The sequence below is a fragment of the Semicossyphus pulcher genome, unplaced genomic scaffold (genome assembly GCF_022749685.1).
Source record: "Semicossyphus pulcher isolate SPU_LCO1_2020_fin unplaced genomic scaffold, fSemPul1.0.p SCAF_5, whole genome shotgun sequence".
In the NCBI taxonomy this organism is placed as follows: domain Eukaryota; kingdom Metazoa; phylum Chordata; class Actinopteri; order Labriformes; family Labridae; genus Semicossyphus; species Semicossyphus pulcher.
In genome coordinates, this window is record NW_027211726.1 from 17,319,811 (window position 1) to 17,374,650 (window position 54,840).

Sequence of the window (54,840 nt, forward strand, 5' to 3'; positions counted from 1 at the left end):
TTCAGATAAGGGTGAATAGAGGAGACAGTCAAACCAAGGAAAGAAAAGGCTTTAATTAAGTAACACCAACATTTCTGCGGTAGTGGTAGCGAGGATAAAAGAGCTAAACTCAAATAAAAATAGAGCAACGTAAATTAAACTTTCAAAGACAGGCAGGACGAGTCATAGAGGCAGGAAAAATAGATGAGATCAAAACAAGGAATGTGTGTGTCAGAAAGAAACAGGCAAAAGTAATTTAAAAACTGACAAAAGCAGGCGGAGAAGAGAGAAAAGCACAGTTAAAGAAAACTCAAGAGTCAGTCCTTCCTCAAGATTAAATGTACAAGATAGAGCAGGAGTTCTCGAGGTATCAAATGTGAGCAAGGCAGACAGGACAGAGGAGGAGAAACAGAGGACACGGGGAGCGATACGAGCTTCAAAAGATGAGAAATGACTCTCCAGCTGACAGCAGATAGGGGTCAGTCATGATAAGTGTCCCCCCTCTCTATCCTCAGTGGGAGTATAGTCCAGTGCTGAGTTATCAGCTGCTCAGGTCCTGCAGACACAAGGTGACCTTCTGTGAATCATACAGGGAGCTGCAGACTGCTGACAGTGACAGGTGTTCACTTTCAGCTCCCTGCTCCCAGCGGCATACTGTCATTATGGTTTATTCATTCGCACTGAATACATACAAAACTTTAAAGGGTAAAGAGGTCCCACGCTTTCTCGCACATACCGAAATCATTGCCTGGTTGTAAAAAGGGGCTACAATGTATATTTAGGGAACACGGAAATGTTGACACCCTGTCAGATTCGCTCAGAATTGATGTGAAGACAATTATGAGGGTGTTCCTTAAGGGGCCAGCGCTTCAAAAAGGGGTTAAAACACAAACTAAAGTGATAAATTGTGGCGTTTCCTGACTGCATGGGTTAATGTGTTTCACAATAAAGCTGGCTCTTCCTTTTGAAGTGATAACACGATAGCACGAAAGTAAAGTTTATAATTTAATTTTCTATCGAGATACCAGATCTCATTCCACCTGCAGCCACATGAAAAGATTCACCTCAACCTGGCAAAAAAAGACATCATTTGAACCCATCCTGATGGGAGTTAAGCAAACAAGACTTTAAAAAGAGAGGTATGAGATATTTGCAGGATCTGATAAGAAGCGGCATTGAATTGCAGCCACAAAAGGAGCATAAAGGAAGATATTAAAAATCCTCAGTCCTCTAGCAGCAGTTGCCAATAGCTCATTTGAGAGCAGGATTTTGGTGCTGCAGCCGCTGGTGATGCACATGATTTGCCAGTGGTGGTGGAGGGCGAGGATGCTTTTATGAGGCCAGCAGCAATGAAAGCACCAGTGAGCAGACTGGCTCTGAACACTTGTATTGTCCTGGAGCTTTTGATTTATAGGCAGGGTGTCTGAGGAACAATTCTAACAGTGTTATCAGGGGTAAACAGAGGGACACAAGGGGCCTTCAAGCTCAGCAGGGGCCCCATCAGTAGGTCCAATTCACCATATTCACACAGGGACCATTTTCCTCTGATGTCACTTTCAGGTTGGGAAGCTCACATGCTGTCATAACGTTGTACTGCTGTGTACCATGTTGCAAATCCTTTCAGCGTGGAGAATCTGACAAATCATTGTCAATAACTGTTTCTCAATTGATTAGCAACTGAAAAGACAATGGATAGTTAAAATCCAAAAGTTAAACAGGCCATTTCTTAAGTTAAAAATATTTGAGTATCCTGATAATCTGTTAGCTACAATTAGACAACAGCTAACAGTAGCATACAACCTTACCCTGGCTAACATTATGGTTCGATAGTATTACATGATGCATATTCCTAGCTAACTATAAAGTTAGTTAGGAATAACTAACGGCTAACGGTAAAGTTACTGGTATAACTAACAGCTAACGGTAAAGCTAACGGTAAATATAATGATATAACTAACGGCTAACGGTAAATATAATGATATAACTAATGGCTAACAGTACAGTTAATGATATAACTAACGGTTAACAGTAAAGTTAACAGTAAATTTAATGGTAAAAATAACAGCTAACGGTAAAGCTAACTGTAAAGTTAGTTAGAAATAGGTTTAATGCTAATGCTAGCTGTTGTTTAACTGTCGAATTCAATCCATTTCTTGCTAACATTACCATTTGATAGTGTTACCAATATAAATTTCTAGCTGTAGCCCACTGTTAGCTAGGAATTGGTACAATGCTAATGCTAGCTGTTATCTAGTGATAGCTGAAAGCAAAAAATATGTTGTTTTTACACCATAATTTGGTCCTATGTTCCTCTGGAGTTTCCCTATTGGTGATGTAATATTGACTTGTCAGATTCCCTACATCCATAACAGTAAGGCTATATAACAGCATTTGAGCTGTCGTCCAAAAATAGTGCCTGCAGTGTGAAGGTGGTAAATGCTGCCTGACCTTGATTCATACAGCTGGATCTATAGAGTCTAATGTGGGTTATGTTTCTGTTAACCTACGTGTGTGCTTTTCTTTTTTCCCTCCATCACAGCTGGGATGGAGGGAATTGAGTTTCTGTGTTTACCCCCTGATTGAAATCTCTCTTCCACTGCACTTAGCTGCTGATTGGTTTGACCTTGTCGACAAAATCTATTCGTTTCACAAACTGCCTCCCGAAAAAGAACTTCCATGACGTTACATTTGACAGCTGGACCTTTTTATGATGTAACTATTACTGACGTAAAAACAATCAGATCAGAGCTGATACTTATTTGTCTGATGTGGGAGTTCCTTTGAAGACAAAGCAAAATCAAATAGTCTGTTTTTGAAGTCTAGATGTTAACTTTTATGTTCAGCAGCTGTGTGATAATTCTCTATGATGACTACCCGTGTTTCTTCTAAATACAAGTATCACATTGTTTCCCTGCAAATGAGGCTGATAAAGAACAGCTCTTCCAATCCGTTGGGTGTTTGTCTATAAAGGGAAAGAGCAAAAAAGAAACATTCTTTTTCACAAATACCCCCAAGGAAGAAAGCATCAGCAGCTGTCACACTCGTTTATGAAGGAACCAATTATAGCAATTTGACAGTTGTGCTCATTTTAGAACACATCCTGTTTCAAAGACCTGGCACTCTGCCCGCCTCTCAGAACTTCGTGCCTGCTCTGACGAACCAGCTTCGTTTGCATGCAACCCCTCTCTCCTCCGTTTTCTTTTCTCTCCCTCCCTCTCTCTTTATTGCCACCCTATCCCCTCTGATTGTGAATCCAAAGTGAAACAAACAAGTTAGACGCTCACTGGACTGAATGTGATGTGTTGCCTGGACGACCGAGGGACAAGGCCTGGGGAGTCTTGTGCTGGATGAGAGATTGGAGAAAAGTGAGGAGGTGGATGTGTGTGTGTGTGTATGTATGTGTGTGTCTCCCATTGGGCCCCCCGGCTGGCGAGGACTGACTGCTGAGTGGGCTGATTGGCACATGGACAACAACCCCCCAACCTTCTCCTGTCTCCCTCTCCCCTCTCGCCTTCCCCTCCCTCTCCCTGTAATGCTGATGATACGTTGTGCTCCGGGTCTACCTCACCAGCATAAACAAGTGGATGGTGCTTTTGTCCTGCAACCTTGGTATGGCAATCCAACACACGACAACAAACAGACAAGCACACACTGAGTCGGCCTTGGTTTGCAACCACTTTAGAGAATAACACACTTGTCCTCAGTGATCACACTCTTCTCTGTAGACAATTAGCATGCAGGAAAAGAATAGTACCACTGCTATCACCGCCCTTGATATATTACATTAGGCTAGGTGTTTTTTAAAGGCAGATATAATGACTTGTTCACAATTTTGGAACAGCACAGGTGTTAGTAACGTCATTAACGATGTCACTTTGCCATTCATTAAGACATTTACTCCCTTCAAGTGGAACTTGCTTCTGGTTACGATTTGGGAAGTTGTGCACCAATATGCGACAAGAGATCCAAATACATTTTACTGTCTGCATCTAAAAGCCACTTTCACAAATTCTAAACTTGCAGCAATGCTAACAAGAGAGCCAGCAAACGTCAGATAGTTGCACTTTTTCACATTGAACATGTCCTAACCTGCTCTGTGTGTCTGTTATTCGCCCTCAATTTGCTATAGTTTTCTCGCTTGCTTGTGAAAAAGGTGTTAGGCTAGCAATAGTGCTAGCTAGCAAAGAGTTACATATTTCCGGTAAAGCGAAGGCAAAAGGACTGTGGACATTAGAGGATTAAAAATGCCAGCAAACATGACACCACTCAAGAAGACGGAGCTTTCAAAATATTGAAGCGTCCAAAGATTGTGAGTACCATAAGAAGGAGGCGTTTGTGTGGACTCTTCCTGTGAACAAGGTAAACACGACTCCTTACTGTCACGTCTCCTGTTAAGTTAAGTTCCAGCCCTTCCCTAATGTGTTTCACCAACATTTAATTGTCTCCATCCAACCAGAGTATTAAGTCTCTGTGTTCCCTTCCTTCTGTGCCAGTTCGTCTTGTTCCTGTGTGACATTTTTTTGATACCTCTGCTTGTGTCTTTGGATAACCTGTGTACCAAACTTTATCCTGATTAAACAGTACATTTTAAATTCCTGTCTTAGAGTTTTTGCCTTTGGATCCTTATCTTGGTTCAGTGTGACACTTTTAAGTCGTTGGCTGGAAGTCACCAATTGCGACAGTGAACCATCATGCACCAAACCCTGATACAAAAGCGTGTAAACGGAATTCAGCCATCATTAATCTTGATGTTTATACCTGTGTTGCTCCAAATGTTACATGCGAAAATGTCTTCACAACAAAAGGCCAATTACAAACGCTAAGGATGCTCATTAGCAGCACCGGTCAGCCACAGAAGATCCATCAGAGGCCCTTTGATGTCAAGAGGCAACTAATGGCACTCCAACAGCATGCAAATCATCTGTGACAAAATGATGAAGACGGATCACAAGTTGAAATTTACAGGCAGGTACGTGACAGAAATACACAGCATCTGAAAAGTCATGTCAGTGTAATCAACCCTGTATGAGTGCCTGCAAAAGTGACCGTAAATGTAACGTTATACATTTTATTATACTATCAAAAATGACCCCATGTAGTTGCACTTTATGTCACCCCAGGTATACATTTCTTTAATTATGAATCTATAAAAGGAGAAAAAAACCATGACCCTAATGCTCAAAGGCTTGTGTTGAAGTGGGCGGGGCTAAGTTGGGAAAGAGTGATGTCACATATTTCTGTCCAATTAGAGTTTTCTAGTAACTGAATCACTATCTTTTTGTAGTGTGTGGGATGTGAGCTGATGTTGCCAGGCCAAAATTGATCCTAGCTAATCAAACAGCACCCACACAGCCCGCCCTGACAGAGCTAATTAGCTGTATTTCGTGGTATGAAATTCTCTTACACACATTACCATTGATGTTATTTTCTGATCACTAACTTTAATTGTTTCTGAGTGGTACATTTGGAAAAGTAACTACATCATATTGCAATATCTGTCCAGCACAGAGCACCGCCAGCTCAGACTGATTGAGATGTCAAACAGACGGATGCACCGCAGCGGCCCCTGGCACAGAATCTAAGGGGGCGTGCCTAATGTCTTATCTCTGACCGCTCAACACTCTGTAAGTGCTGCGCACAGCTCTCCTGACAAGGTGAAAAAAGTCAAATCGACAGGAGAATCTGAGCAGAATGGATGGAGATATTTTTACAGTGTACCTCATCTATCATGTCCTTCTGGCCTTAAAGGAAATGTGCTTTTTTCTTGTTTACCTCGAAACATTTTCTTCATTGTTTTCCCTTTCTATCTTTCCCCTTGTGTACTGACATATATAAAACTACTTCTGACAAGGGCTGCTGATTTCCCAACCTCTCCGAGCGATACATTTTAAATATTCACCAGCACTGTGAGCATTATGATCCATATTCTCACCTCACACATGGTTCAATGAGTCAAATTTGACTGGTCTATATAATAATAGATCATTAATGCAAATTGGTACAAGGTCACATATGAGTCCCATCCTTCTCTTTCAGCATCCCTAATTGATAAGCATATTGAGTCCTTATGGCTGAAGGTCATTGTTCCTCCTGCTCTATGGGGAGCTAATAAGCTAAGGGAGCGCGTGGGCCAGAATCCATCTCCATTAAATTAAAGGCGCCTGGTCCGACAATGTGACCTCTATCCACTGTGATTTACTGCACGCACAGGGCAAATGAACATCAAGCACAAAGGACACACAGCTAATGAAATCAGTGGCCCAAAAGTTGAGTCAGTTCAGATGTGAAAAGAGCTGTAATTTAATAGAGTTGTGGAGAAGTAAAAAGTCCAGCACACACATTCCTGCAGCTTATTACTCCTTTGTAATTAATTAGGATGTATCTCATGCTGTCACTAGATGGTGCTCTTTACTTGAACTGTTCTCCTCTGATCTTTTAGCTCATGGCACCGCTTCAAAAAAAACGACTGATGCTTGTTCTTCAAATCGGCTTGACTCATGTTCTTCAGTTCTGTCAAATGAGAGAGATCTCCATCATAAGCTCTGCAGCTGCTGAGCTGCGTCCAAATGCAGATTATCGTAGAGGTCAGTGACAGGCTTAGTCAGCCATTGACAACAAATACAGAGCCTCTATAGACCTGTTAACAAGTGGGAAAACACTGTAATTTCCCTCAAATAAAACCTGAAATATTTTAGGAATGAAGAGCACACAGGGCATGTTCTATCAGTGCTATAATTTACAGTTTAAATGGGGGGGAAAGGTTGAACCACATGACCTGTGCAAGAGCCCTCCTTGTAGCTGTGAAAGCTCCAGATCCCTATCAGGGAAACGGGACCCTTTTGAGTACCGGATGGGGGCTCATCAGCCTCACAGGGAGAGAGAGGTGTCAACTGGTTTCAACCCGGGAGAAGCAAAGGAGGAGGAAAGAGAGGGAGGAATAAAAGACTTTGGCACGTTACCAAGTAGTGCAGGTGTTTGCCTGACAACAGGCTGCACTGGTGCACTGCAAGCGTAGTCCGGCCTGAGCAGGACCTAAACTATGGGAAAACAAACCCAGCCTATAATGGCAAATACACAGAGGGAATAGCTGTCTGTGTGCGTGTATGTGTGAGCACTTATGTGTGCGTGCGTGTGTGTGTGGTGTATTGTCCATTCATGCAGTAGACAAATAGAGCCTTTCAGCATTTCTTTTAACATCAAGACAGGATTTAAGATATAAATCACACAAATCAATCTACAGGACACGCATTGTGACACGCTATTTATCTTTGACAGTGATCCCTATTGTGTCAAAATGTATTATTATTATTAAGTCACCAGTAAGCACAAGTTGTAATTCTGATGTATGATCTAAATGAACACATTTTGAAAAAACAGTTTAACTTGGTGGTTTATTCTAAGTCACAGATCTATTATGTTGTACGATGTAAGGTATGTCAACAATTCATCTGCCTCCAAGGTATGCATGACAGACTTTTAGCTTATAAATATGTTACAGATTAGGGACTAAGTTCTAGGACTAAGTTAATCTATAATTTGAGAAACTTTTATCGATAAAATAACAACTAACAGTTACTGTTTAGATTTTTAAAGGCCACACCATGACACACACATACACACTCCTTCAGTCACGTGAATATCCTGAATATCTCAGAATTATTGCAGCTTTTGTACACTTGAAACTTCCCAGAAAGTCTAGGACTAAATGTTATCCGGTTCCACCTCCACGTTGTAAAGGGAGCGTTTACCTTCATTTGGCACAGAGAGTGTACACACTGGTTTAAAACCGGCAGGTCGTGAAAATCTTTTGGCCAGCATTTACAGCTAGCGGCAAATCCTAACAGCAGAGACACATGACAGCTAATGTGGTTAGCATAGAGTGCTGCGTCAAGCTATATGGAGAGGACGCTACCAACACCGGAAGTAAGGTGCAATAAATATTGCAAAGCAGAGTTATTAGTTTTGAAATTTTTCATCAGTTGTTATTTTAATTTAATCTTTCATTTTGGTTTTTGATTTCAGTTTAGTTTAAGTTAGTTTTACAAGTTCACAAGTAGTTTTATTTTATTTTGAGGAATTGATTAGTTTTAGTTTAGTTTGTATTTAGTTTTCGTGTTAGTTTTAGTTCTTCAGGTGTTAAGATGAAAGCCTGGATTTGAAGAAGCTGAAAAAGGTAGTATGAAAGAATGCATGACATCGAATATGATTTTCATTAGGCCAGTGTCTCTCGAGAAGTCACACAGAGCAGGACAAAGTGGTAGCTATAGCAACCACATTGCGAATAAAGGGGAAAAACGAAAACTAAGTTGATTTTACCTACAATTCTATTTAGTTTTAGTTCGTGTTGCAATGATCAGTGTAGTTTTTATTTAGTTTAAGTTTTTTTAATTATTATTAGAAAATTGACATTGCAGAACTAATTTTTTTTTTCACTGGTAGTTTTAGTCTTAGTTTTCGTTAACTATAACAACCATGCTGTAAAGTACCTGAAGAAATAAAAATGCAACTTAAAACAAGAAATTATGTAATAGGTATTTCGTATTTTATTTCTTCTGGTTTTTGTTTACTCATCAAACGTTATGAGAACACGTCCTGCTTTTATTTTGAAAGTTTTTACCGGAACCTACATTATTATTGTTTGCGCTTTGAAACAGGACAGAAGCCCAACGTGGAGGAGAGGATGTGGGTATGCTGACATCTGCAAGCCAGAGGTTTAACTGCAAGACGACCGCAGTCAGGCTGACAAACGACGGCCTGAGCAACCTCGAAGAAACTCCGAGACATGTAACTTATTGTGAAGGTAAATTAACAACCTAACATTATACTTTTTTTTTTGTTAAGAAATGCGGTTTTATAAAACTGTCATGTACGTTATGTCCAAAGTACTGCTTACTTGTTAGCGTGTTGTCGGTAACTTAATTTGCATTCCTGACTTCGTTTATCAGTAAAGTCACACGGCTGGTCGACGTGATGGTTTGACAACAAAGCTAAAGTAGACTTGTCCAAAAGGCGACTCTTTAGTTCCTAGTTTCGTTTTTCATTGCCTCTTTGGAAAGTTGAGATTTGTCTTTATTCCTCCGAGTCACTGCTGCGCTAAACTGCATATTTAATGCGTCATTCATTGAGAGCTTAGCTCAAACATCCACCCTCTCTGCTGACTGTAAAACAAACTATAATCCTCTATACTATAATCCTGACATTAGTTTAATTTGACACACGAGGAGACCTGTTGCCGGACTGTTTGTTTTGACTGTCTGCGGCTATACTCGTGACTGCTTATCTCCTTTCTTTTCCTCCTCATAACACCTGTTGTCTTCAAAAATCTGTTAACAGCTGAAGATACATTGTCCTAAAGAGCAAAACAGATCAATAGATAGGCTTTTAAGAAAGGCTGACATTTTATTTAGTACAAATAAGCAGAAGTTGCGTTTTACTTTTACTTTTAAGTGCAACAAAATTGCTCAAGTGAGGCAGTATTTGTCAAAGCTTTGTGTTTTATAGTACAGTTTAAGTCTGTAAGGGTTTCTTTGGATGCAGACATTGTGATAAAAAACTAACCATACAGCCTCTGGATTAAGCCTGTCATCACTCATCAAAGCCTAACTCCTTTGCTACCAGAGTTGTATACACCGAATGTAATCAGCGAAGATGTTTGTGTGATCAAGAGGGAGTGATCCTGTTTTACAAGACTTTTACAAGACGAGAAAAGGACCCAACTGGTTATGGGAGAGATTTGCTTTGCTCTTTCGCCTGCTGTTTGTGTAACCTGTTCCACTGGTGCACACATTACAGCTTTGTCATTCTCTCATGACTGTCTGACAAGTAAATGAGCCACGTATTGTACAGTATTCAGTACAGATTCCAGACTATCAGTGGAGCGGACTTTCTTATGTGCCACATTGTTAACATCAATGATGACTTCAACATCAAGTTATGTTCGTTCTTAGTATAACTGTAACATAAATTATGGCCTCATCTTTGTCATTATGCTCTATTTTTAAAGTCTTGTTAGCATGACGGAGGGAGACATGCACCACAGATTGCAGCTTGGGAAGCAAACATAACATCTTATCCCTCACCTACTTTTTTTTTGTTGTTTGTTTCATTCCCTCTTCTTAGCACAAAAAGTGGGGCAGGATTTAAGCTGCGTCTTGGCCCTCTCTCCCCTCCTGCTCGTTCCAAATCGCTCCCCAGTAAGGCTATCAGATTCAGAGGGAGTGGAAGGTGTGATGGACAGCTAATAAAGGGGGGTTTTGTCTGCAGGCGTCTCCATTTTGTAACCTCAGGACTCCCGAGTTCTGGCCGGAGCCCAGGCTGGAGTGAAAGGGCTGTGCTGCTGCTGCTGCTGCTGCTGCTGCCTTTAAGGACATGCAGTGGACTCTGTACCATAGATTTACACACTCTCACAGCACTTTGCACACACTTTACCCCTTATTTAACAGCATTTTCTCTAGTTTCATAAAGCCAAACTGTTCCTGAACTAACCATGTTTGGCAGAAATAGGAAATAACTATGTATAGCTGTGGTGTATTAAGGGGAAGGACTGCCAGTGTTGTTGCTAAGGCTGTCTGGCACCGTCTGGCACTGTTGTAAAAGGCACCCTCCTCTAATATTAATGCAACACAATTATGTGATTACATTCAGATCAGTGTCAACATAGCTAAGTGGCCTGTTTTTACCGCAGCCTTCTTTCAAATCCTGGCAGGCTAAGCTGATCTGTCAGGCATGAATGTCTAAATTGCTGTCTGTGTGTGTCTTCAGATGCAGGCTAATCTTATTTTTACATCAGGGTAAAAAAGGGATGTATCCTCGTGCAAATTTTCCACACAGCTGCTCTTTCTTCTTTCGTTGGTTTAGCTTGGCTTAAGCGTAATAAAGGGAATAAAGATCTTTAATTGAGGAACCTTGATTGTTAATTTAAATGCAGCTTCGACCTGACTGTCTGATTACTGTCACTCTGATTTTCAGAGGCATGCTGTTTAACAGGTCGTGTACAAGCACACGTGTAACTGAAGCATTGTAGAATTAGTGGGTAGAAAAACTGCAAAAAGCTTAAATGGGAGGTATTATGCTAATTGGAGGCTTCATATTTCACTCTGTGATACCCGTGGAGTAGCTAACATAATTTACAGTTAAAAAAGCTGATCATTTTTCTCACACTGGTGCTCTGTGCAGGCCCTCTGCCTGTAATGACTTATGTCCCGATCAGGCAGAACATATTTCAGCAGCTTTTTTGTAGTTGTTTTCAATGAGAGGCTTTTTCGCACTGATTTTGCGTAGCTGATAGCCTCGCGTGTTTCTGCTCTGTACGCCTCCCGTTTTTTGGGGAAACGCTCTGAGCGGCTCGAGTTGAAAAGACTTCAACTTGAAATAGAAAAGTGCCTGGCGTCATTTCCGTTTTTTGTCATTGTCCAGTCGGATGAATAGAGAGGCGGGCCTTCTTGTGGGGGTGACGACATCGAGTTTACCGTTGGGGCAGCTGTCGGTACTCGCTGTGATCTTTCCTCTCTGTTTCCCTGTATTTAATGTATTTGGGAACAGCCCTCCGCCTGTCCATATTTTGGCTGACCGCCGGGGTCAGCCCTATACATAGGTGACTGACTGACTGACTGAGTGACTGACTGAGTGATGGTACTTTCAGAGCCGTAGAGAGAGAGTTGCGACATCGCAATGGCAGATCATAGAGCATATTGGACCTCCACTGACGGAACTCTCTGTCTATACGGCTCTGGATACTTTGTTTGGGGAGTAGGCGGGGCTGCTCCTCCGCTGTTCGTCTGCTGTCCACACCTATGTCCGCAACGTGCACCTGCTTTCAAACACGTTGTCATCGGCCTCATAAGGACAGTCCTTGTAACACATTGCCCACAAAAGCGCACATTGACCTGATGCGGTCAGCCACATAATAGGTTTTGACCTCTTATGTCTTGTCTTGTTTAATGCAGATACAACTAATCTATTGAACACAAAGCTAAGTATTTTAGCTAGACAGATCAGTCAGTTTACAAAATAACGGTTAAGACAGCTAATGATTCGGTGGTTGCCTTAACAACAATAAAACTTTTTTTTAACTGTCGGCTTCAACAGAAAAGGCTGTGTTGTGTGCCTCTGTCTGACCAATCCCTTAGTCAGCTCTGCCCCTTTAAAAAACTCTACCCCTACAAGCCCGCTTTCTCCTGATTGACCAGCTCTCCGAAGCCTGCTGAGGCTGCACTTTGTGATGTCACAAAGTGCAGCGTGTGGAAAAGAACTGTCTAAAAACCTGTTGTTCACAGCAGCCTGCAGACTGAGCTGAGAGGCCTGGGCATTACTCCAACAAACTTTTACCTACAGATTTGAAACTTCACGCACGTTTAGTCTGGACGTCCAGCATTGTAACATATGTATATGTCTTAAAATGTGAAACAGCATAATACCCCCTTTAACAGAAATATGATACATACATGAACTCAAACTTTTAAAGTAATATTAAGCATCTTATTTGATCTTGTGGACAATAGACATGAATAACAAGCATGAATGGTTTGTTGAAAACCTTATGTAAGACTCATTGTGATGCAGTGTGTATAAATCCGCACAACGCTTCAATCAAGTTCATCAGGTTAACTTATCTCTCACTGGAGTGAATCACAGCCTCAATTTATTCAGCACATTACTGTACTATGAGCCGTAATTTAAACCTCTTCCATCTCTGCAATTTGTATTTAATGAGCATCTTAATGTAGCCCCGAGCATGCGATTATATTTATGATGTCGGGGCTGATTACTGCGGGTCTGGTCGATTGGAGCTGTGTCCTCGAGGCTCTTGGTGAATTTAGAGGCTGCTGCGATCTTTCTTGTGTTTAAGTGCTTTGGTGAATGGGTCTGCTAGTTGATTAAAGCTTGTTCCAATTGGGAGAGCTTTGATTAAGGAGCTCAGGCTTGTAAATTATATCCTATCAGTTGTAGTTACTTAGATTTTTTCCTCCCTTCTGATTCTGTGTGTCCGATATGTTGCATTCAAGTCTTCATGATCATGTTTTTTACTCGATTCTGTGCCTCTTTCTGCTCTCCAGAGTCCTGTGTCCTGTAGGGCACCCCGCAGCTCAGCCAGTCAAGGTGCCTCCCAGCGGCTTTCCGCCATGAGGATGCGTTTTTCTCGAAAGTTGAGCACGCTGGCCAAAGCTGGTTTCCTGCTCTGGATTCTCTGGCTCGGCTACCTCGTGTTAGCACGGTCCTCTTTCCCTTCCTCTTCCTCTGCACTGGTGGAGGATGAGGAGGAACGGGATCTTCACACGAGACAGAAAGCCTTAGAGGAGAGCGGCGTTGATGGTCAGCTGGCGAGGCCCCTCTACGTTAAGGCACCACCGGACAACAACGCCCTCGGGGAGTGGGGTCGGGCCACGCACCTCAAACTCAACTCTGAAGAAAAGAAACAGGAGCAGGACAGCGTGGAGCGCTACGCCATCAATATCTACGTCAGCGACAAGATCTCCCTGCATCGGCACATCCAGGACCACAGGATGAGTGAGTGAGTAGACCAAAAATGCGTCTAACAGGAGGGAACCATTAGTCAGAAAGTGACTCACGTTATTTTCCAGCACTTATTTTTTATGCTTGCCTTTTTTTTTCCTGAGTTTGACGCGAAAAACATTAACGCATCTCTGGCTTTAAGGGCTGCACGTGGCTGATAGCTGTGCAACAACTGTGTCAGGGATATATTACTCAATAGAGATTAAGTTGAGCTCCTTACTGGAATCAGGTTTTCCACTGACAGTTTGAAACAATAATGAAGGCCCTCATGATGCAATGCAGGGCTTACGGAGGCTGCTGTGAGCAGCTCTCTGCCAGGATGGATTTATTCCATCCACAGTTGTCTTCCGCAGAATATTCCCAGCTCAGCTTCTGGGAGGAAGAGACGAGTTTGATGCCTTTTTATTAGTAGTTTCTCCTTCTGCCTTTGCCTTATCCTTCACTGGCTTCCATCCTAATGAGAGCCAGATGTGGTATCACAATGTGGTGAGGACCATCATTTGTGTTGAAGCCAAGTTTGATTTGCATCCTAGTTCTAATCTCTGTAGTGTTGGATGCAGGTTTGGGGATGCATTTTCTAATTTGGCATTAAACACGTCATTGAGTTCTGGAGTAAACAATTTCACCACCCTGCATATTAAATGCTCGCCCGATAAGATGCTTTGATCTTCTCATTTGGCTACGAAGGTGCCAAGTCAACCCACAAACATATCACAGGGCTGATATCATCTCTGGTATGGGATAAACATGGTTTAATTACATTGTTTGTCTAGCAAAGCATGCTCCAACTTAGCGGTGGGACAAGTTATCGATACAGCCGCATATCGTCGTCCTGACTCGTGCAAAACAATTACAAATAGGCTCACGCCAAATATCGTTATTGTAACTGATTAATATAGGGCACTCTAAACAGTTTTCCCCGCCATTTTGACTCACCACGTCACTACTTCACGGCTTACCGCGGTGGCGCTTACGACATGAATGAGGGTAAAGTGAATGGAAATTAATTGGCCGAAGAACTTAATCAGATATCGTGATGTATCATTATATGATTCTCCTTCAATATATCAATTATCACAGAATCGCTGTATCGTGATATTATCGCTATCGTGGGCCACGTATCACAAATCGTATGATATCATGAGTTACCCTGCAATTCCCACCCCTACTCCAACTAGAAGGGGAATCTGGGACTTTTTACCCCCTAGTATCGGTGTCAAAAACCCGATATCAGTCGGCCTCTAATCATCATCACTCTTCTTGCATAAGAGTGTTCTTGGCAGCCTTTTGTGGAGTTTCTGTACTCTACGCACTGACACATTTATGACCTCATGAACATTTTTGACAAGTGCAAAACTTCCTCCCAAGTGGGCTACTTTGTCTGTTTGTCTTTATACCCAGGAATAATGTAACCAAATGTGTTATATCCTCTTCAGCAGTAATTTTACTGTTCTTGCAGTTCTGCAGCGACTGCATCGTCCCACCAGTTTCCTCCTGAGAGCAGCTTTTTGTTGCATTTTCACCTTTCTTTCCACCAGGAAACTGTGAGCATTTTGAGAGAGGAGCAAACTGCTTATTTGATTTAAATCACAACCCACTTCCAAGTCCTATTTGTGGGTTGATCCTTTGGCTTCAAAATTTCCAGGAGTAATTCAACCTGAGCCAGAGGTTACTCTCTGTGTTTTACAACAGGATCTTTACACCTGATTCATAGAAACCGAGCTCACAGAGGAACAAAAAAGGCCTTTTCTCTTAGTTGTTCCTCCGGTGTTTCCCCTTGTCCCCTTTCTTCTCTCTGTTCTGCACTCTGTGTCTGTTTGTTCAACTTTCTGTGGTCTCTCTCAGAGCACTGCTGTGGTATGTTGCTCAATGGTGTGATACCCTCCCCGCCCCCATCCATATTTCTGCGGCTCTTTATTGTTTTAATCACTGCCATCTGGATTAAGACCAGATACCTCCTCCTGCCTCCATGGTCGCTGAAGCCGCTCGGGCCACATGAAAACATAATCTCTTCCTTGTATGAGGATGCTGTTGCTTCTTTGTAAACATGTACTGTACATGTGTACTGTTGCTTATGTCGACTCTTCCTGTCTCTTCCTCCACCTCAACCACCCACACACAAACACATACCTCAGATGCCGAAGTAAGAAGTTTGACTACCTGCGTTTGCCGACCACCTCTGTGATCATCGCCTTCTACAACGAGGCCTGGTCCACGCTGCTGAGGACCATTCACAGCGTCCTGGAGACGATTCCCGCCATGCTGCTGAAAGACATCATCCTCATTGACGACTTCAGCGATCGAGGTTTGATCCACTAATCTGAAAATAAATCTGACAGAGACGACAAAGACGCCTGACATTCTTTGCCTAGTTAAGCAAAGCGGAAAAGCCAGACCTCAGTCATGCTTTGATTTCTCCACAAAAGAACAAGTCAGGCAGGAATCTGCTATATATAGAGGAAAGATGCTGTCTATGGAGCAGTGAACAGATAATGCCTCTGGGTTTATATCAAAAGCAATTAGAAGAAACAAGTCCGGACACATTCGTTTTGATGATGCAGAAGTTGTAGAATTACTGGAAGGTGCACTGGAAGCGGTTAGCTCTGTTCTGGGTCGTGTTTAAACGTTAAATAGCAGGAATGTTGGTGAAACTACACTTTGAATGATTTCTGCAGCATGTGTGCTTGATACTGCGAGGTCGCAGAAACTGGATATAGGAGTAGCTCGATGTCCGTCTTTCCTAATGGAATTAGTATTTGGTCTGGAGACGTTACACCATAATGATGACTTCAGTGTGCAGTGCTGCCATGACATCATTTCCTCTCCTCTGACCATTCTGGCAAACTGGAATGCTAGAAACGAAACTCCCCGACCAGAACGGTTACTGCAGACAGACAGGCTTTCTCTCATGTTTCCAATTTGGTTAAACAGGGCTTGGCGTACCAAGCCTTGTGTTGACCTTGATTGTCCTTAGATCATAAAAGGGCTGTTAATGCTATTATTTAGTAGGCTTAATGGGTGTGGTTAAAGCTGTTTCAAATGCCAATAGTAGCTCCTTGTTAGCAACCCATTCCAGCGCTAAATGGCAGACAGATAGAGATGAACAAACTCAGGTATCTAACAAGCTTAAGACATGGATTTTTTTGTCATGTATAAATGGTAATCAGAGAAATAGGGACGGAAATATTGGACTCCAAATGAACAAGAATGATTCTTTGTTTCTGCTGGATTTGAGAGTAGACATTTTTTAACATTGCCAACTAACTTGGCAGTATCTCTAGTCCGGTCTGACTATTTTTCTTCCTGCAGTGGCCAAAAATAGATCAAGGCTACTTCAGAGGAAGAGAAGTTAAATGCAGGAAGAAGAAATAGCACAAACTTCTTTTGTCCACAAGATATAAGATGCTTTTTCCCCAAAACTTGGCTACAGCTTAAAATTACTTTAAAGTTTGACTTCATGTATGTATCATATTTTTGTTAAAGGGGGTTTTATGCTGTGTCACATTTTAAGACATAGTAATGTTACAGTGTTGGATGTCTGCAGGCTTCTCAGCTCAGTCTGCAGGCTGCTGTGCACGCCAGGTTTCACACAGTTTTTTCTACACACTGCACTTTGTGATGTCATAAAGAGGCTGTATGAGGGCCTGCACAGAGCACCAGTGTGAGAAAAATGTAACTGTAAATTATGCTAAGCGACTCTGCAGGTATCACAGAGTGATATAAAGCTTAAAATTAGCATATAACCCCCCTTTCATGTTACAAGTGATGGTTTCGTGTGTTTTTGTGTTTGTGTGAAAAACAGGATACCTAAAATCCAAACTTGCTGCCTATGTCAGTAATCTGGACCGCGTGCGGCTCGTCCGGACCAGAAAAAGAGAGGGTCTGGTCCGGGCGCGTCTCATTGGTGCCAAATTTGCTACGGGTGAAGTGCTGACGTTCCTTGATTGCCACTGTGAGTGCGTCCCCGGCTGGATTGAGCCTCTGCTGGAAAGGTGGGTTGAACAGACTGATAAAGTTTTGGGACACTGAAGCAACATCAAACACCAGAGTTTAAGTTTGTTTTCTCTCTTGTGTTTAGGATCGGTGAGAATCAAAGTACCATCGTGTGCCCTGTGATCGACACCATCGACTGGAACACCTTCGAGTTCTACATGCAAATAGACGAGCCGATGATCGGAGGCTTCGACTGGAGACTCACCTTTCAGTGGCACGCGGTCCCCGAGGTGGAACGCAAGAGGCGCAAGTCTCGCATCGACCCCATCAGGTGACAGTCTGATACTTAACAAGGTCTATTCTCATGGGAGATCACATTATAAGATTGGCACTCGCTTGGGTAGAGATCTGCTTTCAAAAATGTAATAGACCTCTCACTGTACATGTTGTATTACTTTATTACTTACTTTTTACCAGAGGTTTAAAGAGTCCTGAAATATTCTGCTCAAGTAGAAGCACTGTTACTTGACTGAAATTGTACTCAAGTAAAAGTAAAAGTTACTTAGTTACTTTCCCATCCCGCTGATTTTTGTAATAAACTAATGCTGCCATGGTTACCTTACACGTGCATCCTGTGCAAATGAAATAAAATGAATGAAACTTTGTTGTGACCATTATAAAGGGATTTTTTTATGTCACTCTTCCTCGCAGGTCTCCGACAATGGCAGGCGGCTTATTTGCTGTGAGCAAGAAGTACTTTGAGTACCTGGGCACGTATGATATGGGCATGGAGGTGTGGGGAGGAGAGAACCTGGAGCTCTCCTTCAGGGTGAGTTCACTTCTCCTTCAGTGAGGAACTACAGAGCAGACTCACTTCTCTTACTGCTGCAACCACAGTACAAGAGTGACATATCTCACTCGTTTCCTCACTATAATCTCTTCCTCACAGACAGATCACTCACTCAAATGTTTACTTTGATAAAGAGCAGACAGAAACATCAATGAATCTTTTATTTCATAGCGTATAGCCCCGATCCTTTGATTTCTTATCTAACTGCGAGCAGTCAGCACTTGGTGTGAGAGCGACACATGTCAGTGTCAGATCACAGTCAGCCACAGTATCTGATATTGGCTGACACCTTGTTGTGACGTTGGTGTCGCTTTTCACTTGTTTGCGTCAATCAAATTGGCTCAGATTTTAGACTATGTGTAAGTTTGTAGCGGGAGCACGCCGGGGGAGGCGATGCGAATTGTGTGTGCATGATTTATAGCGCGTATGAGGTTTCAGAGCAAAGAGGAATAGGCTCGTCCCCTGAGTGATGGGTTATGCATGTGGAAATAAAAATGCCTCTCACCGGGACTTTTTGCCATACATAATTTATGTTTAGTGAATTGGTTTCAAGTCTGCTTTTGGATTGCTTAAAAAATACGTTCCCGCTGAATTAAGATGGAAGGGACTGTCATTTAAAGGCTGCTCGGCTATGGAAATATGATAATCATTTTACCCCGTGTAACGGGAACATAACTCAGCCAAGTATTAAGAAGGACTCTGTTCACAGCCTTTCAGTGTTTAAGGATGTTTTTTTGTTTCCCTTTTGTTTATCCTTGGTGGAAGATCAAGCAATTATAAGATGCAAATTTGTACAATGAATCAGAGCAGATTTCAGAGGAAGTCTTATGTCTCACAAGAAGCAGGGGTTGAATGAATTGTCATTGAGACGCTGAAGGTGAAAAGCTTTGTTTGTCATTCAGAGAGGATTACCAGCAACATAATTCCTTTTTCGACAAGGCGTGTATCCTCTTATAAGGACACTTAAGGATTAAATTAGGGATGTGCACTTTAACCAGTTAACCGTTAATCGACCGTTAAGAATTTTAAGCCGTTAAACAATTAAATAAAATGTTGTCTTTTTTTAATATACATATATATTTGGGAAACGCATGTTTTGTTGTCGTTAGCTGAGCTCAGCCTGAGAGGAGAGCAAAATAAAACGTGCAGAAGCAGCGTGTGGGACTTTTATTATGCCAAATCCCATCAAGATGTCCACATAGCGCCTTTTTCCGGCAGAAAAGACTGGGATGAAGCGCTTGTGTGGTGAGAGAAAAAACGCTGCACGTGGGTTTTGTGTCTATGACAACAAGTTTGACTTACTACACAGCTAACAACAAGCTTACAACACGTAGGGCGATACAAGCACGACACTTAGCAGCAACATTTGAGTCCGGCCAATCTGCTCGTTTTTTGGTCTCTATTGCGATACTGTTTGTTTGTCATATTGTACAGCACCGGGTAGACAGAAACAGCCAAAACAAGTTGCTCCTCCATGTTTGGTGGTAACCAGGGTGACGAGCGGCGCCCCATCTGATTGGTTGAAAGTATCTGCATGGGTACCAGACTTTTATCCAATCAAAAAAAGTACATTTTAATCTTGTCGGTTAACTGGTAATTAACCGCTAAGAGTGCCAGCTCACCGGTCAAAAAAACCATTTCTAAATGCACATCCCTAGACTAAACATTTATGGACCAAAACAGTTTAAGAATGTTGTTTATTATGTGCAGACTTGTTGCAAATGACTCTTGCTTGTCAAATTTACAAAAATTTGCAACTTCAAAATGACCTTTTGGTTTATTTGCTGGAAAGTCAAACAGACAAAGTTTTACATACCAGCAGTAAGTTTAAGAGTCAAAGTTCACCTGTTATAGTCCCATAAATGTACAACAGGTGCAGTGCTATAGACAACGGTCTTGGTTAATGATTAACACATCCATGTAACTGCTTACTCTCTGTCATGATATGTGTACATGAATGTGTTCTACCTAACAATGTTTAATCTTGCAGCTGGTTTATAAATATAAATATATACGATAGAATTTGTAGTCCACAAAACAACCAATAATTTAATGTTTAAGGAAACTAAAAGGGTCTCAAATACACGTGTTTAATCCCGTCAGGTGTGGCAGTGTGGGGGAAGCCTGGAGATTCATCCCTGCTCTCATGTGGGCCACGTGTTCCCTAAAAAGGCCCCCTATGCACGGCCCAACTTCCTGCAGAACACTGTCCGAGCTGCGGAGGTTTGGATGGACAATTATAAACAACACTTCTACAACAGGAATCCCCCTGCGAGGAAGGTAGGACAAATTAAAGGAACCGTGTTTTTCTATAAACAGCTTGTTTAGCTCGTCAGGCTGCTGTTATGAGGAAGTTTAGAAATAGTCAGCTGAGCTTAGTTAGCCTGAAACTGACTTGTTTTTTATGCAGCTAAATTAAAGCCCTGCAGTGACGCCGTGTCACACACAGCAGCACGTTGTTACCAGGCGCAGAGTGGCTTTCCTTTGATGTTACATTTAGATGTTTCATATGATATGATTCACCTGTCGTCGTGTCAGCACATGATGAAACACAGTCTGTCTGACTGGGTCAGTCAGGTGTGTGTGTGGGAGGGTGTGCAACAGTGTGCGCCCTGTTTGTGTGTTGTGCCTCTCAGGTTCTGAGTACCAACATCAGCATCAAAAATTCATGTATCTCAGTTTCACCTATCTGAAAAAAGTACATTATTAATGTCAGGGATCTTTGATCAAACAATAAATTACCTGGTCAGGGGGAGATTGAACACAGAAGTGCCAGAGCAGATCACACGCTCCAAATCTACTCTGTATTCTGTCATATTAAACCACTTCTCTGTCCTTTTATTATAACAAGGTGCTTATTCAACATACCAAAGAAAACATGCGCTTACTGCATTAGAAGTAATAACACAAGATTAAATGGGATTATTGTTAGCTTGTTTACTTGAGAAACAGCATCTTCAATCATATTACAGCAACATTTTTGAACACCAGAGCTCTGAGTATGTGTGTAAAATAGATCCATGCGTGTTTGAGGCCCAGTGGTTAAATCCACCCTCACCCGGAGTGCAAAGTGTAAGGTGTGAATGTACTGGACTTTGAGATAATTCTGGAGAAGCTCCCCACCTTAGCAAACATAGCTCCCAACAATAGCTGCTCGTCAGCTTCTGGGTGGCATCATAAGGTCATGTTTACTGTGTTTTATATGAGTAGGATTCAGGTGTCAAATCCAGGATGTTAATATTTAATTTTACGGCGTGACTGTGTTCTCAAATATTTCTAAATAAACTTCAGCATACTCTACTGCCAGTAATACATACTTTTACGATAATGTATTGATTGTGTGCTTACTTTGCAGGAGACTTACGGGGATATTTCAGAGCGGCTGCTGCTGAGGAAAAGGCTGCAGTGCAACAGCTTTGACTGGTATCTGAAGAATATCTACCCCGACCTACATGTGCCTGAGGACAGGGTCGGCTGGCATGGGGCTGTGAGTGTCTGATATCCATATCTGTATTCCACTCTTTATTAGACACGTTCCTGTTTCTTTACTTCCAGATACCAAATCCGATACCTTGAGTGTGACTGATACCGAGTACTCCTCCGATACTAGTGGGATTAAAAAAATACACATAATATTGGTGGACAAAAACCAGCATTTACACTCCCTGCTAGCACCACACTGTTATTTTTTGTAATTTTCACTTGATAATTTACCTGAAACTAGTTGTTCTTTTTGAGGAAGGGGATAATAAACAATTGTATCTGATCACTGCAGTGACTAACACATTCGCTGATATTTTTTAAGCAGGATAGGAGGCCGATACCGGCAGTGATATCTGTATCTCAACAACTCTATTTAGCCTGATACAATCATATTGCAGCAACAGCGTTTATTCTATATTGATCATAGATCATTTGCTGATTTGCTCTACACTGGTTACTCTGGCTACACGGGTAAGTCAAAAAGAAATGGCATTGCAGGCATGTCTTGCTTTCCTAATTCCATCTCTCTTGAGTGAGGGTGTTAGTGTCGGGGCAAGATATGGGAAATCCTGTCTGAAAGTGAGAGGGCTGGACTGAGACAAACGAAAGGCTTTGAAACCCATTTGGACCGGGATCAAGACTATTTTCATCCAAACACATGGTGCAGGACTCGATTGTAAAATGCTTTGCACCAAAAAATCTATTTAAAGGAATTCTTTTGGCCTTAACATCTGAAAATGCATCACCTTGTTATGCCGCAACTGTGATGTACGTGTTTTATGAAACAAGGCCAAAGTCCACAAAACTTTTATGGTATTAAAGTGATAATATGGGAGATTTTCTTGTAAAAGTTATAAATATCTATTGCCTAATGAGGTAACACAATGGTGATTGAGCCTATGGCCCACTGATGAAAGCCTTTGCGTTTGCAGTATATAGTATTATTACAGATTGGGTGGCAACTTTCGCGGATGAAAAAATCACAAGCGGCGCCCAGTTAGTGACACGTTTTCCATTAGCAAGCAGTGGTTGGTCTGCCAGAGAGGGTAGGCGGAGCTAAGTGGCTGCGTTTCCGGTTTCTGCAAGAGTTGCGAGTAAACAGTAATCTACTATGGCTGAACAAACAAAGATCGATGACTACAGATACAACTTCAATAATACGTGAAAATCCAAAGAAAAACAAATTTGACGCTCAGATGAAGGCAAACAGTCTGAAAAGGAAAGCGACCATCAGCCAGGAAAATCAAGAGTTACAACCGGAGCCGACCGTGGACGTCACACATGCGACACTGTCTGGATATCTGGGAAGTGTGCTCCCGCAATTACCGTTTATCACCAACGGTGCCGCCAAAGAGAATGAAACTGAGATCTTCAAGATTATAACTTTAATATCTAAAAAATGTTTACACGCCTATAGTACCTATAATGAAATAACCTGAACATATGACATTTTCTCAGTATGGTCATTTTGATATGAAAGTAAGAACTGGGTATTGATTAAATGCTGACGTCTTATTAGGTGTGTTAATGTGGAAACTGAGTAGAAAAGTGACCTTTCTGTGACCTTTCCGTCCGCCCTGCCTGTGGAGAATAAAACGAACGAAAGAGAAACTCCTCCCAGGAATCACTAAAGTACATCATATTCATTTTTAATAATATGAATTGTTCTCCTCCTGCCAGGTTCGCAACTTGGGGATACAGTCGGACTGTCTGGACTACAACACTCCAGAGCACAATCCCACGGGTGCCCACCTCTCTCTGTTCGGCTGCCACGGCCAGGGAGGCAACCAGGTACATGAAGCTTTTCACACTTCTCTTTCTGTCTGTCTCCTTCTCTCCTTTTCTTTTGCACGTATTCTCTCTCGTCACGATCTCACAACCTCTCTTTCCCGGTGGGAGACGTATCTTGAAATGTCACCGCTCTCTGCTAACCCCTAAAACGAGCTGCCACAGTTGATTCACGACAGAAAATTGCTCTCTGCTGGGGGAGTCCGGCACGCCTGGAATGAAATGAAGGGACAAAACTAAGTTTGGTATTTTATCCACATGTGCCAAAAAAAAGATCATGCAGTTGAATCACAGGGTTTTTTTTAAACTGCCAGCTGCAGTGATGGACGGTGCAGCGAGCAGCAGATTGTTTGTCTGTGCGGATGTATATTTAATGTTGCAGTCAGATAATAGGCACAGCTCCTCTCTGTGAATCTCTAACCTGCTTGATATCTCTGATTACCCCGCTGAAGCTCCGCATCAGGTGTCCCCGGGCACAAAAAGCACCATGTGTGACTGAAAATCAATGTTTGAATGGCTCCCAGCTGAAACCTGAGGGCCCTTCACTGCCTCCCCCCTTCCCCCTGGCCCACATAAGAACCACCTTCCATTTGAAAGATACATGAGCCTCGCAGGCAGAATGAATGGCACAGCCCGGGTAAATAAGTTTGTAGCCAGACAAGGGGGCCCCGAATGACTCTTTTATCAGCAATGACCATTATGGGCCCCGACGCATCTGAAAGATGTATGAGATGTGAAGAGAGGGATGTGGAAGTATGAAGACTGATTAGTCGACCCTGCTTTTAACAGTTAGACCCGGGTGTGTTGCATCCTTTGTCCTGATGGGTCTGGATGTCGAAAGGACACCAGAGGAGGGAGAGTTGGTTCATGTTTACGTCTGGTTGAGGGTCAAGGCCCTGTCTTTCCTCATGAGATCCCTCGACATACATGCCATGCATGAAGCTTTACCAGGTCTTGATCACTCAGCAGGGTAAAGCCCCTTTTACACTGGTCAAAAAACCTGCTAACACTCGCTAACACCCGGCTTTTTTGCTTAGTGGGAAAGGTTACAATCAGCATTCAGACCCGGTTCAAATGACTCTGCAGTAGACCCGAGTAATTATCGCCTCGGCTGCGGCATTGATGGGAACAGCAAACCTGTGTCAACACGCTAATCTCCTTCCCCTCTCCGGCGTGATGCAATGCTCCATTGGTAACTTCTGCGACTCCTCGTCCGAGCAGCGCTCGAACATCGTTCCTAATTTGTCAGCGCCGAGTTTGATAAACAGACTGAATGAGTAATAGATACAACAAAGACCTAACCACCGTCCTAACCCTGTTACCGGCACGTTTGTGATGTCAGACAGTGATGCAGCAGAAAAGAGACCAACAGGAGTATACTTCACTGGCAATGGGAACAGATACAATCTGCATTTATAAGCGGGTCTTCCTGGGTCTGAAAAACCGCCGTCAACATGCAAATTTTGGTAAGAAAGGGGTATTAGAGGAAAACATCCCGTGATCCTAGCAGTAAAAATAAAGACCAAACTGCCCGATTGTGCTTGTTGAAAATCTTTCTTTGTATAGAAGACAGATTAAGGTGGAAAGAAAGAAACAACCGTCTCAGTGACTCCTTCTTTTCCAGTGTGGTTTCTTTCCAAAGTTATTTTAACTTCATGTCATAAGACATATTCTTGCTGTATCTACATAGCTAATAATCTCATCTCTTTTCTGCTGCAGTACTTTGAATACACATCTCAAAAGGAGATCAGGTTCAACTCAATTACAGAGCTGTGTGCTGAAGTTCCCCAGGGACAGTCCCCCATCGGTATGAGACACTGCCCCAGTGACAGGGAGCAAAAACCTGCCAGCATCATCTGGGAGTTCAGAGAGGTAGGATCTCACACACTCTGTCATCCAGTAGTACATTTCACACACATTATTATTCTCTCATCTCTTCATCTAAACTTTCTCCACTCAGGACGGAACCATCTACCACCCTCAATCTGACATGTGCGTGACAGCCTACCGCACGGCAGAGGGCCGCACGGACGCCCAGGTGCGGCGGTGTATCCCGGGAGACAAAAACCAGCAGTGGAGGTTTGAGCGGTAGGAGGAGGCCGAGAGGAAGTGGCAGGGAAACCTCAAGTGACCTTTTTGTTTTTTAACCAGAGTGCAATTACTACAGTGGATGTCTTCTTCTCTCGCTCTCCAAGTCGGCACTCCATTTGAAGGGGAATAGCGAGCAAATACAAAGGTGGTGGAAAAGTCACTTTAAGCCAATGATCCAGCCTTTTCAGTGCTTTTATACCCACGTGAACGGCTGAAGAAGAGCAGCGGAGCGAACGAGGATTGCAAGAAGATGTTTCACAGACACGAGCTGAACTTGAGACTTTTTACTTTGTTGTTGCTTCATCCAAGTGCCTCAGCAACCAAAACGGAGTCCAGCGCACATTCCAAGCGTCACTACCGTCATGTTTTCTGCAACAACTTGAAACCAGCACACTGATCTAAATATCCAGCACACCAACAAGTGCCTTCGAGAGAGACTGAAGACAGAGTATGTCCAAGAAAACTAGTCATGCTGCACTACAAAATGTTACCGTGACGTGCAATTATTATTAATTATTATGTAGAATCCTCATTTTCCTTTGTTTAGTCAAAAAATTTAAAGATGGGCGGCTCAAAGAAGCCAGGAATGTGAGGTCAGCTGCTTGTTGCCCCAGACCAGCTACTTCTGAACATGCTCCATCATGTGAGAGGACAACAGGGAGGGAGAGAGAGAGAGAGAGCGCTGCGGTCATACTAGACTGCATCTCAATTCTGTCTCTCGTCTGTGGAGCCGGTTTCACAGCAGAATGCTGTCCGAACAAGACTTGAAGCGTTCATTATGGTTTTGTATTAAGTGCAATTTGCCCCCGAGGGCTTAGCGAGTTGACAGGAATGTTGTAATCTATTCTTCCCTGTGTTGTAAAGTTAAGAATACCCTCTAGACTCGTCCGTCACTGTGCTTTTTTCTGAAGGGTTGTCATCCTACGAGAACTTATTTGTGCCGAATGAAACGTGCCAGTGGATGTCGAACATTTAAAATGTTAAAAAACTCACTGGTTTGAAGCGCTTGATTTGTTTTTAGACGCATAAAAGCCTCAAAGGTAACGCCTGTTTAATTTAATCCTTCAATTGGCTGTGCCAGACTGTTTGTTAAGACTCCTGTGTGTAAACTGTACTTGAAATGGCGTCAAAAACACTCCTGTGGGGCTTTTTTTTTTTCCCACTGAAGAGCCTGTTTGTGTTCCTACTGGGATTTAAGGACCAAGAGATGCAGCGTGGAAATGTAGCAGCTGTATTTGCCGAAGACTGCTTATCACTGAGCAATGTTTGGTGTCTGTGCTCCTTTGAAGTCACGAATATGAGATATTCCTACTAATCGATGGACGCAGTGCATAAAAACATGTAAGATGACTCCTGTTTACTGTTTTTTAAATGATGTTTGGTTTAAGGGACCAGAGTGGGACGGCGTGCTCTCGTAAAAGCACCTCTAAAACTACTGATTATGAAAAAGGGATGATGGTGATTACTTGATATGAAGGAGAGCCTGGCTGTTTTTGAAGATTAAAGCTTTTGGGATGATTGAAAGAATAAAAAACTAACCACAGACAGACTTTGTCATCTTTCTTCGTCTATGTCTAGGCTCTGTCAGACATGACAACAAAAGCTTTTTATCTTATCGTGGCTGTTTGCTGTTGTCAGAAGACATAAATAAGCTGTGGCAGGCTCATTTCCTCTCACCTTTTATTGTGTTTCATGTGGCATAAGAACAAGAGCCAGGTATGTGAATGCACCACACATCAAGTCCTTAGTCCTCTCAGACAGGATTAATAGTCATGTGGCTCCACCTACTGGTAGGAAAGCAAATATCAGGCGACGAATGACAGGCTGTAGTGGTCAAGGGGTCATGGTCAGGAGGCTTAACCTTGGTGGTAACATTAAGTGAATTGGGTTAAAAGATTTCAGTCATGTGTCATTGTTTTATTTGGTACTTAATATTAGAACATGGTGCCTTACAGTGATAACACCTCAGGCCCTGAGGCTGTAGCCTATATTTATATATCTATATGAACAACTTTGAGTTATGAAACAGAGATAGAGCTCAGTAAAACACAAGAGCAGGGACATAAAAGTTGCTTTTGAAGATATTTTGAAGGAACAGTTTCCTGTCAGAGGAACTGAATCTGTATGTGTGCTATAAATAGCCTATGTGGTAGATGTTAACCTCAAAGTCCTCTTGATGCCGGGAAGCTGAGGAAGTGTTCTGTGTGGTTGATAGGTTTCAAACATGCAGAGGGTGTCTTAGACAGAAATATCCTTTCATTACTCTCTTCTGACATTTAAATAACTAATCAAGTCATCAATTAATGCCTGACAATCTGGTATGTTGTTTGACAGACAGGATCAACAACTTTAATAATAGGGTTGATTGAGGACTCTCCTGTTGGAAAGCCTCGTCACCAGTCCTATATATTCTTCTTTCACTGCTGGTTTTACGTGGTAGTTTCCCTTGTTAATACAGTGGTTACTTTGCATTGATAATGTTTATCAGAGAAAGGTAATATAAAAGCAAATAGGTCATATTAAATTTGCCTTAATGCATTCAGGGTTATTTTTTGTGTGGAGTCAGAACAGGGAGGATAATAAATTAGCCAATAGGTGCACACGCTGCTCACCATTGTTTCATTTTCCCACCCAATATCTGTTGCATGGAAAATGTGATCCATCATCCGGTCCCTAAATGAAAAGGCCCTCATGCATTAACGTTAATATTGTGTCTCTGACAAGACACGACGAGCCTAGTCTAGCGTGGTATATTACAACACTCAGGCTGACTTGTTGCCTTCCCGTGTCTCTTTGTAGTTTTCACAATATGGGTGCTCGATCAAACAGAATGCCACTCAAATTACCTTCTCGCCTTGAAAGATGGCTTTAATTATTTAGCATTTTAATTTGCTTAAACATACATTTTGTGTCACATTTCATCTTTGGTGTCAAGGGTTTTCATATCAGTTTCATATGAGGGACAACTGGCTGCATATAAAATAAGACCATGTATGAAAATACAAATGGTTATCTCTGTAGTTACAAGCTGATATTGTGGGCTTAAAATGAGTTTGGGGGTGTATACAAATATGTTAATTAAGCTTTACATTGCAGTCTGAGGTTTACAGTGTAATTTCACTGTTTGAATCAGGTACCAATAAAATACCTGCTTGTTCCTACATGTACTGAAACGTACAGGGTACAGTGAAAGGAAACAAGACTATTGGGAAACAGTGAGCATATTTGTTACCTAGTCATACCGTACATATTCAACACTTCTGCAGGAATACAGAAGGTAAATGGAGCTTTGTAAAATATCTTAGGGTAATTAGAAGACTTGTCAGTCATTTATGGAGCAGAGCAATGTAGCTACTTATTAAGAACTTATGGTGTGAAACCCTACCTCACTTCAAAGGCAGTAGCAAAGCGGTTTATGGACTTTGTATTGACCCACAGTATAATAAAATGAAATGTAGGTGTGTTCCTGTGCAATTGTCTCAGTGGATAATATGTGTCACTTCTAAAGAGATTAACCTGCAGCCAGCTGACTTTGAACTTAAGCTTCAAATTTGTCAAGGTACATTAGCGTACACATTGTACTTCCGGTTTAACTATTTGGCCTTAAAATATATTACGGCCAAAATGTTAGAATTTCAAATGTGAACATGAGTTTAAAAAATATATAAATAGACTACTATTTCTTTTTATCAAACTAATCATGACAAGAGACACTTTTAAGTAACCAATTGTTGCAAGACTGCATTCGGTATGTATACATACTGTAATCTATTGTCCTAGATTATATATTAATTTTGTTGTGCATTATTGCATCTCATCTGCTGTTTTCGATTTAAACTCGAGTTTAATTTAGGCACGCTGCATGATTTTATTTTGAAAACCGGAAGCATAGTTCCTAGCTCTGCTAACTTGACAGTTTCCCTAAACTTCAACCGAAGTTCAAGTAGCCGGGACACAAACTCTAGCCTATTTTTCGACAGCTGCAGCTATGTAATGTTGTGATTGACACACACCATTAACATAAGAAAGAGTTGACAAGCGTTTTTAGAACGGTACAATTCCATTTGCACGCTGAAAACGAAACAAAAAAAGAGCAGTGGACGGTGGGTTTGATTTGACCCAGATATGCTTTCTTCCTGCTGGATCACACAGGTGAGGTCGTTTTAGTCAGCTAACGAACGTTAATCCGAGGGTAAATGTAATCCGATGGTGTTAATCCTTTCACACTTCTTTTAAGAAGACTTGGGAAGAGTCCAGGAGGCTGAGGAGCAGGCGGAGTGTCCTGACGTTACTCTAACGGCCGTCACGACACAAACATTGGAGTCCCGCTACTAAAACAAGGTACCAAACTCTCAAGTTTAGCAATTTCACATTTCTCAGCCCGAATGACAGTTTAACGTTAACCTGGATAAACTTTATGTCACTTTAAGGATGCGGAGTAAACTTAAAGTGGTCTAACGGAAATGTGAGCAGGCTGGTGAAACTGGAAGGTTCACTTACTCCTACTTCTTCAGCAGGAGGTGCCAGCAGCAGAGGGAAGCTTCTCCGGGCATGAAACCTCAAGCCATTTCTTTGCGAGGAAGGAAGCGACACGATGGCAGTCTGCGGAAGGAGGAGGCAACCCAAGCTGCTGTTTTTCATCTTTGGAGTCACTTTAGTGGGATACCTCATATTTTCCAGAAACAACTCCGGGGACGTGGGCGCGACACATGTACGAGAAGACCCCCCCAGAGAAGGGAAAGTGAGAAATGAAGACCTTAAAAAGCCCGTCTACGAGAGGCCCCCCTTGGGTTTAAACACTCATGGGGAAATGGGGAAAGCCGTCAAGCTCAATCTGAAGGGAGAGGAGAAAAGGAAGGAGGAGGAAAGCATCAAAAAGCATCAGATTAACGTTTATGTCAGTGACAGACTATCTCTGCACCGCAGGCTGCCTGAGATCTGGAACCCACTGTAAGTTACTTAATAAGTTGTGTCATTGCATCAAAGAGAGAATTACTATATCTCTGTAATGAAGCTGAAAGGGGATTTCAAACACCGTAGCTTAAATCCAACTTACTTAATATTGTGTCCTTTAATGAATTCTAGTGAGTCATTTCCTGTTGGGTGTAATTTATTACGTCTGCTTGCCAAATCTGAACGTCTTCTACTCTGCTCCCTTCTTAGTACTTTATAGTGTTTGCATAGTCATTCAAGCTTAAGCTCCGAGCAATCAGCTTTTGCCTCATCATCACTGTGCAGCTAAAACCCTGTCTCACCTCCTTCTTTTGTCTCCTTTATACATTTATATCCCTAATGTAAACCGGTATAAGTCTATTTGACATAAAATCTCTCAGAGCAGCATAAACATTGTTAACAGAAAGAGAATCCATACCGATGACGAGGATGAAAACTTTTTTAACTAACACCTGTAGAATATTGTAAAAGTTCAGGCCATTCTGATTTGGTTAATGCACATGTACTTTCACCGATAAGGAGGAACCAGAACAAGTACTGGCTGTGGCACGAGACCGCCACAGTTATAAAATGTAAAGCACAAGATTACCACAGTCCAATAAATATAAATATGTTCTTTTTTTTTAGCTGCAGGGATCTGAAGTATGACTACGCGTCTCTGCCGACAACCTCCATCGTCATCGCCTTCTACAACGAGGCCTGGTCCACCCTGCTGAGGACCATTCACAGCGTGCTGGAGACTTCGCCTGACATCCTGCTGAAGGAGGTGGTGCTGGTGGACGATTACAGCGACAGAGGTACCAACAGGCGCAGACACTGAGACGGACAGACTGACGGACAGGCAGGCGGGTCGTGTAGGCCAGATTGACAGTCATGAGGGACAGAGACGTCGTTACAGGGACACACAAGGAGGCGCACGCAGACAGGTGGCAGTCAGACAGAAAGAAGGGAGATAAGAGTCTCATAGAGGGACAGGAAGGTAGTGACAGTCAGTGAAACTTAGATGCAGATAAAGGGAAATTTAATACACATCCAGATAGAGTCAAGCTGAAAATACAAGCCACTTGCAACCTACATTTTAACAGTACATTTCATGGATGTTGGTGCTTTTCTTAAGAGTCAATTTCAACGAAAGGGATTAACTCAGCACCTTGTATTCTTCGTCAACAAGTTCTCAAGTTGTGGGAAGTTGTAAATTAACCAAAGAGGGATTCATCATAGTCTGAGAGGAGCTGAGACCCTTGAAGGGAGTGGTTCAAAAACTTTGTGGCTCATGACTATTAAAATGAGGTAATGCCTGCCTCTCCCTCTGCCCCAACACTGGCTACAAAGTGGTGAACAAATACATTATGTTTTTATAGCTGATTGCTTCTTTGGCGCAAATTAAGGGGAGGCTTAAGAGACCAAAAACTATTCAGTATTAGCAATACTTAATTCAACACACAAATCCCCTGAGCGATCAAAACACAATTATTGGGTTAATGAAAGCCTGTTTAAGAGCCACGAAATAATGAGATAACTAACCTAAGCAGATTGCTTTATTTAAAAGCATCTGAGTACTGCTGCTGTGTTATTTTAGTGACAACACACCAAACAGCTCTACAGCTCAACACCCTTATTTATTTTCCGGCAGCTCATCTGAAGGATCCTTTGGAGAAATACATCGCAGGTTTGCCAAAGGTGCGTCTGGTCCGGGCAACCAAGAGGGAGGGGCTGGTGCGGGCTCGGTTGCTAGGGGCCTCCATCACCACGGGTGACGTGCTGACCTTCCTGGACTGTCACTGTGAATGTCATGAGGGCTGGTTAGAGCCGCTGCTCCACAGGTTAGAGAACCATCAAGTGGACTCCTTTTCCTAGTATTTTGCCAAAGTGTGACCTTGTGGTTTTAAATATCGTCTTTTAGCCCCGCTGAAGTGTCACAGTGTGAGGCACTGAATATCCACTAGCTCACTGAAGGAGTGCTGCTATGTTTCTGACCTAAGCTCAATATCTTTGGAGCAATCATTTTCCTCGTCTGCAGCACCCTTGACAGCTTTTTGTCTCCTCTCTTACCCAGGATCAAAGAGGAGCCAAAGGCTGTGGTGTGTCCCGTCATCGACGTGATCGACTGGAACACCTTCGAGTATTTAGGGAACTCTGGCGAACCTCAGATCGGGGGGTTTGATTGGCGGTTGGTCTTTACCTGGCACGCTGTCCCAGATTATGAACAGAAACGCCGTCGCTCGCCTGTTGATGTCATCAGGTGTGTGTGGGACAACGGAACACTGTCTGGGTTAACTTATATTAATATACGTAACCACGTGATTTATAAGATGCATTGGAAATAATTGTCTCTTTTTTTCTCCTCAGGTCCCCTACCATGGCAGGCGGTCTGTTTGCTGTGAGCAAGAACTACTTCCATTATCTGGGGACGTACGACACGGGGATGGAGGTGTGGGGAGGAGAGAACCTGGAATTCTCCTTCAGGGTAAGAAATGATGCCTCTCTGTAGGAGTTGGGTGGATAGGGTGTCGTGCTGTACAGCGTCGCTGTTACAGATGTCTCACTTGTCGCATGTATGGGGAGTAGTGACATTATTCCTCTTAGCCTTCATACACTCATCATGTTGCACTTTGTGGGGTTTTTTCAGGTGGTTGAACAAGTTAGGTTTCATGCCCTCTATAAATATTATATTTTGTTGCTTAACATCACTTGCCCCTAGACCCAAAATACATCCAAACAACCAATGACGAGCCGTTTCAGGCGACCAGCTCTTCCTCTTCCAGACATTTGACTTTTGTTCCTCCCGACCGCTCTCTGTTTTTTATTCTCTCTCTCTAAATTGCTGGTGCAACTTAGGCACACATGGCATGACAAGCCAGCTCCACCAAAAGTGAAGCCAAAACCTCTCGATCGCCCCCTGGAGGAGTGGCTGTAAGTCAAGGGAGCGCTTGATCTGATATGCAGCTGAGTTTTCTACGGGGCGGTGTTTTTAAGCATCAATCATGCAGGAAATGAAAATCGGGTTTGGGGTTAGTATTCGATCAGTTGTGCAGCTTTAGTGCATACACATACCTACACACACACGTACCTATAGCTTTAAGCAAAATAAGTACAATGCATGTTCTGCCTCCATGTTGTTGACATAAAATAAGCACAGCTTTTAGCACCACAACCCACAGCACTAAAAAGGCACGCCAGATCTGGTTTACATCAAGAATTGCATCATGTGACCACTCCTTATTCCCTGTGAAAACTGTTGTGAAAGAACAAGTGGAAACTGGCCAAAGATCCTAACACTTTAATTGCACTTAAGAATTTCAAAATCCCGACTATAAATTGCCAAAGGGGAAAGAACCAAAAATATTTCCTATCAATAAAGCTTTTTGCGAGCTTAGACAACAAGGCTGTGCTTTGTGTTGCCTGACTGAGTGATTGAATCATGGCTAAGAGGCTAACCAAATCCTCGTGGTGGTGTTATTTTTGATGTCTCTTAGATTTGGCAGTGTGGGGGCAGCCTGGAGGTCCACCCATGCTCCCACGTGGGTCATGTGTTCCCTAAAAAGGCCCCTTACTCGCGGAACAAAGCTCTGGCGAACAGCGTGAGAGCCGCAGAGGTCTGGTTGGACGAATACAAAGAGATCTACTACCATCGAAACCCCCACGCAAGACTGGTGAGTCATCAAACATGGTGTGATTGTGTGTGTTTGTGTTGAAGGTATCAAAAACGACTAAGACATATTTCAAAGCAAATCGTGACTGAATCATTTGTTTCCTTTCTGTGAAGGCAGGGTATGTTCTTTTCTACAGCTGCAATCATCACAGAACTGTAGGACTGATTAATCAATTGATTTCACACAATGTACGCACCACACACACTCACACATGCATAAAATTACATGCAATCTCCTCTGTCACAAACGACACTCTTACACACTGACTACACTCCCGCTGCGGTGTAAAAGCTCCCCTGATTAAGTGACGCGCGGGATACATGAGCGGCAGACACCCGAGGTGACAGGGCTGTCGGGGCATTCCGGTGTGTGATTACCACCTTTCCGTGTCACTCGCTGCCAACGGGTGTCACCCACCTGTCCTCGACAGAGTGAGAGCATTGCTAACCCATGGGGTGCCCTTCCTTTGTGTGTGTGTTTAAGGGGCTTGGGCTGTGTGACAGTGTAGTTAAGAGGAGAAGCCTGCTAAACACAGATCAGGTGGCTTTCATCTCCATGAGAGTAGTCAGCTTTGCCAACCTCACAGTGGCATGCCAAACCCAATAAGGCTTGTTTTAGTGTTTGAACCAGCTGGTAGAGACCGTGGTGGGAAATACAAAGATAATAATAATCTCTGTTGTTAGTGCTGCACCGATCAGGATACCGATTACCGTTTTTTAAATTAGTGAGATCTGCCGATCACCAATTGTAATTGTACTTCCATCAATGACGGCTTTAAAAATATTAAGTCGTCCTTCGGTTTGATAACTTAGAAAAGAGTGTGAATATTAACATTATGTTTTTATAGTGTGTTTAACGGACTGCCGTCTTTGCAGTGCGCCTGTGTCTGCGATCACTGCGGGTCACAGAGCGGTGACGCTGCAACACTGGAGGCAGGAGGAGCGCATGCTGCGGGGTTTCCTCCTGGTAAAGCGAGTGCTTGCATCCGTTGAGTGCATCTTGCTAACTTCTAATCTCTCCCCTGGGGTAAATGTTGCCCGACTTCTAAACTTTGGCTGAACTGGTAATTATAGCAGAGCGCGGGTTCAGCCTCGGAAACATGAGACGTTTTCTGTCCGAGGCAGAGGCACAAAACCAAATGACAATCACCTCTCGAGCAATCTCACCTGATTACGCACAAGCGAGTTTTATTTGCCTTCGCTGTCACTGCGGGAAACAAATCCTTAATCTGCTTGGTTTACGTCACACGATCGGCTGGAGTGATTGGCACTTTGAAAGGTGATCGTCCAATTTGGTTCGGTGTCTGATCGATCGCTACCTCCCTGTCTGTAGTTGCTTTGAGCAATACATTTGTCAAAATATTTTTAAACTGAGTCTCTTTGAAATAGACATTGTCAAAGTTCTCCTTGTTTGACCCTTCAGGATCAGTGAGTCTCTACCTCCACTCTTAGTCTTGCTTCGGCTCTAGGCCCACAATCTTGGTAACTTGAGTCTGTCAAGTACATTAACCGTTAATTAGAATATTTCAGGTAGGGTTATGAATCAGTGGGAAACAAATGAACTGGATTGTAACGCATCATTCTCATCGATCTGTATTGTCATTGGACTGCTAGTTACTCTTATGTACGTACTGTCGTGGCAAACAGATCATCATGTGTCATGCTGCAATGCTGCTGAGCCTGTCCTCCAGCAGAGACGGTGTGGTGAGCAGAGCAAACCGGAGACTTTGATCTTCCCTGCACTATAACTCGCTAATCATTATCACTGGTGTGTGTGTGTGTGTGTGTGTGTGTGTGTGTGTGTGTGTGTGTGTGTGTGTGTGTGTGTGTGTGTGTGTGTGTGTGTGTGTGTGTGTGTGTGTGTGTGTGTGTGTGTATGTGTATGTGTATGTGTATGTGTGTGTGTGTGTGTGTGTGTGTGTGTGTGTGTTTACAGTATTTACACAAGTGCGTACAAAGTTGTACTTCTACAGCCACTTAAATGGATTGCTTGATCCTCTTTCTCTTGCTGAAATAGGATGTAGGAGCGATTTAATCTGAAGTGCTGTTTGATGCCTAAAGGAATGTAAGTGTGTAGAGTTATGAAACAACTATAGATGGTGCTATTGTATACCATTTCAGCACAAGTGATGCTGTGTTACACTGCAGCTGTATGACGCTGACTGCATGAAGAGCGTACACACATGAGAGCATATGTTCTTATACCAGTTGCTCCTGATAATCGCTTTAAATTTAGGGGCCAAATGACATGGTGCAACTTTTGTTTGTGGTTCCAGGAGGCCTATGGAGACGTGACAGAGCGGAGGAAGCTCAGAGAGAACCTGGGCTGTAAAAGCTTCAAGTGGTACCTGGATAACATTTTCCCCGAAATTCACGTCCCAGACGATCTGCCAGGCATGTTCGGAATGGTGAGAATCTTGGTCGCTCTTTGTCATATTGAAATAACCTTTACGATAAATACGATAGGGTTAACTTTGGCGTTCATTTCCTCATCGATATTTGAATGTCTGTAAGGTATATTTTGTCAGCACCTGATCTGTTGATGCCTTTTTTCACGTTCCAGCTGAAGAATCAGGGCATGAAAGGCTATTGTTTCGACTACAACCCGTCAAATGAAAACACCATGGTGGGCGAACGGATCACCCTTTACCAGTGTCATGGCATGGGTCAGAACCAGGTAACGCAAGTCCGTCTTTAAAGCCATGAGCCATAAAGTATGTCTTCTTTTCAATTCAGTCTGTTGTATTATGCTGGCAGTTAAAAAGCCCATTTAAGAGTGGAACACAAAGGTACATTTTGTCATTTCCTTTCCTTTATTACAGGGTTTCTGTTCACCTTAGACAGCAGTTATCATGATCCTCAATAGCTGCTAAGACTCATTCAAAGCAATACAATCATCTGAGTCCACAGTGGACCTCAAGGGTTTATAGCTGTAATCTTACAAATCTGGGAATAATGGACTGGGTTCACCTTTCCCAGGCTGCAAAATGATACGCTCCCCTTGTTGATACAAAGGAGTGTGTTTCCCAGCACCTGTATACTCGGCGGTTGACAGAAAGCACTGTGAAATTTACCACTGTGATTCCTGCAGCCCTCTGTGGACGCACACTTATGTTGTCTCTGCTGGAAGTTAGCTCAGCAGTGCTTGTGTTGTGTGCCTCTAGGGATTGTTCTGCATGTTGCAGAAAAATATTCACCTCACACTTTCATTCATAGTCTGCGCACACACCAGCAGCCTGTGTGTGTGTGTGTGGGTGTGTGGGTGTTCACAACATGCCATCTCTCAGAACACTCTGTCCTTTTGCTTTGATACTGCATATCTTCTTCCTCTGAGTCACAAATATAAATGCATACATACATATGCATGCCAGATTCTCTTTCTGTGACTGAAATGACACTCCTCTGTTTAACTGAGATATTGCAAAGTTGTCTGTGCATCAATATAAAGTACAACAATAGACACTTGTGGAAAAAAACGTGACTTTTTTTGTTGCTTTCTCTCCTTCCTCAGTTCTTCGAATACTCCAAGAGTGGAGAGATCCGCTATAACACAAGGTCACCTGCTGGATGCATCCAGGGTGACAACATCAGCACCTACCTGACGGTCCAGCTGTGCAGAAAACGAGGGCAACCTATACCTGTAGATCAGAAATTTGTCCTCCGAAAGGTAAAGTGTATACTTCTGGTTTAGCTGCATCTGTTGACTCCAGATTAGAGATAGACCGATATGGTTTTTTCAGGGCCGATACCGATACCGATTATTAGTAGTCAAGGAGGCCGATAACCGATATTTGGAGCCGATATTCATTTGCAGTAAAAGTGAAAATATTGGCGTCAAAATTTTGAATAATACAAACGCCAACACTTAACTTTGTTTAAATGCCTTTAAGCATATGTATATATATATAAGTATGTATATAAGCACAAACAAACAAACAAAAAGCGCAGGGAGTTCCCAGGGTCAGCAGCATCTCTTATAAAGTTAACTGAACATTTAAATAAATAAATAAATAACTTCCTGAAGTTTTATTAAGTAAATAAAACAAAGTTGAATAAAATTTGCAAAGAAATTAACTTTTTCTCCTCTCCGCCGTGTGTGTGAGCACTCTGCACTCTTAACGGCCATCGGATAAAAAAATAAAAAAATAAAAAAAAAATAATGGCAGATGCCGATATGCGTCAAAATGCAGAATATCAGCGCCGATAATCGGTCGATCCCTACTCCAGATGTAACCAAAGATGAAGCGTGTGTGTGGTGAGACACTGGTGAAGGAGTAATGGACAGGAAGTGGCAGTGAAAGTGTAGGACAAACCTTATCTGGGAGCGATCGAGCATGTTGTGTTGTATCTGATTTGAGGTCCACTAAACCCTTTAGCATACAAGGGTGGAAGGAAATATAAACGTAGTCATACTTCTTTTTATTTTTTAATTTACATTGCATAAAAGGAAACTGTAGTGACAACTTAAAATAACAGTCCCCTTTGTCACTCTTGCACAGAGGTGTGGTGTACAGAAGTGAAAGTTACTTAGTTACTTTCCCAGCCTGCTGATTTTTATAATAAACACATTTAATAAATAAAATGAAACTTCAAACCTGGGCCCTATGTTTACATGTTTTAGTGTCAAAATGATGAGAGATGGACCTTTTGTTAAAGATTAAGATCCTTTGTTTAACCAGAAACAGCAGTTATAAAGCTCTCTTCATAGCCACCAGACTCCTTTGACAAAAACAGTAATTTTACTTCGCAGAACAAAGGAGTTCTGATGGTCTACCGCCGCCTCGATCACTTAGTTTGTTTGTGTTATTGTGTGGCGTTTTAAAGGGTTAGTTTAATCCGAACTAACGTGTTACAACGTAATGTAACGAGGCAGCGGTAGACCAGCAAGTCCTGTGTTCTGCGAGGTAAAATGACTGTTTTTTATAATGGAGTCTGTTGGCTTTGAAGAGAGAGATCTAACGGCTGTTTCTGGTTAAAGGGCGGCTGTGGTTCAGTGGTAGAGTCGGTCATCTCTCAATTGGATGGTCGGGGGTTCGATCCCTGACTGCTACAGTGTCCTTGGGCAAGACACTGAACCCCAAAATTGCTCCTGGTGGCATAGCCATTGGGTATGAATGGGCACACATCTGATTGGAGATCGGCACTCTGACCTTAGTGTGTGAATGTGTGTGTGAATGGGTGAATGTGGCATGTAGTGTAAAAGCAGCTTTGAGTGGTCGGAGGACTAGAAAAGCGCTATGCAAGTACAGTCCATTTAAACATCTAAAGAAAAACTTCCTTCAGTCTGTGTCAAAGGTGGCATTCCATCCGAACTCTCTTCTGTCCCATTCATTGTTCACTCACATTATGCATCAGGCTTGGGTAGTTGATATGATGCATTTGATTGGTGTCTGGTCCAAGTCAGTTTTCCTTCTAGCTCGCAATATCCATAAATACATATTGTACTCAGTAACAGATGGATGTACACATTTTTAGCTGCGCTTTACAACAGCAGGATCAATTGATGATAGCAGGACAAATCATGCACTATATCTCTATCAATCTGCTGGATAAACACAAATGATATAGATATGAGATAAAGATGAAATATAATTAAAGTAAAGACTATATGACAAACAACTGAAAGAAATTCAAATGAGGCACAATATGTTATAATTAACCAGATTTTCTCTATGGCTCTTATAGAAACTCTCAGTGCTGTACTGCCTCTAACTCACACAACTTTATGCCGTAGATACACTGCAGGTGTAGCCGGTATAAAGATCCAGTCAGCTGCACCTTTTTCTTTGTAAATTGTGGACATACATTCAATATGGCCTAAAAAAGTCAGCTTGTAAGAGGTTGATTAGGCAGGGTAGCAAAGCAAGTGCTTTTCCTCCTCCGCTACGAGTGGTAATGCATATATAATTATAATAAAACAAAAACAAAGAAACCACACAGCTTTCGAATATTGATTTGGACATCAATTACCGTGGCAATAGAAGAAGAAGCTTCAAAGCATTCGGGTCACACCTTGCTAATACTAAAAATGTAAATCACAGAGAATTAGCGAGCTGGGTATTCACCGCACAGTGCTGCCACTTGTTTAGCATGTGTTCAGTGTAGTCACAGCACACTAATGTCAACCACACCATCTAAATGACCCAAGAGGGACAGAACGGTTAGAACAAGGGCACGAGGAGCAGAAGAGGAGGGAATTGGATATTAAAGGGAAGGAGAGAGAAGGTTAAATGAGCTAACATGCTAAAAGGGGTGGCTCAATTAGGGCAGAAGATTATTATTCAGGCAATAAGCTTAGAGATATTGTAAAGCTAATATCACTTTACTTAGCAGTCGTCTGTCACTTTAAACCTGTATTTGTGTAGCGCTAATAGCTAGCTCATAACTATAATGTTTCAGTATTATGATATAATTTATCTTTATAACATATCTTTTCCACTTTCCAGGACGGGGGGCTTTATCATATGGCCAGCAAGAAGTGTGTTCAGGCGATGGACAAGATGGACAACGGGAAGCCAGGCCCCTCACTCCAACCCTGCTCTGACAGCCCTCTCCAAAAGTGGGTCTTTCAGGAGCGAAGCTAACGGTATCAACGCGGAAAATATCCACAGATAGGTTTTTCTTTCAGGGTCGATATCCTGACGAGGGACGAAGGTGGATTGAATTTCTAAATGTTGCCTTAAAGGAGCACAAAGGAGGAAGCTTCTGTGCTGAACACTTGCACTTTTTTTGCCAGCTGGATTTAACGGACCAATAGTAAATGATAGTGGTAACTATACTGATGAAGTACTTTGTAGATATAAATGGGAATTGTTTTTTCTTGGACACGGTTGCTGGGAGACAGGGGCCTACTGGAATATGTGTACTTCTTCTAATCATGACAATGCTGAAACTCAAACCTGCAAAATGCTCACTTTTCTCATTTTTCCCTTTCCCAGCTCCACATCTGTTGCAATCTGTAAGAATGAAAAACTTGGAGCCTATCGTGAGCTAGTGGCTGACATCACAGTGATGTTTCCGTCTTCTCCTGTAGAGGGGGCTAACGCTCCTTCCTCTCTGCAGCTTTCCTTTCCTTCACTGTGTTCTCTATTTGTCGAGAGAAAGTGGGACAAATCTTCAGGTATTTTGTCGAGAATATTTGCAGGCGTGCTTGCTTCTCTTACGCACAGTGGCTTATAAGAAAGCCTTAGATCACCGGCATTATGCAAGTACCTCTTCAACTTAATCACCAAACTACTGATAACAGGAGAAACTCCAGTCTTATTCCATTTCCTCGACTCAAGTCATTTTATTATGCAAATTTGACTGAAGAAAAATGACGGTCATTTCTCGACTACTTTTTGTAATATTTCTCCCTCTCTGTAAATGATGTGAAGCTTCAAAGGACTAAATCACAGCCATATTTTAGGGATTTAAGTCATTTGATGTCAAATATGTTGTTTTAAATGATGCAGACGAATTCCAACTTTAGTCCTGAATAATTTGGACATATTCACTTAATGCTGGATACGTGCAAATGCTTAAGCACTTAAATTGCAAGAATAGGATCTTATGCCCATTGCTCATTTCCATGACAAGTGCCTGATACACTCTGATATATTGAATGTATGTTCTGTCACAGAAGGAGACAGAAAGAGAACAGTCATTAGAGTTGTGATAAAGCATCTTCACACTTACCATATCCGTTCTCTGCTGAGAATTCACAATGCGCAGCCAATAAGGTGTTCCCTCGAGTGTTCATACATTACTCCGGTGGGCTGTGCTGATTTGAGCACACTCCCTCTTGTTTCCATCCATCAGATCAGACAACTATAGATCCCTCTGCTCGGAGCTGCGGTCACTTGTGGCTGTTCCTCAGGCTATGCTGAGGGGCCGAGGGAGACGCAGCGGAGGCGTAGACAGTCGTTTGGTGTCTCCAGAGTGCCGGGATGCCAGATGGCTTCCTGATTGATTTTCTGGTCCTCTCCCAATTCTTTATCAGCACCTCTCCCTCTCGTTGTGTCAGAGGTGTGCAGAGGAGGACTTATCTTTTGGACTCAGGCCAGCCAAATCCTCCTCACATGAGCACTTGTTACTCGTGGGTTTGAGGTTTGATTTATGGATCGGAGTCGACTGGAGTACAGTTTTTGACAGCGGGAGCAGATAATGGAGGAGACTGAATGAAGCAATTTGTGACCTCTTCCTTACCATTAACCTTCACAGGCGGCTGGCCCATCGGCCTCAGAGGAGCTCTGTTAGGAATTGACGTCCATAGACGATCGGACTGATATCGATTTTTGCTATTGATTCAAAATGTAAACTCACAATAAGATAAATGGGAGGTGGAAAAAGATCATTTTGCCAGAAGCGCAGCGGGGACTCGGCAGAATCCGGATCCCTTTATTTGCCAAATATAATAAATGTACAGTCGTGTGTAAAGGTGATGATGTAGCAGGAACATGGTAACATCTGTGCCTATGTAGCACAAGCCTTACGGGAGATGTGCTTTTTGTGCCACTCTTGCATTGTGTGAACATCGGGAAAGAGCATCATGGGATATCTATAGCTTTTGTAGCATGAAGTGAAAGCACGAAATAGTTCCAAGCACATTGAAATATAGCCATAAAAAGTGAGATTAAAGTTCCCAATTGCTTTTGCCGGCATACATGATTGTGTAGACGATGCGTAGTGTAGGTGAAATGGACCAAATGGCCAGTAGGAAGATTATGGTGAGCTCCACAGAGGGCAGGGAGGGGCAGCTGTTTGGGATTAAGTGAATGTTTTGGGAGATGATGCTAAAAGGGCTCATGTGTATGGTGATACTGAGCAACTAATGCCTACAAAAAGTAGAGGAACAGGTTGTTTGTAGGTGAGCTTGCCGACTCCGATAAGATCCCCTGATTTAGTTTTTTAAGATTTTTTTTATTTTAGAGAGAGGACAGTGGATAGTGGCGGAAATGGGGGAAGAGAGAGTGGGGATGACAAGGAGCAAAGGGCCAAGGGCCGGGAGTTGAACCTGGGGCTGCCGCATCGAGGACTATATGTCGCCTCTGTATATGGTCGCTGATTTAACCGCTGAGCTAAACCGGCGCCCAAGATCCCCTGATTTAAGACTGACAAAAGCTGCTTCACTGTCCACTTCACTGGATTAGGCGAAATAGCACTTTTAATACAGTGCTCATGCTTTATGTATTGAACACTCTGTTAGACTATCACTTTGTGTCTTTAGCCTTGAGTGCAGTTGAAAGGCTCTGTTCTGTTATTAAAGGGGGTTATTTATTGTCCCTATCCCTACACTGCCATGTGTTATTCCAGACATGTCCTACATAGTAAAGATGCTGGCTATGTTTTATTGTATGCTAACGTGATACGGTTGCACCTAAATTGATGATCGAGGATTAAATATATGTGGCAGATCATTAAGCGCTTTTATATCAACCCAAATTGTGTCGTAAAATCTCAATATTCCAGGAATCTGTTGGAGCACTTGAACCTGTACAGTGGCTGATAGCACTGTCACCCGACACTAATGGAAGATGCAGAGCTGCTGTGCAATGACATGCACACATCCTCTGTTTATAAAGGTAAACAGATAATTAAGTAAGTGGTAAAAATGCACAAATAATGCTGGAATTTAACACTATGTAAGGTGTGTTAATGCTGGCGGTAACTCAAGTGGCCTTATTAGTTAATAGGAGAGTGAAGGAAATGGTTAACTATATTTTTGTATTTGATAGTGTACCTGTTTAACTGTCAAATAAGTAAACAAAAATATGATACTGAATTTTGTTTTTGCCTGTTCTTCATTTTTGTTTTATGTCTTTAAAATGTGCATCAATATTTACAAAATGAATTTATGTTTTGAACTCTTAGCTATTTAGCTGTGACTCACCTGCATCCACAGTAAAAAAAAAAAACCATCCAGGCTATCACCCACATTTAACCGTGATGGAGACGTGAATCAAGATGCTCAGAGGGTAATGAGAGAAGAAAATGAGAGATAGAAAAGGGGAAGAGGGGGAGGGGGTGAGTTTTCCAACCATATCTGATTGGTTTGATCACCAGCTGCGGAGTGAGATGGTGAAATGTCGCGGCTGCGCCAAGTCGCTCTGCCCCCCCCCCCCTTGGTGTTGGTGCTCTGCCCCGCAGTCAGTCCCGATTACTCACCGGTGATGCTGTGCTGTTTGTCTCACAGACTCCTGAGTGTGTGTGTGGGCCAGGTCTTGGTGACATAGACATGGTGGGTGCATGCTTTAGACTTTAAAACTATTGCTTTAAAAATATAAGAAAATCTCTATGATCGTCTGGAACATTTTTACTCGACATGAGACGAGCTGGTTTCCCTCTCGAGCAGGCTGACATGCTCTGATGGAAAACTTGTCAGAAAATCTTCAAATTCTGACAAACTCGGCTGCTTCCTCGGAAAAATAAGACGCACTGCAGACGGCTGTGATGCTGCTTCCTCCAGAACCGGTCTAATCTTCTGCGTGCTTCCCTGTGAGATGCGCAGAAGAGAATAATGCCATAAAATATCCCCAAATTCGGTCCATGGAAACATTGTCGCAATCTCCGCACACAGTGTCGGCCTCCTTTTTGATCTGCTGTGGCATTCATGCAGCACTTCTGTCTCCCTCACCCCATATGTGTCTTTAATGATAATGCAAAACAAGACTCCCCATGGCGCGAGTCTTTGGAGATGCTCAGGCTTCAGTTGTCAGGGAGCGAGAGGAGGAGCGCACACACACACACACACACACACTGACAGGAGGCCATTTCCACACTGCATGTCTGTTCGGTTTATGTAATCCCCAATACCCAGAGCAGCTCAGGAGCAGTGGCTGTTGGCTGCATACATTAGATGACACACTTTTCACTTTCAGGAGGGACTCCAGACGGTGCAGTAAACATGTGAGGCCTAGATACAGAGATAGCTTTGCTTTTCATGCAGCGGCGTAGCCTGGCATCTCATGAGGTGGATCATGTACAGAAGAAAGCAGTAAGGCTTCCCTGAAGTTTGTACATTTGTTAAAAGATCCAGTTTATCGGTTGTGTCTGAGCAATACGGCAGTTTTAGTTGCTGAATCATGTGTCATTTCCACTTGGCAGAACTCGTTCATTTTTTTTCCAGGAAGCAAAGGAAAGATATAAAGGGGAATTAACCTTGTCAGCGGCAGGCTTTCGGAATAGTAAGAGCAACTGTGAAAAGTAAGTCACAACTTTTAATGGATTCAGATGTAAAGAAAGGGGGAGAGATGGCGAGGAGCAAGTGTTAGATATGAATTCAAGGTTTTTACAGTGGAGTGCAGTGATGTGAAACACAAGTCGAGCAAAGTAAGCATGGAAAGAATATTCTGATACACATGATGCTCTCAGAATTTGAAAGCCAATCCAAGTCCGTCAAACAGGCCAATTCAGCATCAAAGGCGCCTTAGTTGTTAGCCCCTCTGTTTTTCCAGTAGTATTAGACCTGAGAAATGTCAAGCAACATTGTCCATCCATCCGTCCCACTCCCTAGCAACATTTTCCAGCTCCTCCTGGGGGATCCCAATGCGCACCCAAGCCAGGTGGGATATATAATCCCTTCAGCGGGCTCTGGGTCCACCCCAGGGTCTCCTCCCAGTTGGACGTGCCCGGAAAACCTCCACGGGGAGGCGTCCAGGAGTCATCCTAATCAAATGCCTGAACAACCTCAACTGGCTCCTTTCGATGCGAAGGAGTAGCGGTTCTACACCGATCTCCCTCCGGATGTCTGAGCTCCTTTAACTATCTCTAAGGCTGAGCCCAAAGTTTGATTGGGAATATTCGATTTGACAGCCACATTATTTGAAAAGAGTGAGATCCTGTGTAATCCACAATCACCTGCATAATCAGAGTGCAGCTGTAAGTAGGCCAGTTCTTTGTTAGACATCACCTGACTAGTCCTTGATGAGTCACTTGCTCAGACATGTTACACAGATGATCCTGACCACAGGCACTCTGTTGCAGACTCAGGAATACAACAGTCATTTTAGATTTGCCACCATCCTCTACTTTGTCCGATTCTTAATTTTTGTGAGTCAAGTCAGCTGATCGCTCGATTCATCACTTTTGTCCAAACCTTGTCGAACGGTGCCATGAAATTGGAAACTGATATTCACAGTTCCCAGAGGATGACTCCTGATACCCTTGCATTTCTCAGAGCCATCAGACATATTTCTTGTTGCCAACATCTACAATATTGTGGGATCAAAAATGTTTCCTTAACTTTCCCTGTAGTGCTCTCAAGATCAAGACGAGTCTAACACTTCGATTTATGACCAAATATGACCGACATCCCGTAACTGAAAATGGCTAATGTTAGCATGCTGACATAACATTGATGATTTGACACGTACCACTTACCTAAACATTGTTGCAGACCAAGTACATCCCGCCATGGAAATGGCAGTGGCCTCTTTCAGCAGGATGATGCGCCCTGCCACGCTGCAGTAATTGTTCAGGAATGGTTTGAGAAACACGACGACAAGTTCAAGGTGTTGCCTTGGCTTCCAAATTCAATCGAGCATCCGTGGGATGTGCTGGACAAACAAGTCCGATCCATGGAGGCCCCACCTCACGACTTACAGGACTTAAAGATCTGCTGCTAACGTCTTGGTGCCAGATACCTCAGCACACCTTCAGAGGTCTAGTGGAGTCCATGCCTCGACGGGTCAGGGCTGTTTTGGCGACAAAAGTGGGAGCAACACAATATTAGGTCATAATGTTATGGCTGATCTGTGTACATCAATGGGTAAATAAAATTCTTACTACATCTTACAACATCCTGTCATCTTTAACATGTTGCCATGCTAGCTGATGCTGCCAGATTTAAGAGCATGTTTCTTGTTGTGTTGGAGTCGTAGTCTTAGATGCTTAAGGGGCCTCATTTACAAGGGAGCAATTTTCTGTTTCTGCTCAATAAATTGATGAAGTAACTCGCAAGGTTTTGGATCCATGAATCATCTATTTTAAGGGCTTTGTTTTCTAGAACAAAAAGACCCTTTTGCACTTGACGCATTGGACTTTAAATAGCTACATTTGAAGTGCATTTGAAGACGTTTTGTTGCTGGTTTTGCTGCTTTGTTACACAACATTAGCAGCTAATGTATTTAAGGCTGAGAAGCATCCATGCTGGGAGAGAGAGAAGTCAGAGCACATATCACACCGGAGTCTGTCACTCTCTCCTCTCCCACAGCGAATGAACATGGCAGAGCCGGGAAGTATAATTATGTGTTATTCCTTACGTAGAGGACATGGATTTGGATGTAAAGAAGAATAAATACAAAAATGCTCATATTTCTTTATGTTGCAGCTTCCTCTTCAGATTCCGATGTTCCTCCACTGCTACTCCTTCAGATTTTCTCCTCCAGTCGGATGCAAACTTGTCAAAGACCAAGTCATATTTGGCAGGGAGTCTGTACTTTAGTTTGCTGAAGAGAACACGAGAGCCACATTGATTCACACCACGGCAGACTGCGATTTTTCACAGCCTCCCCCAGCAGCCTACATTGACAGAATTCCTCTTTAATGTGTTCCTACGAGATAAAATGCTTCCACAGGCGATTAACCATTCCACCCTTCTCACATTCATTTCACTTCATCAGATTACTTGATTGCTTGCTAAATGGACTGCCTCCCCCCCCCCAAGGGAAATATGCTGTATGTATTTCCTTCGGACAAAATGAGATGTGCTGGATTTATTTTCCTTAGCACGCTGTGTTTTTAGACTTTCGATCAGTCGGAGTTCAGTTCAGTCAAGTGTAGCTCAGGTTTTGAGATATTATTAATCCTTTCCAACACATATTTTATATTCAGGTCTGCAGAGTGGCCTTGAGCTGTTTTGGAGTTTCAGGTCGTGAATAGTGAAATTGGAAAAGTATCAGTGTAGTTTACAAATGATGTCGACTCAATTAAAAGCAGTTTCTGTTCATGTATTGCATATTTCCTCCTCAGTCAGGCTGCGACCACTGGGACCGTCGGCTCTCTGCAGGCTGCCAGCCTGACTTCCTGCCTTTCATTCACTACATGCATTAAAGGAATAGTTGAACATTTCGTCTTGCTGAGACTAACTTGAGAAGATCAAAACCACCTTCATTTACGGGGGGACGTAATTACGAGGTACAGTCAGGAGGCAGTTAGCTTAGCTTAGCATAAAGACTGGAAACAAAGGGAAACAGCTAGCCTGGTGCAGACAAAAAAATCCAGCATCAATAAAGCCGCCTTACTAAAAAGTTAGATCTCTCTTAAAATACTTTAAACTTGAAACACAAAAACTATCAGTTTAACAAGGATTATGGGCGGGACTATTTTTGGGCGAGGAGCAGTCTTTATTGGTCGCCTGGCAACCTCATAAATAAATACTGTCATTTTTGTTAAACAATCAAGATAAAAATGTGTTCATTAGAGAGCATTAGAGGTTGAGTAACTTTGGATAGGACCAGGTTAGCTGTTTCCATTGTTTCCAGTCTTTATGCTAAGCTAAGCTAACCTCCTGCTTTGTATTCAAGCAACAAATATGGCTGTGGTTGCTCTCCTCTCATCGGACTATCTGGGAGACAACAAGTCAGAGTATTTTCTGTGATATCAAACAACCAAGGTCTGTAACATGACTCATTTACGACCAAGGCCGACTAAAATTAGACGAACATGGAGCATCCAGCTGCTCTCAACGTCTTCAGATACACGAGAGGAGACTTTCAGACACAGTGGAGCTGCTCAGAAACGGCTGAGTGAGATCTGTTTCCTCCTCGCTCTCCCAGGAGATGGAACATGTCCTACACCTTGACGTGCTCCTGATTTTGAAGTGCTAAAGACATTGACATCGCTTTTCACAGTGTACGATTAAATTGAATTCTGCCTCCTCTTGAGGGGCTTTTTCACTTTAGGGGGGCAGCGACGCGGGTCAAATGAACAGATCCCCCGCCGTCTGCGTGTAGTCATGTGTGAATTAAACGCCTCATCACTTTGCATAGGGAGTGTCAGCTGGGTAAGTTAATTGTATTGCTTTTTGCACATTTAGATTATATACACACATGCATGGGTCTTCACGCCGAATACAACCTGACACTCCAGTCTTAGGCGTCCGTTCTTTAGTCTAATCAGCGCCATATTCTGAGCAAAAATATATTTTAAACATCATTTTCCTGCCAGAGAATTAATTACTGTAGTCTATTAATCTTATCTGTTGGTGCAGAGACAGAGGATAAGAAACTGCAGAGGGAAAAAACGTAGCAGGAAGCAGTCGAGCTCCGAGCAGAAGCATCTGAGAACTGGCTAATGTTCTTTTAAGAGAGAGGCAGCACTTAGAGTTCTTTAGCAGTCGCCAAGTCCAAGGGAGAGAAAAAAAAACCTTTCCCTGCCTCTGCATAATTCATCACCGATGTGATGATGATGATGTGCTTGGTCAGACAGACAACCAACCAACTACTCCGGCGATGGAAATTTAACTTAGATTGATGCAGCGTACACATGGTATTAATCTTCTAAATCATTGAGCTGATGCCTTATCCAGTTTTGATAAAACATATATATCTCTCAAAGTGGTTAGACTGCCACACAGGATACATTTTGTACGAGCAGTTTCCTTTTTCAATGCAGCAAAAGTTGGCTGCTCATTTAATGTAGAGACATTTTGGGAAACGCACTTATTCATGTCCTTGCAGAGAGTTGGATGATTGATCTCATCTAAGCAAGAAAGCAAACATTTCAAACTATTGCTACAAAAGTTAACCTTCAAACTCAAGTGTAGATATTGGCTTATAGAGTAATTATAACCAACCATTGGCTAATACACACTCAGTAAGGCCTGGTACTGGTTGAACGTTTATGTTTCCCTAGCAGCAGGGTATTCCTTTGCTACACACACACTCCCTCTTCCCGTACCAGCTTGGCATCGTGGGTGCACAGTTCCAGTGAATGCCAGAGCTCAACTGGGGGCGGGGGCGGGGTGTGGGGTGTGGGTTCCGGCAGTGAGCCAAGTCCCTGACCTTTCTTGCCTACCGATCGATAAGGCTCAACATCGCAGGGCTCCGGAAATCTCTCAGCAGAGAGACACGAAGCAGAAGACTCACGCTGTCAGATGATGCGCTAATTGCTCGTGGTTGCTAACCTCAGTTGCCTCCCTGCTGGGGGGATCTCAGTGGAACGATCCAATGCAATCCCCACCCCCCACCCCCCTGCCTTTGGGACCTTCTGTGGAGTGTGAACCCACAATCCCACTGGGGGCCATGGGGCAGGTTGCTGTGTATCTGTTAGGTCACATAAGGTTGCATTCTAACAGGGAGACTCATCTTCAGTTGCAAGTGGCCCAATTATTCATGACTAGTATAATGTTAAAAGATCAATAATATATACAAGTCAAGTATTTCCTTTTTCTTTCACTTTAATGATAAAAACTTGATAAATACATTTTACAAATGTACCTCCCTGTCTTTAAGAAAAACATTTTGAAGCATGTCGTTAGTGCGAATGGCAAGTACAGGGCGGGTTTAATCCTGCAGCCAATCACGGCACATATATTGTACTGTGCTGTTGGTCAGATCATACAGTCTATGGTTGAGATGTCTCACTGTAGCTTAGTGAAATGTACGTTAGTTTAGTTATGTCTATCATCATCACACACCAGCTGAATATGCAAGGTCCCATACACCTGAAGGACATATTATAATGTACATACTATAAAACCAGGAGACATACACCGATCAGCCGGGACATTATGACCACTGACAGGTGAAATTAATAACATTGATTATCTGGTTACAATGCCACCTGTCAGTGGGTGGGATATGTTGCAGGCAGCAAGTGAATATATTGGAAAAATAGGCAAACATAAGGATGTGTGTTTGACGAGGGCGACTGGGTCAGAGCATCTCCAAAACTGCAGCTCTTGTAAGGTGCTCCCAGTCTGCAGTGGTCAGGACCTACCAAAAGTGGTCCGAGGTTCATTGATGCGCGTGGGGACAGAAGGCTGGCCCGTGTGGTGCGATCCAACAGAAGAGCTACTGTAGCTCAAATTGCTGAAAAAGTGAATGCTGGTTCTGATAGAACGGTGTCAGAACACACAGTGCATTGCAGTTTTTTGCATACGGGGCTGCGAGGCTGCAGACTGGTCAGGGTGCCCATGCTGACCCCTGGGTGCTTACAATGGGCATGTGAGCGTCAGAACTGGACCATGGAGTAATGGAAGAAGGTGGCCTGGTCTGATGAATCACATTTTCTTTTACATCATGTGGATTGCCGGGGGCATGTGCGTTGCTTACCTGAGGAAGACATGGCACCAGTATGCACTATGGGAAGAAGGCAAGCCGGCGGAGGCAGTGTGAGGCAAAACCTTGGGTCCTACCATTCATGTGGATGCTACTTTGACACGGACGACCTACCTAAACATTGTTGCAGACCGAGTACACCCCTTCATGGAAACAATATTCCCTCATGGCAGTGGCCTCTTTCAGCAGAATAACGCGCCCTGCCACACTGCAGAAATGTTTCAGGAATGGTTTGGGGAACACGACAACGAGTTCAAGGTGTTGACTTGGCCTCCTTATTCCCCTGATCTCAATCCAATCGAGCATCCATGGGATGTGCTGGACAAACAAGCCCGATCCATACAGGCCCCACCTCGTGACTTACAGGACTTAAAGGATCTGCTGCTAACGTCTTGGTGCCAGATACCTCAGCACACCTTCAGAGCTCTAGTGGAGTCCATGCCTGGATGCCGGATCAGGGCTGTTAAAGGGGGATCTACACAATATTTGGCAGGTGGTCATATTGTTATGGCTGATCGGTGTGTGGCTCACGTGTTTTACAGGCTTGGCGATAACAGAGTGTTATGCACCTCTTATTTTAATGTGATAAATGAAAAGGAACCAAAAACATACGCTTCCCCGCATAAGAACATCTCCTCAGAACATGCACATGCAGCCCTCTCTTCACCCTGAAAATCCAAACTGCCAAGCGCTCACACTGTTCTGTATAAATACCCATTTCTTTGAATAATATTCCCCAAATGTGACAGGTGAGCAGTGCTCAGCGGGTAGCGGCGTGGAAACGGTGCATGTAGGACTCTGCTCATTGCTGGTTCTGAGCCTGCAGACATGTGGAGGAGTGGCAGCGAGCAGCCAACTCCTCGTACCGCCTAACTCTGCTTTCATCGCCCTGCTTTCATCAGGCTCGAGTGCCACAGCTATTAGACCTTTGTGCAGCGTTGAAGGGGGGGAAGCTGAATGTGCCAGGCCGGTTGGCTAGGTTACTTCCAAACGGCTTCCAACAGCACAGCGGCTCTTTGATTAACTGCTCAAATTATGATTAGCCGTAAGCATTTTGATTTCTTTAACATACTGCATGAATAAATTAGGTCCTTTTGAATGTTTTTGTGTTACGCTTTAGCTACAAAATCCATCAAATGTGAAGCTACACAGACAATCCAATTTGCAATCTCTTGGATTGATTTCTGTAATTTTAAACCAACATAACACATCATGCATCTTTAATATCTATAAATTGTTGTTTTTCCAGTTCTAGGATGGTAAATGTTTGTCATTTTTGCAGCTGAAGTATTGTACAAGCAAGTGGAAGCGAGAAAAATACACATGGACGCACACATTTCCCTTCTGTTCACTTTGAATGGATTAACTCGCTCACCACCTGTGGATGCTTTCACAATAATTTCACAACTTCTGTCCTCTTATTTTCTCTCTTCGTCTACTTCCAACATTTCTCCTTTATGCCTCCTAATTTCTGAATACGGCTGTCATGGCTATAGTCAACACCGTTTGCCTCAGATCACCTCATCTCATCCGTGTCTGGTACCTGCAGATCTTCCATAATAACAGTCCTGATGGGTGTCAGCGCGGGTGCAGATACAACTGTGTGGTTTTCTCTCTGTGCCAACACGCTCTCATGTGGAAAACACACGAATGTTGCGAGGAGAGACACAAAATCTATCGAGTTTTTGCAGCCGGAGGCGGACCGCGGGACTATGAAACTGCTGCCAGAGAGGAGCGAGAGGAGTGAGTGGCAGGTGGCCTGGCCCCGGGGACTCCTAATGAAGAGAGTCTGCCTGCCTGCTTATCGATCGAGCCACATCAGCTGATCTGAGGCCTGGCTGACTGGCAGACTACAGGAGGGGAGGACGGGGGGGGGCTTAATGGGCACCTGGGGCGACACAAACACACACAAACAGAGGACGGAAACCTTGTGCTCAACAGGTGTGAGGTGGCAAAAGCACGCACAGTTTACATTAGTAGAAGTACTTTTTACTTGAAGTTAAAATGTACTGCTCTTGTAAAGTAACAATTAGCCTCACATTGTCGTGTCCTGTGTTCCCTCCCCTTCTGTTTCCTGTTGTCTCTATCTGTGGTTCGCCTAATGTTTGTCTCTCTGCGTGGCTATCCTCTGCTCCACTACTCACCACCTCCTGACAGCATCAGCCTGCTCGCCTGCTTCTCATCATGACATCGCCGTCAGTGAATATACCCTCAGTTCTCCGGTCATTCATCGCCAGATCAGCAGTCTATACCTACGGGGGCTCAAACGTTAAGGCCAGCTAGTTTGTTCTCGTGCTCGAGTTATTGTCTCCTCTTGTGTTACCAGCTGCTGGCCTGATTTCTCCCGTGCTCCAGGATCAAGTAAACCTCTGCCACCAGCCTGCTGTCTTTAGCTCTCCCACCACTGATGTCCCACACTCACCACCTGCCCACCTCTCACTCACCAACTTGGACTTCTGCTCTTCTACCAGTCTACAACCTCATCTGCATTAAATCCTCTTCTACTGCAGTCGTTCCCTTAACACACATGGGGACCATTGAACTTAAAGCTTTCAAGGAATTAAATTAAAACAACTATTTATGTTTCTGGCTTAATGTTGTGGCAGAGAGTACTTACACATTAAAGATGTGTGTACTTGAGTGGGTGTATACATGAAGGTATGAGTCAGCTGTCTTTAATGTGGAACCTCTTTCTTGTCTTATGGTGCAGCACATGAAAAGCAGAGGCGGAGGAAACAACAGCTGTCCACCTGTCACACTGTTACACAGCATTTCTAAGCTACTGTCCAGCATAATCTACACACACACACACACACACACACACACACACACACACACACGCACCTCTGCCATCCCAGATGCTCCTTCAAGCTCATTATTTTTGGGGACCGCCAGCTTGTGGCTTGTTGTGCCGGTTGTGTAATGCATCTCAAACCCAGCTATCAAATATGAATAAAGCGCTGACTTCCTCATCTATCTTTCATGGCTTTCATTTGTAAAGCCGTTTGCATGCAAAAATATTTAGCATGTTCCCTCTCTGTTGCGTTTAATGTGCTCCAGCAGCAGCAGCAGAAGGTCTATTATAAACCTGAACATGGCGTTCTGTTTGGTGAGGATATTATTGTTCACGGGGGGACTTGGTTAAAATATTTGTAGGAACGGGGCTTTATGGTCATAATTCATATTAGAAATGATCATTTCATGGTTTGTGTGACTTCATGATTGAGACTGCATAATAGCAATACAAGGCTGTGTTTGGAGTGTTTGTGTAATTCTCTATGTATTTATCTCTTTGTGTGCTTGTCTATTTCAATTATGCTCAACGTGTGTGAATGCAT

The 54,840-nt window shown here is 43.0% G+C and overlaps 2 protein-coding genes across 2 annotated transcripts; both read left to right on the forward strand.

Annotated features, from left to right (window-relative positions):
* Positions 1-8,660: 8,660 nt before the first annotated feature.
* poc1bl (POC1 centriolar protein homolog B (Chlamydomonas), like) lies at positions 8,661-27,173 on the forward strand. Its single transcript, XM_069681710.1, has 11 exons — positions 8,661-8,779; positions 13,035-13,489; positions 15,627-15,796; positions 17,294-17,483; positions 17,570-17,755; positions 18,136-18,253; positions 20,378-20,554; positions 21,630-21,761; positions 23,438-23,548; positions 25,265-25,417; positions 25,506-27,173. Exons 2-11 carry the CDS (start codon positions 13,101-13,103, stop codon positions 25,635-25,637), a joined length of 1,758 nt encoding a protein of 585 aa, XP_069537811.1. The 5' UTR covers positions 8,661-8,779; positions 13,035-13,100; the 3' UTR covers positions 25,638-27,173.
* Positions 27,174-30,085: 2,912 nt separating this feature from the next.
* On the forward strand, positions 30,086-43,928 carry galnt12 (UDP-N-acetyl-alpha-D-galactosamine:polypeptide N-acetylgalactosaminyltransferase 12). The gene is made up of 10 exons (XM_069681614.1): positions 30,086-30,586; positions 31,217-31,386; positions 32,223-32,412; positions 32,646-32,831; positions 32,939-33,056; positions 34,066-34,242; positions 36,518-36,649; positions 36,805-36,918; positions 37,753-37,908; positions 40,688-43,928. The coding sequence occupies exons 1-10, from the start codon at positions 30,231-30,233 to the stop codon at positions 40,823-40,825; spliced, it is 1,737 nt and encodes a 578-aa protein (XP_069537715.1). The 5' UTR covers positions 30,086-30,230; the 3' UTR covers positions 40,826-43,928.
* Positions 43,929-54,840: the final 10,912 nt, after the last annotated feature.

Coding starts and splice junctions, on each gene's coding strand:
- poc1bl (XM_069681710.1), top strand. CDS start 13,101: ATGAGGATGCGTTTTTCTCGAAAGTTGAGCACGCTGGCCAAAGCTGGT. Junction 17,756..18,135: donor TCTCGCATCGACCCCATCAG/GTGACAGTCTGA, acceptor TCTTCCTCGCAG/GTCTCCGACAATGGCAGGCG. Junction 23,549..25,264: donor ACGGCCAGGGAGGCAACCAG/GTACATGAAGCT, acceptor TTTCTGCTGCAG/TACTTTGAATACACATCTCA.
- galnt12 (XM_069681614.1), top strand. CDS start 30,231: ATGGCAGTCTGCGGAAGGAGGAGGCAACCCAAGCTGCTGTTTTTCATC. Junction 32,832..32,938: donor TCGCCTGTTGATGTCATCAG/GTGTGTGTGGGA, acceptor TTTTCTCCTCAG/GTCCCCTACCATGGCAGGCG. Junction 33,057..34,065: donor ACCTGGAATTCTCCTTCAGG/GTAAGAAATGAT, acceptor GATGTCTCTTAG/ATTTGGCAGTGTGGGGGCAG.